At 41.3% G+C, this 52,617-nt stretch overlaps 1 protein-coding gene across 1 annotated transcript; it reads right to left on the bottom strand.

The window, feature by feature from the left end:
• Nucleotides 1-10,756: 10,756 nt before the first annotated feature.
• On the bottom strand, nt 10,757-46,014 carry LOC127186236 (CCR4-NOT transcription complex subunit 6-like). Its single transcript, XM_051142680.1, is given in 14 exon segments — nt 10,757-11,684; nt 11,687-11,831; nt 13,884-14,086; nt 14,279-14,509; nt 15,338-15,492; nt 16,175-16,329; nt 17,081-17,238; nt 18,391-18,459; nt 18,569-18,640; nt 18,643-18,657; nt 20,312-20,397; nt 22,295-22,481; nt 34,634-34,747; nt 45,827-46,014. Coding segments are annotated over 13 exon segments (1,653 nt in total). The 5' UTR covers nt 34,746-34,747; nt 45,827-46,014; the 3' UTR covers nt 10,757-11,619.
• Nucleotides 46,015-52,617: the final 6,603 nt, after the last annotated feature.

The raw sequence follows: 52,617 nt of genomic DNA, 5'->3' as shown, positions 1-52,617 counted from the left end.
GCTCTGCTTTCCTCCCTAACCTCCAGGACAGTGAGAGAAATGCTTAGAGGAGACTTTAACAGCTCCTGCGACTCCTGGGGCAATGAAACCAGTATACTCCTCATCTGATTAAGAGACTGACCCCCGAATCAGCCTTGAGAAGGTGGGAAAGGGGTGGGCTGTACTGGATGCTGCCGCATGCCACCCTTTCCCCTCTCCATAGCTCTTGAGAAGGGTGGCAACCAACAACACCTAGCTGAGTTGCTTTCTGGGAACAAACCACTCTCAAAGGACCACAAAGCCACACAGAGCAAGAGGCAGTCTGCATTCTGGTTGATGTAGGTTCTATCTCTATGTCACCAGCTCTCTGGTTTAGGTCTTAAAAGTCCTGGACTCTTGGCTTCAAAAGGGAACAAATCTGAAGGGTTTTTCACATTCCCATAGGGCCAACTTAGGACCATGACCCCACTACCACTTAGCTTCCCCTTTGCCCAATGTTAATTCCTAAACTCCTCCACCACACCACCACAGGATTGCTGTTAATTCAGGGGTGTGGGCAGCGTTCTAGAGGATGGCTCCCAATCACATAGGTGTCATCTCCAATCTGGTGCCTCAATTTCACCTTCCCCCTTTTCCTTTAAAAAACGGTTTGTGTTTGTTTATGTGGGTGTATATGCACATGCATGCCAGTGCATCTGATCTCTTAGGGCTGGAGGTGCAGGTGACTGCGAGCTGCCTGACGTGGGTGCTAGGAACTGAACTCAGGTCCCGTGTAACAGCAGCAAGCACTATTAACCACCTCTCTCTCCGGCTCCCGGTTTCTGTCCTTCAAACGCTAATGCTACACCATCTCGCCACTTTCTCCAATAGAATTCCTGCACACAGCCTGTGTCTCAGAGAACTCATCACGATGAGTCAGGTCCTGCTTAAGAAAGGTGTCTCTGTTTAAAAAAAAAAATCTAATCAATGGCGGGCAGTAACAGAAACCTACTAAAACAGTATGGGAGGAAGAATTAAGAACTGCAAAGCTTTATTTCCTTACATAAATCTTATTTTGCTAATTTGCTACTGTAATCAAGAGTATTATGGAAGCCAATTAAATGCTTTCTTTTTAAAAAGACAATCTCTAAGACTTAACATTAAGAGGTAAACCTAATTTTGCTCCCAAAGATAGCCACAAATTATCCATATTATGGAAGAGATAGCAGTTTAAACCTACACAATTGGTGTACTGTATTAAGGCCATGTGTGGCACATTCTAAGTTACATGACTAACCATAAGCTGGAAATATAGCTCAGTGGTAGAGGACTGGCCTACCATGCACAAGGCATTAGATCCCAGTCCCATTTCTAGGGATAAAGGGATATTTATTTGTTTAAATCAATTTAGTGTCATTAAAACCCATGTTTCCTGCCAAGTTAAAGAGAGGTACTGACTGAAGACCATTAATTTTAAGGAAAAACCATACAAAATTAAAACCAAAGTAGAACTATCTCAACATTTAACGTATTCCTTTCTATTGCTGTAATAAAACACTGCAGCCATGACAACCGATAGAAGGGTTTACTTAGCTTATAGTTCCGGGGGCCTAAGTGATGGAGCAGCGTGGCAGTAAGCAGCAGCTGGAGCAACCGCTGTGAGCTCACAAGGACACAGAGAGAGAGAGACAGAGAGGGGAGAGTGAGAGAGAGAGAGAGAGAGAGAGAGAGAAAGAGAGAGAAAAAGAGAGAGAAGAGAGAGACAGAGACACACAGAGAGAGAGAGAGAGACAGACAGACAGAGAGACAGAGACAGAGAGAGACAGAGAGATGGTGGGGCAGGGAGAGGGAGAGAGAATAGTACAGGTTTTTGAAACTTCAAAGCTGGTTCCCAGAGATAGACTTCCTCCAACAAGGCTACGCTTTCTAATAAGCCTTCCCTAACAGCGCAAGTGTTCAAATGTCTAAGACTATAGGAACATTTTCCTTTCAAACCACCACAGGTGTATTTTATCTTTGGGGCAACTCTGACTTCTGTCCCCTGAAATGACACAGAACCTGACAGTTGCTAAAAGCATTCCTTCCTGATTTATATATTTTTGGCCTCTAGATGCAACTTCCTACTTTAAGAACCAAAGATCTTTGAATAGTTAAGTACATGCCTCATGTAGGAAACAGCTTTTGTTTTGATTGTTTATTTTTTGGTTTTTCCAGACACGGTTTCTCTGTGTACCCTTGGCAGTCCTAGACTCAACTTTGTAGACCAAGTTGGCCTCGAACTCACAGCGATCCGCCTGCCTCTGCCTCCTGAGTACTGGGATTAAAGGAGTGTGATACCATGCCCGGCTGGAAACAGCTTTTCATACCCAATAAAGTTACCAATGACTACCAGGTCAACCTCAAAGATACATGGACCATAGATGATGTTAGTTTTGAATGCTAATAGTAGTAGCTAAAACAACCAACTAGCCAGTGTGTATAAATGCCATGTTCTTCATCTTGGGCAAGAAGTGGCTTATTAGATAACCTCTCACCAAAGGATGCAGGGAAACTTACTATTTTGAAAATAAATAAAAGAAGGTATCTTGCCTTTCTGAATCCAACAGAGGCAACTGCTTGATGAGGGAGATGTCTTCAGAAAATGTTGAGCCAAGGAATAGCTTTTTGTTTTTAACAAAACCTAGATGTAGCTAGAGACAGGGCCTCACTAGGAAGCCTTGGCTGGCCTGGAACTCACTGTTCAGACCAGTCTGGCCTCAAACTCAAAGACCTACTTGCTTCTGCCTCCTGAATACTGGGATGAAAGGTGTGTTCTACCATGCCTTGCTAGTTGTAGGATTGTTATCACAAAAAGACAATGTATTTAAAAGCTGAAACTCTAGAACTTTTGTGTTTGGGGTATATCACTGTTTTTTGGATTTATATTTTATGCCTCTAAGTGTTTGCACCACACATGTGGCTGGAGCCTTGAAAGGCCAAGTGTTGGGTCTCCTGCTAGAACTGGAGTTATAGCCAGCTCTGAGCTACCTACCACGCTGGTGTTAAAACTAGAACTCAGGTCCTTTATAAGAACAGCCAGTACTCTTAAACATTGCTCCAGTTTTCATTGTGTGTTTATGTGTGCACCCACAGGAGTGCAGGTATTCTCCAATGCCAGAAGGGTTGGATGCCCCAGAGCGGGAGGTACAGGTGGCTCACTTGACGTGGGCACTGGGAACTGAGTTTGGGTTCCCTGCAGTACAGCTCATAACCTGTCTACTTCATCTATTCTGTTATCAGGGTGATAATGTTGGAGTCCTAAGTGAGGTGAGGAGTTCACACACACATCCTTTTAAGAAATACTTAAAAGAATTGAAAATTCCAAAATACAAGAATTTAAGAATGAACATTGGTCCTTAAGTATCTGTTAGAATTTACCAGTAATGCCACCTAGGCCTGAGCTCTTTTCAGTTTTTGTTTTGCACTTTTCATTACTAACCCAGTGTCATTACTCGCTATATTTTAAGTTTCTCTGCCCTCCGCCCCTTGAGACGGTGTACGGCATTCTACAAAATTCCAGTTTTTCTGGTAGTAATGTCCTTTTAGTATCTAAACTTAGTAACTTGACTTTTTTCACTTCTGACCTGTAGATCATGACTCTCACTCGTCTTTCCAAAGACCCAGCATAGACAAATTGTAATTTTGTCTTCTGTTCCTCATTCTGTTATTGTTTTACTCTTCAGTCCTTCCTAGTCCTTGCTTTTGCCTGTCCTGGTATTAGATCACGTTCTTCCTTGGTGTCTTTCTTTACATTGTAACTTCCCTCTATGTGCTGTTCTGTGTTCCCTGCTTCAATGGTATCTTTTCCCTCCCTTGAGCGAATGCTGCTTTCCCATCTCTTTGACTCATCAGCTATTTACCTACTACCTCATATGCCACCCTGTTCTGGCTTTGACATGGAGTCCCGCCATGCTGTTGTTCAGTAACAGGTGGTGCGCTGCGTTGGCAGCCCAGCGCTTGAGCGTCTGACTATGACCATCCTTCACCTACTTCCCCAGTGCCGACTCCAGTCCACTGGCCTGCTGTCAACCTACTTGTATTTTTATTCCTAAAGCAGATCCTGTAGACAGTGTATATTTAACACGGGTGCTGTGAACCTCAACTCAAGAGGTCCTCAAGTTTATGCAGCAAACTTTCTCATTGAGTCTTCTCCCCAGCCAAGTCTTACTATTTTGAGTTAGGAATTTAAAAAAAAAAAAAATTTTTTTTTTTAAACCTTAAGATCTTTTTAAAGATAAAATGTAAATTGGTCAGCATGTGCACTGTGGGAACAAACGTCCTTGGAGAGCATTGGTCTCCCTGGAATGGGAGTTAAAAACGGCCATGTGGATGCTGGGAACTAAACCCAGGTCCTCTGCAAGAGCCACTAACTGCTGAGCCATCTCTCCAGCCCTTCAATCAACTGACAATTGGAACTAGGAAAGTCTTGTGCTTTATAATTAATTGTTGGGCTAACTGCAAAACTTACATTTTCATAAGACACTCAACCTTTTCATAATGAATGTTGCCACATTCCTCCCCCAAAAAAATCCCTACCAAATCATTTTCCAACCCAACGTATCATTTTCTCTTAGTGCAATAATGTGAATCCTTTTTATAAAAAGCTGGCCAATCGCAGGGTATGGTGGTGCAAACCTTTAATCACAGCACTCTGGAGGCAGAGACAGGCAGATCTCTGTGAGTTCGAGGCCAGCTTAGTCTACAAAGAGTCCAGGACAGCCAAGGTTTTTTGTTTTGCTTTGTTTTAACTTTCTGTTGGACTTTGTATGGTTGCCATCTCCGTCTTTTGTGTTTTTCTGGAACAGGGTTTCTCTGTGTAGCCCAGGCTGTCCTACAACTCTTGAGATCCCCGCCTCTGCCTCCCAGGGAGTGCTGGGGTTAAAAGCGCCTGGCACCATCTATTTTTTGATCACTGAAATAAATACTATAATATGCATTTTGGTGTAAATACCAACACTGTTCACATTACTGCCTTTAATTGTTCCCTTTCATACAACAAAGTTTTTTTTTCCTTTTACTCTGCTATACAACTCATTCAGAGATTTTTGCGACACACCCAGTTTTCATTATTCTGTTGTAATAGCTCTGAACACCCAAGTTCTATATTAGAACTAATTCTAATTTGTCCACGCTTGTAAATTAAAAGGAGACTTAATACAAATATACATAGGAAGTACTATGCTATTACTTCCTTTGTACTGTACTAGATTATTTCCCATGCCATCCACACTCAAGTCAACTGTATAATGCTTTGGCTAGTAGCAATACATGACTAGAATTCAATTCTTTGACAGAGTAATGAGACATTCACGTGTAATACAGATAAACAACATGGTAGGTCCCTACCTTGCACAACTCAAGGAGTCCTGTAAGGATGAGCCAAGGGCCAGACCAACGGCACAGCACTTCAGAGTATTTGCTCTTTTTTCAGACTTGAGTCTGTTTGGTTCCAGCACCCATGTCAAAAAGCTCTCACATACACAGGTAAAAAAAAATTTTACTTAAAAAACAAAACCCAAAAAAACCTCAAGCTTCAAAAAGCAACAAAACTTATCTCTTGGTGCCCTGTTGTAGATTCAGGTTTGAAGTGCTTAAAAGCCACAGGTAGTAAAGGCACAGAGCTAAGCCCTCCCAGAAGAAACTGCATTTAAAATTCTTGGATTGCTTTGATCTCCAAAGGGTTATTCTTTTGTTTTGCTTAAAGGTTTAATTCTCATAGTTTCACATTCTCTCCCCCTCCCCCTTGTGTGTGTGTGCGTGCGCGCGCGCGCACGTGTCATCATCTTTCAAGTGAACCATACTGAAGCGAGCTATTGGCCACTCATTCTCTTCATCTTTCCTCCAGTGCTGCTTACAGCAATGTTTCCGGAATAAAAATCTGTCAACACTACTCCCCACTCAAATCCTCATGTGGCTCTTTATACAACTCATAAAACAAATTCAAATTCCCCATGTGGTTCAGGTTCCAAAGGCACTATCATGTCCCAGCCGCTGTACTAGTGCACTCCATGAGCCTGGACCACATCATATACCAGATTTAACCATCATAGCAACAGGCAGTCCATAAAGGCTTTTCAATATAACTTAAAGAAAAAAAAAGATTATGTATACACTGTTCTGCCTGCATGTACACCTGCACGCCAGAAGAGGACACCAGTACTCATCATAAATAGTTGTGAGCCACCATGTGGTTGCTGGGACTTGAACTCAGGACCTTTGGAAGAACAGCCGGTGCTCTTAACCTCTGAGGCATCTCTCCAGCCCTAATATTACTTCTTTTGTTCATCTGGGAAACAAGTTCGCAGCCCTTTAAAATATAGCCACAAGGCCACCTCTCAACATGCAAGCAGTTGCTCCTGGGTGTATGTGTGGCAATTACTGCATTAGGTAGAGGTTGTACCTGTAAATCTAATCCCAAACTAAGCCTAATACCTGCAACTCAAAATAAGTATTCACCAATGAAAAAATGGCTTAACCTCTATTCATCAAGATGCATCAATGACAGAGTCTTCCCCACTCCTGGCTTCTGAGTCTGAGCCCAGAGGACTAGACTCACTTTGCTAGCAGACTGGAGAACAGTGGCAGAACGAGCAGTAAGGACTCTGCCTAGTTCACAGCTGACAGAAAAGTGTCTCGACAGCTCCCAAGTAAGTAAATTTAATAGCTATGGGGTAGACTTAAGTTTGCAGCTCAGAGAAAACACGGACACTGATGTCTCCTTGATTACATGGTTGGAAGTGTTAATGTGCTGAATAGTCTGGAGAGGGTTTTGTCATTACCGTTACCAGCGGGTATCCCATTCCACAGGTACAAACCCAGGTCACACTCACTACAGAACTTAGAACCTGACTTGGAACAAGTGTACTTATAAACATCCCCAAATCTGCCAAAAGTTCTAAACAGCCGTCTTTACAAACTTATATGTTAGATTAAAATTGTCTCCATAAAAGCCAGGAGTGGTGGAGAACTCCTTTAACGCTAGTGCGCAGTAGGAGAGGCACGGGCAGGAGCACGGGGCCTCTGGTCTCTACAGTGTCTCTAACAGCTTGTCTTAAAACAAATTTAAATCCAAAAAGGATTGGTATACATTAACACTGCGACCCACCTACAAGCTGAAAATGTTATACTAAATATTTTCAGCTTATATTTTAGATAAGTGTTCCCTCAAAAAAAAAAAAAAAAAAAAAAAAAAACTAGTGAGAATTTACAAAGTATACTTAACTTTTACACTTACTTGCTTTTAGCAAATACTAGCTTCACATTTATGTGATGTATGCTTACTCTAAACCCCAGCATTGTTTTCTCTACAGCCTTCTGATTTAAACTGCTTTTCCAGCATGTATACAAAGCTTATGGAAGCAGTCCTTAGGCCCTCTCTTTCTTTAAGATGGGTAACTAGAACCATGACCCTCCTACCTCAGCCTCCTGAGTACACAAATAGAATGGTATAGTTTCTGGATAGGAAACCAAAGTTTTGTGTTTTAATTATAAACCCACTTATGGAAACTTGGGAAATCAAAATCTTTTTAATGCAATGAAATTTAGAGGTGTAACAATAAGACCTTTAATATTATCATAACCTCAACACAATGTTTGCTACTGTATTTAAAAGCATTTATTTAAAATATATGTCAATGCCCTTCCATAACATGAACCCATTTTTTATCAGGAGGTATATGGTAACAACAACGAAAACCCTAAATGCAGAAAGACCATCTGTAACCTAAAAATAAAATTGAACTTTGGCAATAACACAGCCAATGAGGAAAGGTATTCACAAGGTATCACTGTTCCATCCCCCCCCACTTACTCCTCCCCTGTAAGGGTGACCTGTAACCTGTCCCAGAGGACTCTGAACTGTACGTGTATGGTCTTCTGATTAACACCTTCTTGGAAGCCTCAGTGCTATGGCTGTACAAATTACACTTGTAAAATATTTGAAACAGATATTGAATTTATTGGTTGGCTATGAGTAGGAAAATACATCAGTAAGGAAAAAGAGACCCTGTATATAAATATAATACTAGCTAGTTACAATTTGACCCAGAAGATTCCACTGAAAGAACAGTAAAAGCCCTTGTTACCACCAGTCTGTATGGTGTAGATTCACTTTCTCATCACCCTTATCAAAGAGCTGCCTAGGCAGATGTGACATTCTTGAGCTTAGTGCAGATAGTGTGCTGGGTTTTGTACCATGAATGGTAAACAAGAGTTAGTCCAGTGCATTACACAACACAATGTACTGTGAATAAAGACCACTCTATTTTAGACACTACATCAACATACCAGTTTTTAAAATTTATGAAACCAAAAGGAACAAAGTGAACATCTTAAAATACTGCTTACAAATGGAGGACACCTGCTTCTGTTCTCTGAATTATCTGCGATACCTGTACTGGACACTGTGATTGATCGGAAGACAAACTCCTGTAACTGTCTTGCTGGGTTGGCTTTATCCTATGACATGACCACAAACGTAATAGTCATGATGCAAATGCGTTCTGTAGTTTAAATAGTGAAAAGGTGGGCCTTTAAACCATGAATTTTATTATAGGAACATGGAATCTTAGAGGTTTACGGATTTGGAAGTGCATCCTACCCAATCTAAGTATGTCTTTAGGTTTAAAAGTGCTAATACAAAGTAAGTTTTCCTGGTTGTCACCAAATCAAATAAACGTACAAACTAAAACAAAATTCTTGGAGATGTTTCTGCCTGTGTTCTGGGATTATTAAAGTTGCAATCAACAATTTACTTCTAGAACTTCAGTTTATACTATGTCATAAATTAATTTCAATGAACATTATTTAAATTCTCAAAGCATAAATAATTACCACCAATACTGTAAACTGTACTTCCTAAGATTTACAAAGATTTGCGTGCCTCCCGTCTTCTCATCTTTAGAACAGGAAATGTATTCTAAACATTCTGTAGAACACTCCTAGATGTACTCATCAGCAAGAACACTGAAATTACATTATAGCAAAACATTACATGTATTTATTACAGAATTTTTAAAAAATAATCTACATTATGAAAAACAGACTAGTTTTATGCATTTTTAAGAAGTAAAGGTTCTTGGAAATTATTCTGGACAGAAAGCATTCAAAACATAAAACCTTGCTTAACAAAAAGTATTGATCTATTTTGGTTTGAACACTTACTCTCTATAGATTCAAAATATTTTTCTTTTGAAAGTTATACTTACAAATCTACACTCTCCGTTCAACTTATCACTATCTAAACAAGGTAGAGATGTTCACGCGGACCCACAGAATGCAGTATGCCCAAAAGAGGCAAAGCAAGTACTTTCACGATATAGCAGACTGCTGTGTCGCACTATACTGTCCCCAGATGCAATATATTGTAGACAGTAACAAACACAGAGGAAACATTTTGTGTAAAGCTCAAACCTTTAGCATCTAACAAGTGCACTCTAGCTCCAGGTTCCATGACAGGAATACATCTTCCACTAACAAATGCAAACTGTGTAAGCGCTCCTCCCCGTGCCTCACAGCACACTCTGGACCTGCGCTTCTCTCTGCACGTCACAGGAAGAGTGGCCTCCTCAGTCCCAGCAGTCCAACCAGCTCCAGCTCACCTTCACTGGAAATTGTCATGATGCACACTGCCAACACAGTGTTTAAGAAAAATCAAGTCAACACATCTTATATTCACACTTTACAAAAGAGACACAGAGCGAGTAAGACAGAGGAAGAAGAACAAAAAGCTACTAGAAGTTATGTACTGGTTCTACGTCTACATGTTGATTACAAGCTGGATGTGTTTGGTGCCAGCACAACTTGAACAAAGAGAAAACCCAAAAACAAACAAACAAAAACAACAAACAAACCCACCAATTTAAAACTAAACAAACAAAATAAAAAAACCTTGGAAAAACAAGGTCCACGACAGATTCAAGATCAAGACCTTATAGAGAATTTCTTAAAAAGAAAAAAAATTCATTTATTTAAACAGTATGTAATTTTATTTCCTCTTAAAAACAGCATAAGCAATTAAATGTTTTCTCATAAAATTTTGAGTCATCCAAAATGGCTCAGTCTCTGTATAAAACTGTTAACACTCAACAGTTCATTTTAGTGCCACACGGCGTCCTTCTGCTCCACTGCCTGCAGTTGAAACAAAAGCAGCCAGACAAGTTCCCTCTGTATTCATTTGATTTTGAGAGAACCAACGACTGAGAACTGAACATATACAAGTTAACTTTGTAAAGTTAAAGGTGACTTTACTCTCTAATCTACTAATGGCACTATGGGCAAAATATAGGGTACAGTATAACTTTTATCTTGGTTGACATTAAAATTCCTTAGTCACTTTAAAAATGATCTGAACAATTGTCTTAGGGAACGTGTTTTGAAATGCATCTAATTTATACTGCTTCATAAACAGAAAATTTTTCTTCTTCAAAAAAAGGAATGATTTTCAAAAACACACAAAAATAAGGATACACATGATAGTGGTGCTCTGGGTACACTGACACCGAGAAGCAGTGCTTGGGTGTGGTGACAGAGACCCGGGACCCATGAACATGTTCCAGAATGTGCTATCCAACGCTTCGCAACGAGGAAAAGCCACAGCTCATACAAAAGTATCTCCATAAAATTCTCATAAATGTTAGTTTTTAAAAAATATAAAAGATGAACAGACTTTCTCTGCGTGCACAGGCAGTGCTCAGTGAGAACAACTCAGGCAGGCACAGTGGAGACAGAGCAGGAGAGGTCTCAGCAAAGACGGAAGATTTAAAAATACCAGAGTGTACATATATCAACTATCATATTCAGTCCATAAATGCCTACAGATCAGCTTATCTGTCCTGGTAGAAAGTGTCCATAGAAATTCAGGAATTCATACATAAGTTGCCTCTGGTCCAAGAAAATATGCCAAGGTCTAAGCAAACTTACATTTAAAGAGTAATGTTCTCAATTTAAAACTAAAGTAGTACAAAAGGGCTGACAAAACCCGACAGTGCGGATCACTGCAGAGAGAGTCTGTTGCAGCTTTGTCACCAGCTGGCCTTCAGAACACAGGTCACAGGTTAAAAACAAAACACAAAAACAAAAACAAAAAACCAAATTAGCCTTAGTTTACAATACAATTGTTTTCAAAAAAATTTTTTTTAGTACAAAATTTCATAAATCAGGTATTCTGTGGGTCATATACAATCATAAAGGCTAAATTCAAATTCTACATTTTACAAACAAGTCTGAAAAAAGAGGGAGTAAAGCCTGGAAGAATGGTCTCTGGTGTTACTACTGGCCTCAGAAAACAGTGCTGCGGATTCTGTGCGAACAGCACACTGCTCACACGTCTTCCTATTCAAGGCATGACAATACATATTGAAGAGAAGAAACAAGAAAATTATTTGTAACAAATTAAAAGACAGGTGTAACACACCAGTCCCTGTCTAGCAGTATATAAAGCACACTGGGCTCAGAAGTTGTCTGTTGCTAGCACCTGGCTTCCATACTATACCCTTTATCAAATAATCAGACTGAAAACTCAAATGACCATTGAGAAAAATCCCTACTGGCCATACCTCACTCCTCTATATTCAGATTTTTACGAGTTTACAAGTAAATCTTAAGTCCTCTGAAAGTACTTGACTACCTCCTGCCAGGAAGGTGAATGCCATTAACTTGGGGCAGGAGAGGCAGTAAGAGCTCCAATGTGCAAAAAGTGAGAAGTGGTCGGAGGGAATAAGTGGGTGCGGGCAGCCGCTGACATTATTCTCAACTAGCCAATGGTGGTCCAGAGGTCCCAGGATGGCTAAAGTGTTCAGCTGAGGTTTAGAATAGAAGATGTAGTCAATTATACCCTGAAAAAAAAATAAAATAGTAAGGCCCAAGCAAGAAAACATTAAAATATCAAGTGTTCTTAGATATATCCTCAGAAGTCATATTTGGTTTAAAAAAAAAAAACCCAAATCTGCTACTTGAAGAAACAGCAGTATGTGCAACCTCCAGCCCTACACAAGAAAAACAGAAAACAAACAACCCTGCCAAAGTCAGCCTCAGCAGGTCACCCAGTCTGGCTGGATAAGCTCTCTGCTGACAACCATAAGCACCCATGCTCTTCTTGCCACTGGCTAGCTCTTTATCAAGCATCAAAGTCCCCTGAGTCCTGCAGTCACCCATAACAACCTCCAATACTGTCCTCTTCCCTCGCTAAAGCCCACCCTACGGTGTGAGAACACACTCAGCCACATGGTTGAGTATAATCTTATTAAATGTCCCCCAGGACATTTACTGGGAGATGCCAAGAACCTTCAGGAGGTGGGACCTTCAGAGAGGCCCTTGAATAGGACTATGGGACCCTAATTCTCCTCTTCCTTTTTCTGGGTTTTTTTTTTTTTTGAAACTGAGATGAGCAATTTGCTATTGTCAAATGCTCCCACTAGGAGCATATTAGTAAAAAAAAAAAGAACACTCTGTCTCAATAGGGAGGCCCACAGCTGTAGCATAACTTGATCATGTATAAAAACCTTTAAAAATGAGAACCAAATAAACCTTAGAAAAACAAAACAGTTTTTTTTTTTTTTACAGTAACAGGATGCTAACTAATCCAAGGTTTTTTTTTCTTCCCCTTGAGCTAAGTGTGGTTCTGCACACCAAGAATCTGAGGCAAGTGTGGGCTATGTAGTGTGAGGCTGCCTCAAAAAAAAGCTATCTTTCCCACTCTGTCAGAGCTGCACAAGTGCAGGGCTCTGCCTGATATACACATCTTCAGTAGTGTAGGGCACATCTAGAGCACACAATGAGTCTGCTGGTTTGGGGCTCTCCTCCATTAATTTCATCCTCCTTCTCTGTGTGTTGTTGGTTAAGGACACTTAAGCATATGCAAAAATAAAACAAAAAACAAAACAAAAAAAACTCGACAATTTCTCTACTCTCGTCACTGCCCTTGTCTTCCTAAGAATTTAAACCATCATCAGTACAAAAAGTACTGAGAAAAGGGAGCCATGCTACAAGCTATTACCTGTGAAACCAGCAACTGTGAAGCACAGCACCTAACATACTTTAGGAACCAGGACTAGGGACAAGCTTAGGACAATGCTTGCGCTCTCACTCGTTCATTTGTTCTCTCTCTCTTTCTCTCTCTCTCTCTCTCTGTGTGTGTGTGTATGTGTGTGTTTCCCTATGGTTCCCCTCCTTCCCCCACTTCCTTCTCTCTCAGGCTTCTACAATAAATCTGTCCATATTCATAAAAAAACCAAAACCAACACTTGCCTAGTAAACACAAGACCTTGTACTCAATTCCTAGCACAAACCACAAAAAACAAATCTATAGGGCTAGCAAAATGGAATTTATAGGAATAGCAAGATGGCTCAGTGGGTAGAGACCCTTGTCACTAGACTGAAACCGAAGTTCAATCCCCAGGGCCCACGTGACAGGAAGGAACAGACTCCTCTAAGCTGTACTCTGACATTAACACAGCACCATGCACATACACAAACAAAAAGTAAATAGTGTTTAAGCGTGGCTCAGGTAAACCACAGTCTGGCATTCAAAGGAGTTTCAGTTAGAGCATGGCAGAGGACGCTGTACTTCGCCTGACAGCAAACTGCACTACAATGTCTGGCTGCTAGTGACCAGGGTGAGGACTAACCAAGAACTGCTTCACTGCCACATTTCACCTGGCTTTTCACTCTGGAAAGCACTCTGCTAGATTATCTAGAAAGACTGACACCAACCACCTGCTTCTCTACAGAAGAACAAGGCACACTGCTGCTGCTGAGTTACGGCTGCTCACTCTAGTCAGAGCAGACACTGGCACTTAAGCCTTAAGAACTTACAAGACTTGCTAATAAAAACTAGGTTTTGAATTTTTTTTTTGAAATTAAGTTTTTGAGATCTCCCCAAGACATACCTTGAAGTCAAATGTGTAATTCGTGTAAGGCATCAGGCCATTCTCATAGGCACTCTTTAACTTGAAACCGTGCGTGATCCTCCCATGGGTCATCCCATTCTTCCCGTTACAGCTGAAGTTTGTAAGACTTTCACTGTACCTTAATTCCTTAAAGTCTTTATGATTTGTTTCTACTCCACCGGTGCTCAAGTACTCTACAACACCTAAACAAACAGAAATACACTTGTATTTGTAAAGTATGCCATACAGCAAACAAAACACAATTTTAAAAGAGAATGTTAACCTTGACAAGCACATGCATTTGTGCAAGGATGTGCACAAATACTAACTTTTTAAAAAAAACACTTCTAGCAATTCAAAGAGTATCTATTCCTATAAAATATTACTTTTCTCACCAGAATCTGGCAAAGAATTTAGATCTGCACATAACACAAGCGGAATAGTTCCACATTCTCCCAAGACACTGGATTTGAGGCTCCGAGAGGCTTTGTCAATAATGTTCTTCACTTCTGAGAGGAACATCATAGTTTGTACCAACTTCACATCTGAGTATTCAGGGTCCCAATGCATATGAGCGTTAGCCACAAGAATAAGCTGTTTTTCTGTCCCCAGATGTGGTTTTCCAGCTATATTAGATAAAAATAAAACAGACAAAATCTATCATCATCGTTGACAGCATCTTACAAGTGAAATTTCAGAAAGAGCCTAACATATCTCATTTCCTACCCAATCACTGGGTCTGATAGACAGCAAAACTCAGAATCTGATCTCTAACCCTGCCTGACACTTCCAGGACTGAAGCCTACCTGAACAGAAACTGCCCATGCCAGTTACTTTTAGAGTCCTAAAACAAGTGTCTTATATTAAATCTAAATTCTCTTAGATACACACTCTTTAGCAGTCATCAATTCTTTGGCTTTTTTTTCTAGTACTGGAGACTGTGCACAGACCTTGTGCATACTCTGCAAGGGCTAGCACCGGGACATGACACAATCCTCCGTCATTACATTGCATACCCCAAATTCCACAAGTGATGGACGCCTCAGTTCTCAGCTTCCAAGTCACTATATGCATACTTTTAATTTTTAAAATTTACCTTCTCCAAACTCAAGACCCTTACAAAAAGTTGGCTTTGCCAAACACTATTGCTGACAAGAAATCATGGGAGCTTATGGTTTTTCTCCCTGAGAGTTATTTCAATTACTATTACATCAATGTCTTATGACATCTCTTAGTCTTTATGCCTTCTCAAGGTGTAACTTCTTTGGGCAATGGCTTCTCACCTTTAGCTTTGTAAGAGAGAAAACAACTACCCACTCAACTTCTTCAGGTGTTGGACCAGACTACTAAGTAAGTACACAATGAGACTCCAATTTTGAAGATATCTAACCTGAACTATGAAATCTGAAGAGATGGGCATATGGATTTTATAGGAAGTAAAACAAATCACTCACATGACATTTCAATCAATTCCTTTCGAAGTTCTAGCAGTACTGCAACTCCAATATTATCTTTCGTCATGACTCTGTTCAACATAGCTTCAGACCCTTCTGAATTAGCCATTGCTAGCTGATTAAATTCAACAGTGTGTTTCTGAACCAAAGTAAATCTGAAACAAAGCACAAACATGGAATCGGGAATACAAAATTAACAGACACAAAATCAGTTCAGTCATACAATGGAAAATCCCCCACAGCACCAAACCCCAAATTCATTTAAGGTTATATCCAGTCTAACTTGGCTTCTATTTGTGGAACTGAAGATCGAATACCAGGGTCTTGTGCACATTAGGCAAACTCTCTACCACCGATATACATCCACCCCCAGACCGTAAACACTGATGTACATCCCCACACCATAAATACTGATGTTTATCCCCAGACCATAAACACTGTTTTTAGCTTGTTACTGGAAGAAACAAGACCTAGAAATATCTGTAGAACATAATACAGTCTAGTTGGCAATCTTTACCATCAGGGCTGGAATAGTTCATTTCATAATTTTTAAACAGTTTTCTTCCAAAGCACAGGATTCCTAGAGGAAATGTTACTTGCAGAATATTTCAATTAGCAGTTTAAAGCTCTAGTAAACCACGCAAAGACAGTATGCCCCTACAAACAAGTCTTCAAACAAACAAGACCCTTTAAATTTTAAGTAGTCATGTTTTCTTCAATAATAATATAGCACTTCATTCTCTTACGTACTAATTAACTGCTATATTATTGGTCCCCCCTGCAAATACTGAGGACACTATCCTTTAAAAAAAATCAAAGCAGAGCAAGCAAGCTTACTTTTCTGTCCTGAAGAACACTGCACAGCCATCCACATGTTTCCTCTCTTGTTCAGACATTGTCCTAGCTCGAGACTTGGGGCTGAAGAACCCATTATAGCCACGTTCTTTCAGTTCTGCCAGGAAAAAACTGTAGTACTGTTCTGTTTCAACCTCCTGAAAAACCGTAACCAGCAAAGATACTTGAGATAAAATCTGCCCTCTGGATTAACACATGTGCAAAGCCTAGAGTGGTATTTCTTCAACAGACCATTTCTAGATTAAAGAATGGAATTTCTTCACAATGTTATTTATCTACAACCATTCAGAAGACTTTACTATACCAGTTGCCAATGCCAATTCTTTATAGGAGTAAAATGAAAGGCACGTACACCTCCACATGTATATTTACGACTCAGACGTGATGGAACAAGAACCATACAAAAAGGAATTACAGTTGAAACAGATTGTAATTCCAGACCCATGAAAAGAAAGAAAACTGACCAACTATGTGTTATTGGGAGATTTGGGTAAAAAGCCTCGGCTACTATACAGACAGTCCAACCTTTTTCCACTTCACCATAATTAACACTGCTGGTAAAGCAAGAATATATCCAGACAATACCAGAATTTCAGTAACTTTGCCAATTCAAATGCGGCTAGTACACAGGTGCACAGGAGGCATTTAAGACTTTTGCCAATGTTTAAAACCTAGCTGAACCCATTTGCTTTATTTGACAGCACAGGGTTACAAAGGAATACAGTTAATTTTCTCAGAATTCACCCAAACCAGAAAAGGGCAGGGCTTTAAGAGCTGCTTAAGCCAGCATTTCGAATATGCCAGCGTAATATATTCTAGTATAATTGCTTCTGGTTTTGTCCTGGTTTGGAGGGTCATGTATCTTAAAGAGTCTTCAGCATGACTTACCTGCAGACTTATAATATCAGCATTGCAGCTCAAGATTTCTTGAATAATGGCCTTTTTCCTGTAGTCCCAATTTAGTGCCCATGATGGACAATAGCCGTACAACTGCCGGGTCGCATATTTATCACAAAGAACATTATAGCACATGACAGAAAACAAGGCTGTAGGAAAGATAACTGATTCACACACGTGGCAGAAAAACCAACAACCATAATTGTTTCAGTAATAGCCCTTATTATGGGTCTGACTTTAACCACTCAACCCAGAGTCATTGAAAACCTATTACTCTATGCCAGCAGTGAAGATAGAAAAACAATTCATTAGGATACAGTGTACTTGAATCTATAGAATCAAAACAGCAGGACAAACCAAGACTTATTTCTTCTATGCCATCAACTGTTAATGTAGGATATGGAAATTGAACAAGCAGTTTCCTTTACTGTCTAATTTTCTTTTTCCTATACAGCAACTACAGACTAACTTGGAGACAGAACACTAAAATAGAGTGAGCACCGCAGGGTATTTCATCAACCAAATCCCATTAAACATACCCTGAGAACTAATCTATTCTCATAAAATGTAGGTTAAAAATGGATTAAAGGCCATTTCAATTTTTTTTCTCTCAAGTAAGAAACCTATCTTGCAATCTTGCTAATATTAAGTACCTTTAGAACACACTGGCATATGGAAACCTCCAATGTGGAAAGATTTGGGTGTCTTTATTCAGCAAATCTGAATGATACAATAGGTCAGGTGCTCAAGAGCACCAGTATTGATATTCTGTGTGGCTAAAGTCTTCACTGTGGGTGCTGACTCGGCCAGGCACTGTGGGACATTTAGCTGTGTCCCTGACTTCAATTCCTAGGTTGCTATAGTATTTCTCCTAGTTTTGACAATAAGAGTTGTCAAAACTGATACATGTCTCACAAAAATATAACTGTTCTTGATTGAGAAACAAAGCATTATAGAATAAAATCTTTATCATTAGTTCCCCAACCGTGTCAACCCATAAGAACACTGCTTTAGGGGCTGGAGAGATGGCTCAGTGGGTCAGAGCACTGTCTTCCAGAGGTCCTGAGTTCAATTCCCAGCAACCACATGGTGATTCACAACCATCTAGAATGGGATTTGATGCCCTCTTCTGGCATGGAGGTGTACATGCAGATAGAGCACTCATACATAAAAGTAAATAAATAAATCTTAAAAAAAAAAATATTGCCTTAAGTGTTGCTCATAATCTTAAGCATGTCAACAATACTTTCAGACTTATCAAGACCCGGTAAAAATTAATATAAAAAAACATGGCTACCAACCTGTCGGCCGTGTTCTGTCTGGTTCTTGTAACATGATCCAAGATCTTGGAGGTGGTTGTTCTGTTGAAACTGGGTATATTATATATATATAGAATAATAATAATAATTAAGTGATATTCTTACATGTTTTCCTAATAAAAAGTCTAAACAAATAGCCACTTACTTCTTTTTGCAGTACCTGACAAATTATCGAGCAAGTAGTTCAGTAGCCTTCTTGTTCCATCTGGCTCCAGACAGAGGTTCAATATTCCTGGGTAAGTGGATTTCCTGGGGAAAATTTAAGTGGGCAAATTAAGATAATAAAGTGTTTCAAACTTAGAAAAAAAAATGAATAAACACCTAACACTGGGCTGGAGAGATGGCTCAGAGGTTAAAAAACTGTCTGTTCTTCTAGAGGTCCTTAGTTCAATTCCCAGCAATCACATAATGGCTCACAGCCATCTATAGTGAGATCTGGTGCCCTCTTCTGGTGGGCAGGCACACATGCAGGCTCCACATTATATACATAGTAAATCTTAAAAAAAAAAACAAAAACAAAAACCTAACACCATAATAAATTATATTACAACAATGTTACATTACAGTTGCTAATGACTTAACCAAATAAAAATATCACTTTTGAAAATTTTATGGAACATTATTTTATGAAATTAAGCTTTACACTGTTTTTTAAGATTTATTTATTTTTGTTTTATGTGTGTTTTGCCTGCATGTGTATCTGTGCATCATGTGCACACCTGGTGCTTTTGGAGGCCAGAAGAGGGGGGCCAGATTCCCTGAAACTAGAGTTACAGGCGGGTGTGAGCTGCCATGTGGATACTGAGAATTGAACCTGGGTCCTCTGAAAGAGTAACCAGTGCTCTTAACTGCTAAACCATATCTCCAGCCTCAAAATCTGCACTGCTTTACAGAAGTACTTTAAAAGACTATTAACAGGTTAGTGTTAATACAGAAGTGCTCTGTATCAATTCTGAACTGGAAGGATATACAAGAGAGGCTTCTCTGCCGTGCAATGGACTTAACCATTTGCAAAGCTGATGGCTAATAAAAATGATTACACATATACTGCAAGTGTGTATCTTTACTTTTTTCTTTTTGGACAGTTTTTATGATATACCAAAATGAACTTTTAGGAACACTACCTGGTCCTGTTACCTGGTCTTTCAAAAACATGGATGCAGCTCTTAGAGGCTTTACCCAGCAGCCTTTGCTTTAGGAGACAGCTGTTTATTCACATCTGCCCAGGCTGGTGAATAACCACATGTTACAATATGCCCATGTCTTGAAACACACTTTAAAAATGTGACTTGACTTCTTCTGGCTTAAGATATTTCACAATGGGGGCCGGGCGTGGTGGCGCACGCCTTTAATCCCAGCACTCGGGAGGCAGAGGCAGGCAGATCACTGTGAGTTCGAGGCCAGCCTGGTCTACAAAGTGAGTCCAGGATGGCCAAGGCTACACAGAGAAACCCTGTCATCAAAAAAAAAAAAAAAAAAAAAAAGATATTTCACAATGGTTTGTGCCTCTTTCTCCATTTGTAACACTAATTAAGTATCCACAAATCAACTTCTTTTTTAAAAAGAAACCTTCAAAAGCCTAATTTTTAGTACCAGGACCAAATCAAAAATTTCTATTTACTGGGGAAATTGTCTTCCTTAGTTTATGGGACGTTGCACGCTGATTTGAACATAAGGGAAAAGCTGTTTATGATACACAAGGAAGCAGTGTGTAAGACAGAAGCAAAAAAAGCAGACAGGCCAGGAGCAGAAAAGAACACAAAGCTCAGACGATGCAGCTGAACAGTCACAGGAACAGAAAGCTGCCGCAGAGCTAAAGCCACCAAGCCTGGGGGGCCAGCACTGCCAGCCAACCAGCCCCTTCTAGCTTCTTTGAAACTGTAAGAAAAAAATGAAATCCTACCTTTCAGGCTTAAAGTCTGCAACTGAAACAGTTTTCCCAGCTCAAAGGGTAGAACTCGTAACTGGTTGTAATTTAAATGGAGCTCCCTATTGATATAAAAAAAACAAAAAAAACCTCCAGGAAGTCAGAACACATGTTAATCTTAACAGTTAAAATGTTACAATTAAAAGTTACAATGTTGTTTCTAGAAAAGTATGAACCTGACTGTCAAAGTTTTACACATTATATCCAGTATCTAACCTGGGCTCTTCTCAGAAAAACAAACAATTAAACTTCCACAGAGACCAACCCTTTGGTAAATACAGGGGGAAAAAATTACTAGAAAGAAAGAAACAAACAAACAAACAAGAGCAAAGTATGATACAAGCTTCAATTTTAAAAAGTTGTTAAATTCATGAATGTATAAAATTATTCTTAACTGAAATACTTACCTCTTTATAGGCTAGAAACATGGTTAGCAAGTAGCATAACAGGGCTAGTTTGACACTTGTGTGTTCCACTACAGATGCTTAAGAAAGCAGAAATGATCCAACAGCCCACAACACATATCAAAGACACACCCTGTGGTCCACAAAGACACACATCGTATGGTCCAATTGCCATTTTTACTGTTTTTCTTATTTTACTGCTCTAAAAACTGAGTGCATCTTATGGTAAGGTGTGGCTTATAGTCAGAAAAATGTGAAAATCAAATGTTAGATGAGAAAGATTATTTCTACCATCCTTGTTTCTTGATACAAATCTTGGTTACTTCTCAGAAAACTGAACAGGAAAAATAAGATCTGAGTAGCTGGTTCCTATTTACTCCAAACACATTATATAGCAAAAAAAAAAAAAAAAGGTTCTATATACTAGTTTGTTTGAGGATTAAAAATAGTCATAGTAAATACTCAGTAACTAAAAGCCAAGAAAAGAATTAAAAGACTGCCCTGAGGTGGGTAAAAAAAGCAGAAATGCCTGGGAACTACCACACTCTGAGCAGGCACGCTAGGCTTTGTGTTATGTACAGCTCATCTGCCTTCAAAGGTTTAAAAAAAAAACAAAACAGTAAAAAAACCCATTTGCTGAACCTTAAAGCTGGACAGGGTTAGTTGCTTTTTCACTCATTACTAACATCCCTAACCTCTGGCTAAGAAGCCTGTCCAAGATCACATAATTTATAAATAGCAAAGCTAGATTCCCAAAGGAAGTACGTCACTATAAATTCTACTCATGAGACTCAGGCTTCCAAGCACAGTAAATAATTCTAGCCTTGTTCATGCCAAGGCTTTCCTGCCTACTGTGGGCAACTGGTTCTGAGGACCAATATGATTAAAGACATTTGTGTGGCACCAATTGCTGGCCACAGGCAAGTACTTCAAATAAACAATGCTTTAAAAATTTTTGGCTCAAAAATAAAATACATAACACAGCAATGAAAAACTAAGCAATGGGCCTACTTAATATTTATTATTAGACATTCAATTTTTAAAAAGATTATTTATTTATTTATTTAAGTATACAATAGCTCTGCCTGCATATACACCTGCACACCAGAAGAGGGCATCAGATCACATTATAGATGGTTGTGAGTCACCATGTGGTTGCTGGGAATTGAACTCAGGACCTCTGGAAGAGCAGTCAGTGCTCTTAACCTCGGCGCCATCTCTTCAGCCCTAGACATTCAATTCTTACCAAAAATCTTTTAATAAAGCTGGGCAGTGGTAGCACTTTAATCCCAGCACTTGGGAGGCAAAGGCAGGTGTGTCTCTATGGAGATCAAGGCCAGCCTGGTCTGCAGAGTGACTCCAGGACAGCCAAGTCTACACAGAGAAACCCTGCCTTGAAAAACAAAAACAAAACAAAACAAAAGTGTTTTTTGTTCTTTGTTTTCATAAAAGACATAGCTATGCCTCCTTTTTCTCAAATATAAAATACCTTTATTTCCTAACAAGATGCATGCCCCTTTTTTTTTCAGAGGAACCTAATGTCCAGTCTACCTACCTGAGTGATACCATGTTTCCGAGTTCTGCCGGTAAACTCTGGATTTGATTATGGGACAGGTCCAGATAGACCAGATTGTGAAGCTTGGCAATGTCTGAAGGGACACAGGACAGGGAATTGTCACTCAGATGCAAAGCTGTCAAGTGAGTCAGCGACCACAAAGATGAGCTTAGGCTTCTTACTTTTCCTGCAAGACAAAAAAAAAAAAAAAAAAAAAGAGGGAAGAATTATATAGTGATCTCCCAAATTTGGTCCATGTAGTAAAATAAAATTCACATGTTTTAATTAGGTACATAAATTACTATTTTAAAAAGTTTGAGAAGTCTTAAGAATCTATTCTAGAAAAATTCACCACACACACTAAATGATTAACTTTAATTAGCAGAATGAAACTAAAATGTAAACTTTTATATCAAAGTTTATATCAAATACTTGAGGCTATTTTCATTTTAAGCGCACACTGGAAAGAATTTAGCCTTTAAATGACCTCAGGTACGATGAACAAAAATATGAATAATCTACAGCAATGATAAATTTAAAATTTGTATACTATAAAAGATCTGGGTTTATGTAAGACAAAATTGAATACTAATGTCTGGAAAATTGTTCGCTCTATATACCAGAAAATAGGTATTTTGCCTTTAAAAAAAAAAAAAAAAAAAACAAGCTAAGGTATTCTCAGATTAGTTAAGATTAGGGATAAATTACTCAAGTGATAACTGCATCATATAAGATAACAAAATCTAGCTGAACCAGGGGTGCACACCTGTAATTCCAGCACTCAGGAGGCAGAGGCAAGTGGAGCTCTCTGAGTTCAAGGCCAGCCTGGTCTACAAAGCAAGTCCAATATAGCCAAAGCTACACAGAGAAACCCTGTCTCGAAAAACCAAAACCAAAACAAACAAGCAAAAAATAAAACAAAAAACCATGTCATGTGTTTGCCTTCTAAGAAGTAAGGCCTGGTGTGGTGGTACAAATCTCTAATTCTAGCACTAGGGAGTCAGAGGCAGCTGGTCTCTGGGAGTTCTGGGGCAGCCTAGTCTACACAGTGAGATCTTGCTCAAAAAACAAACCAAATGGGGGGGGGGGGATCTGTACTGTTAATGTACAAAAAGAAAATATTGCCCAGAAACATTTCAGATACTAAACAAACATTAGACACAGTGCTCAGTGACTAAAAATACAGCATTCTTTCAATGGAGTATTAAATCTATACTTAGACATTTCTTGATTAAGAAGTCAATAGTTCTCCGATCCATAAGAACTTTCTCCATAATCTCCTCAGTGGTTCAGGCCTACTCTGAGAGAGAATGAAACAAATAGATGTAGTGGAAATACAGCAGCCTTTGAGAACCAATTATAGTCTAAGGGATGGCTGAAAAAGCAACCCTGAGACCTTTACTTCTAATCAAGTTAGGGTGATATGGCTTAAATGTTATCCTACTGGAAGCAAATGTACCAGACACCAGCCTGGGGAGTCAAGCTACCCAAGGAAGAATGGGCAACAGACATGGTGATTTCTACAGTTGCCTCAGTTTATTTCCTGGGCAGTACTTGGGGGGTGCGGGGGAGGAAGCAGGGCAGGCAATCCCAGTTAAGAATGGACTCCTGAGCTCTGGAGACAAGAGCACTGACACTGTGGGGGCTAGAATTCAAGAAACAGTACAGAGGGAAACAAATAGAACCATCTGTGGATACAAAGGTTTCCCTTAACCACTAAATGTGAAAACTGCCCTAGCCAGAGAAGGAACACCCAAATGGCCACAGCCTCACTGTTCCCAACTGCTGATGGAAAACAAAATTCTTTCAACTCAGAAGGCATGGGTTCAAATCCAACTCTGAACCAATGACTGTTCTGGTCTAACCTAGAAAAGCTTAAGATCAAGCCTCAAAAGAATCCAACTCTTTCCCAGTAATTTAACTGCACCCCTGTAACAACGTCCAACGTTAGCTGGAGGAATCCTCTAACATGCATCACCAAACAAAACAAAGCCTCAATTTCTGGCACCAATGAAAAACTCACCAAACATGTCAACAAACAGGAACAAGGGAAAAATTAACCAAAACTAAGAAAAGTAACAATGAGATTTGTAAACAGACACTGAAGGTTATGGTGAGATAGAAATGAAGCCCAAGCACCAAAATTGAAGTTTTAAAATCTGAATTTACATCACGATTCAGAAAATGGGGGGAAGGGGAAACCACAAGTCAGACAGAGATGGACAAGATGAGAGTCACAGTAGATTAGACACTGAAGAAAATTAGTGTATTTGAAGGTAGGGCAAGAAAATCCTAAACAAAAAAAGGAAACACATTAAAAAAAACATGGCAGGTCAGTAATGTCTGGTATAACTTTTAACAGTGGAATGCATATGTAACTGGAGTCTCCAAATAGAAATGCAGGAGGCAGGAAAAAATGTAAACGTAACAGAAAGACACAAGTGGACAGTCATATATCAAAGAAGGAAGATGGGTGCTGCCATGGTAGCTCAGGGGCTAGGAATACTGGCTGCTCTTCCAAAGGATCAGAGTTAAGTTCCCACCACCCAAAAAGCAGCTCAGAACCATCAAAAGCTCCAGTCCCAGAATTCTGATGCCCTTTTCTAGACTCCTTGGGCATAGGCAGCATGTGGTACCCAGACACACACAGATGCAATATCATACACAAAAAAATTAGAAAGTAAAAAAAAAATCCTGGACCTTTACTTCATACCATAAACAAAATTCAAAAGTACAAGCCAAAAAAAAATAAATTGCACTTCATTAAAATTAAAATCTTTTAAGCTGGGCAGAGAGTGGCGGCCCATGCCTTTAATCCTAGTACTCAGGAGGCAGAGGCTGAGATAGGCAGATCTTTGTGAGTTCAAGGCCAGCCAGGCCCAGAGAGAGCTCCAGGACAGCCAGTGCTACACAGAGAAACCTGGGGAGGAGGGGCGGATCTTTTGTGATTTAAAGAACAGCATTAGAAAGTAAAAGACAAATCCATAGAAAAGAAAACTATTTGTACATCAAAAAATTACTAGGCCATTTATACTTTTAAAACTCAGAAAAGCTGGAGGCCTGGCTCAATGGGTAAAAGCACTTAGCAGGCAAGTATGAGGGCCTGAGTTCTAGTTCCCAGAAATTACATTAAAACCCAGACAGTGTGAGTGTGTATAATCCCTAAGCTCTCAGGGAGACAGGGGGCAGAGACAACAGAACCCCTAGAAGCTCTTAGAAACCTGTAGACCTGGCAGACATGGCAAAGAAACAAAGAACCCTTGTCTTAAACCAGGTGAATGGTTGAGTACCAACACAAGGCTGTCCTTCTAAATAAGCACAGCAACACTTGTGTACCTGCATTCACATACAAATTAATATACATGTGTGCTACAATTTAAAAAATAAAATAAGGAGAAGAACTGAGTACATTGGAGTAGGCTTTATTATCTACAGCACTTGGGAGGTGGAGACAAAAGGACGGCAAGTCTGATACAACTTAGGCTTTACAATAAATTCCAAGCTACCCAGGGCTTGGTAGTGAGATCCCATCTCAAAACACTCAAAGAAAATACAAGTAGAAAACTATTTCTCCAAAGATACACATAAGGCCAACAACCACATGAAAAGATACTTAGTATCATTATCCATGAGGGAAATGGAAACGTGGCCCACCCAAACCACAACAGGGAACTACTTCAAGCACACCTGGATCGATACACTGCGACAGGAAGAGAATCACCAGCCTTACATTCAGCTAGCTCAGGCAGTTCATCAGCGTAGCACTTCCTTATAAATTCAATACAGAGCTGGGGTGGTGGTGCACGTCTTTAATTCCAGCACTTGGGAGGCAGAGGCAGGGGGATCGCTGTGAGTTTGAGGCTAACCTGGTCTACAAGTGAGCCCAGGACAGCCAAGGCTAACAGAGAAACCCTGCCTTAAAAAAAAAAAAAAAAAATTTTCTTAAAAGTTCAATACAGAATATATGACAAGCACTTAATTCTTAGGTGTATACACAACAGAAATCAAAATACAGGTCCACAGAAGAATATCTTAAGTCTCAAAACTGGCCAACACTCAGGAGGCAAATCCTTTAATCCCAGCACTCAGGAGGCAGAGGCAGGTGGATCTCTGTGAGTCTGAGGCCAGCCTGGTCTACACAGTCTGGGTTACACAGAGAAACCCTATCTCGAAAACCTAAAAAGAACACTAAAAAAACTCAACTGGAAATGATCTAGATGTCTATGGCTTGATGAATGGATAAATTAAAGGTGGCATGTTCTTTACCATAGAATAATATATGCAATGCAAACATGTGCTGAACAAGGATCAACCTTGAAATGCTCGTTATGTGAAAGAGCTGGTGATCACATATCACATGAATGCTCACACATGAAATGTCCAGAACAGTACAAACCCACCAAGAGGGAAGAGTAATAGTGGCTGAAGGGATGTTGAGGGAAATGGAAAAATGAATGCTAGTAAGTACAGAGTTCCTCTCAGGAAATAATGCAAATGTTCTCAAACTGAGGTAACATGCAGAAATACATAACTACACAAGGTTGATGAATTATATGACGCATGAATTGTATTTCAAGCTGTGGTAAGAAAGAGAAAAGGAGACCAAAAAAATGCTCGTTATGCAAAGAAAACTATAAGCCAGTGTGACGGTTAATCTAGACTATCAATTTGATAGAATCACTATGGAAACACGTCTGTCAACTTGTCTCTGAAGGATTACCTTAGACTCGGTTAGTTGAGACGGGAAGGGGTGGTACCACTCTATTCAAGGTCTCAGACTAGATAAAAAGGAACAAAGGGGCTAAGCACTGGCACTCAGAGCCTGTGCAAGAACTGTACCCATCTGCCTCCTGCTCCTGGCACTATATGCTCCCATCTATCATGATACACTGTAGTTCTTGAAACTGAGAGCCAAAACAAACCCTTCCTTCCTTCCTTCCTTTCCTTCCTTCCTTCCTTCCTTCCTTCCTTCCGGGTGACTCAGTCAGGTATTTAACACAGCAATGAGAGGTAACTGTCCCACAAACCCAGAAAAGACCAGCGATTCCAAACATAGAACCTAGCAGGAAGTTGGGAAGAAGAAAAGGTAGGCAGGAGAGTAAACAGGAATAAAAATGTATTCACGGAGCCCATCACTATGGACAATAAAACGCCATTGATAATGTGAAACCTAATTATCAAGATTTCTCTAACCAGACAAAAATAATTACTTTTAACAACAAAAAGAAAATTCCATAAAAAAGCAGAAAAAGAAAACCATATAAAGGCACACAATAATCAAATGGCTTAAATAATAAGAGGAAAAATATAAAATGGGGGAAATTATATTTCATATAGATCAAAGATAAAATGTCAGTAAATATCTAGTTATAAACAATGTAATAGGGGAAAGACCTACAACTCAGGACAAATTTTTCACATGAAGGTAATTTACTTTTTTGGAAGAGGGAAGCTGAAAGAATTCACTAACAGTAGTTCTAAACTCTTTAGGTAGTGTAAGGACAGTAGTACCAGATGGAAATTTACCAGATATATACACTATGCATCTCTATTTCTGAGATTTTCAGATTAGAAATTACTGGCATACAACATTATCAGGGAAATTCCTAATCTGATAATCTGAAATGCCCTAAACTCTGAAATTTTAAAACATGGACACTAAATTTTAGGTCTCAAGTACTTCAGATTAGGAATGCTCAAATCTCAAGAATAAGTAAGTGAAGATAGGTGAAGTCTACAGCAACCATAAAGCTGAGGCTGGGTTGGCTCAGTAATTGAATTCCAATTTAGAGATGGCTTTGGTGATGGACAAGGTCAGCCACCTCATGAAGCTGGATATCGTGTTGTGTTAAACAAACTTTAAAGAAAAACATGGGGGAAAATCTCTTCAAAATACAATGGTAAGTGAAAAAACAGTAAGCGGGGAGGGAGAACATCATTTTATATCAAAAGAGGCATGGAATAACATAAATGTCTATGTGTTTGCACAAAGCAATGTCAGAGGACACAGAGAAACATGAGAAGAAGTGGAATGAAAACAGACTTTGGCTGTGTACCTTTAAAAAATATTTTTTGGGCGACTGGAGAGATGGCTCAGAGTTAAGAGCACTGTCTGCTCTTCCAAAGGTCCTGAGTTCAATTCTCAGCAACCACATGGTAACTCACAACCATCTATAATGAGATCTGGAGCCCTCTTCTGTCATGCAAGCATATATGCAGGCAGAACACTGTATATATACAAATAAGTAAATCTTAAAAAAGAAAAAAGTGTGTGTATGTGTGTGCGTGCGTGCATGTGTGTGATATCCCCTTCCTAAACTGCTCTCAATCTCAGTTCTATTTGGCTTGTATCACCATCTCAGTATTCAGCTAGTCTAAGATGCTTTCCTTAATCCTGCCAGGCTAGTAAAACCTTCTTAAAGATAACACTCCAAGCATTTGTGTTCTATAATTATTACAGGTTCATCACTACGTTGTCAGGACTCCTCCTACATTTTGTAAAATTCTGAAAATCTTATATTGAATCATTTACCCATCCATTCATAAAATTCAAAGAATGATTCAATGAATGGCACATAAATAATTTCTAGTAAGCATCTATTGTCACTACTCAGACTTTCTTCCTCTCACAGGATGGTGAGCCTGGCCCACTCATGACATCTGGAAAAACAGGCACTAAACAGAGCAGAAGCTCATAAGCTGATGATTCTCAAGTTATTCTTAATAATTATCAAAAGAGCTTCACGTTATATTCTCTTTTTTAAAATTGTAAAAGCTTTTGATTCAGAATGTTAGTCATGGTTTCTTATTCTCCACAGAAAAGCAAATCTGATACAGTTTTCTCAATAAACTCAAATGCTACAGAATATCACATATAAAACTAATGTGTGGCCTACAAGGCAAGGTACCTGCTTCAAAAATCTTTCATAGGTGCTAATAAGTTCAGACCCGAGCCTGAATCTCCCAGAAGCTTCCTGTGTATAGTTCTGGTTGTACACTTCCTCCTGCCCTACAGTGGTAGCTCAAAGGCCTGGAACAAATACAACTGTAGAGCCCAGGTAATCATGGTACTGCTCCCATCTAAAATTTGGCATCTTCAGACAGAACTTCTTTTTTTACATATCCAATATCAGATACCTATAAAGAGAATGCTGGTGGTAAGCAGTAAGTCCTGTTGAGTGAGGGAAGTCAGTGTTCTCCAATGAAGTAACACATGGTCCACACCCCAGGACAAGCCTCACATTCAGGAGTAAGTGATCAATACAAACTGAACTCCATGTGGGTTTTGTTGAGAGAGAGAGAGAGAGAGAGAGAGAGAGGAGAATGAAGTTGGACAGCAAAGGAGGAGTTGGGGATGGGGTGAGTATGATTGTATGATTTAAATGTATTATATGAAAAAAAAACTAATAATAATAATTTTAAAGCAGCTGATTGTTCAACATCGTTGTTGGCCAACTGTTGCACTGGAGAACAAAGGAAGAGAAGATGTGGCAGATGACCTGGAGAGTAGGGAACGCTGGGAGCGAGACGGGGTGAAGGGGTACTTTCCGGAGTATCTGTCCCACAATCACAAGCAACAGCTAAGAGTAAGCTGAAAGCAGATGCTGAGGCCAAAGAAATCCAAGTGTCTTAAATATATTCAAGATAAAAGAGGAGCTCTGAAACCCTGAGGAAGAATCCTGTTAACCCACCAAGATTCTGGTTGGGAGCTAGAAATGATGAAGGCAGGCAACAGCAGGCGAGCAGCTCACAACCAGTGAAATCTGGCTCCAGTCAGATCAATCCCTGACTAGATAAAGCCACCCTCCTTCCATAATTAGCTAAAAAAAAATACACAGTAAATTAAGGAAAAGAAGGCCATGGAATTACCATTTCCAAAAATCAATAAAAAATTGAAGGCCTGAAAACCGTAAGAAAGCAAGAAATAGAACAAAACCTCCAAGAGATTCAGGAAGGAATAAAAAAAAGAAGGAACATACAAAACATTAAAAAGGGCGATTTTCAGATGATGGACACTAGGCAGCACATGGTGTCAGTGAGAAGTGGAAATAAAGTCAGCTCCTATCACTGTCCCAACCTTCTCACTAGTGTCCTGACTGTCCTCTTGTTACTGACAAAGCCATTTAAGGGAAGAACAGGTTTGTTCTGGCTCACTGTTCTAGTGCAGTGGTTCTCAACCTTCCTAATGCTGCGACCCTTCCTAAAGTTGTGGTAACCAACCATAAAATTATTTTCATTGCTATTTCACAACTGTAACTTTTCTACTATTATAAGTCGTAATGTAAATATTTTTGGAGATAGAGGTTTACCACAGGTTGAGAACCACTCTTCTAGGAACATTCCAGCACAGAACGAAAGACAGTAACAGGGAGAAAGGGTATGGTGGCAAAACCAAGAAGCCAGCACAGCACCAACATTCAGGTAAACAAAATGAACACAAAATGGAATCAGAGTAAATATAAAGCTCCTCAAGGCCCTTCCCCAATGACTCATGTCCTCCAGCAAGACCCACTTCCTAAAGCCCATACAACTCTTCCACCACCAGCTAGAGACAAAGTATTCAAACACGGAACCTAGAGAGGGACACTTCACATTTAAGTCACAACAGAGCTGTTATTTATACACACAGAGATCTCTTAAAAGCTCAACAACAGAGCAAAAGAACCTATTAAAACAGAAGATCTGAACAGATACTTTATCAAAACCAGTGACAAGCCTATGGGAAGATACTCAACACCATACGCCATTAAGAAACTGCGAAGTGACCGACCGATGGGCATGATGGCACGCGCCTCTAATCCTAGCTAGAGAGGCAGTGGCAGGTGGATCTCTGTGAGCTCCAAGCCAACTTGCTCTACAAAAGCAAGTCCAGGATAGCCAAGGCTACACAAAGAAACCCTTGGGGGCGGGGGAGAAAAACTGAAAAAGAAATAGCAAAATGCCAAAAAGCAAGGTGGTGGCACATGCCTTTCATCCTAGCACTAAGGACACAGGAGGCAGGCAGATCTAAGTTCAAGGGCAGCCTGGTCTACAGAGAGTTCCCAGGATAGCCAAGGCTACACAAGAGAAATCCTATCTCAGCAAACAACACAAAACAACAACAAAACCCCTTCAAATGTAATAGGAGATGGCGACAATACACTATCACAATGGAAAACTCAAAAGCACTGCAGACACTAAATCCTAAGGAGGCTGCAAAACAAGAATTCTTGTTCACTCTGGTGAAGACAGTGCACAGCACTTTAGGAAATACTCGAGCAGTTTCTGATAAAAAGCAAAAATAATCTTAGCATATAAGCAACAATCATGCTTTCTTGGACCTTAGTAAAGCCTATAGGCAGATGTTGGAGAAGCAATATGCAAAAATGCCAAAACCTGGAAGACCCCAAGATGTTCTTCAGGATGTAAGCAAGAGATGATGGTACTTCCAGACAGTGTAGGGCTACACAGAAGGAGTCTCTAAAGCACATGATTCAGTAAAAGTAGCAAATCTGAAAAGGATACATATTGTATGATTCCAATTATTCCACCTTCCTGAAAAAGCAAAAGTATGAATACAATAGAGACATCAGTTACCAGGCATGGAAAAATGACCATCTGAAACAGAATTCTGGGGGTAGGAAAACTATTCTGTATGATACTATAATGGCGGGCGGACCCATGCCTCTATTATCAGTGGTTCTTCAATCGTCAGTGACCCTTTAATACAAGTCCTCATGTTGTGGTGACCCCAATCATAAAATTATTTCACTGCTAATTCATAACTGTAATTTTGTTATTGTTATGAATCGTAGTGTAAATATCTGATATGCGAATCCAAAGGGGCTATAACCCACAGGTTGAGAACTGCTTCTCTATATAATTATGCAGAACATCAGAGGGAACCCTAAAATAAATTACAGGCTTTGAATGATATGTCAACTTACTTTCTAACTGTAATAAATGTTATCACTGGTGTAAGATGTTAACAATGAGAGAAATCAGTCACAGGGGTATAGGAACTTCAGATTGTTTATTTAATTCTGCCGGCAAAGCCAAACTGCTTGCAGTAAAAGACCAGGCCTCAAAAATAAGGTGGAAGAGCTAGAGAGATGGTTAAGAGCACTGGGCACTCTTCCAAAGGTCCTGAGTTCAATTCCCAGCAACCACATGGTGGCTCACAACCATCTATAATGAGATCTGGAGCCCTCTTCTGACGTGCAGTGTACACGCAGGTAGAATACTATATAATAAATAAATCTTTTTAAAAATATGCCGGGACAGTGGTGGTGCACGCATTTAATCCCAGCACTCAGGAGGCAGAGGCAGACAGATCACTGTGAGTTCAAGGTCATGCTGGTCAATGGAGCGAGCTCCAGGACAGCTAGAGCTGTTACACAGAGAAACTCTGTCTCAATAACAACAACAATAATGTGGCTCAGTGGTTAAGAGCACTCACTGATCTTCTGAAGATCCTAAGTTCAATTCCCAGCACCCACATGGCAACTCACAACTGTCTGATGACCTCTTCTGGTGTGCAAAAGTACATGCAGACAAAAGTACCCATATACATAAATAAATAAATAAATCTTTAAAAAATAAGGCACAGATCAATTTAGGTAGACATCCAGTGTCAACCTCTGGTGCAGACATACAAAAAGACAAATACGCACAGTTTTTCTTTACAATCTATACACCAGTGTGGTGGTTTGAATAAGAATGAATCCCCCCCCCCAATATACACCCATATTTGAATGTTCAGGGAATAGCATTAGGAAATGGCCTTGGTGGAATAAGTATGTCACTAGAGCTTTGAGATTTTCAAGGCCCAAGCCAGGCCAAGTGTCTCTCTCTCTTCCTGCTGTCTGCTGATCTGGATGCAAACTCTTCAGCTCCTTCTCCAGCACCATGTCTGCCTGCTGTCTGCCTTTGTGCTCCCATGCTTCCTGCGTGATTATAATGGATTAACCCTCTGGACTCTAAGCCAGCCTCAATTGAATGTTGCCATGGTCATTATGTCTCTTCACAGTAATAAAAGCACTAAGGCAATCAGGCAATAAAATAAATGAAAGAATGTCTCTTTATAAATGTATCTCAGCTAATGAAAAAAATTATAGAAAAAATCTATACTACACCCTTCAAAGAATTAATGGCGTTGGCCAATAAAACAGCGATAGGAAAAAGCTTTCTGGTCTTACACTGCTCCTAAAGAAAAGGCACTGTATCATCTGCAAGAAATCACCTAGGAGACACACCTTAAATCCTGTCCAAAAGCTTAAACCTCAGCTCTGATCTAGACTCTGGACTCAGCTGTCCATTTGCAGAAAATACCAAAGACGCATTCTGAGTATGCACAATCTAAAAGATTCAGACTGGGAAAACAAAGTGTTGGATTGTCAACACATAAACTGCAAGGAAAAGAAAATTTGGAGGGGAACCTGTAATAAAAATAGATACTAAATAGCGAAAGTGGAGGAGCTACTCTACAATGCTTAAATAAACACAATTAAAAACTACAAGGAAGGACTGGCAATATAGCCTGATATGAGTACTGGGAACCAAACTGGGGTCTTCTGGAAAAGCAGCAATGTACTCTTAACCACAAAGCCATCTCTCCAGCTTCCTATAGAACTTTTAAATATACTGTCTTTAAGAAGCCTATGCTAGCCAGGCGTGGTGGCACACACCTTTAATCCCAGTACTTGGGAGGCGGAGGCAGGGGCAAGTGATCTCTGTGAGTTCGAGGCCAGCCTGGTCTACAATGAGAATTCCAGGACAGCCAAGGCTACACAGAGAAACTTGTCTCAAAAAAAAAAAAAAAAAGAAAGAAAGAAAGAAAAGAAAAAAAAGAAACTTATGCTAGCTGGGCATGGTGGTGCACATCTTTAATCCCAGCACTCGGGAGGCAGAGGCAGGCAGATCTCTGAGTTCCAGGACAGCCCTGGATAGAACATAGATAAACTTGTCTCAAAAAGCCAAAACAAAAAAAAAGGAATGAAAGAAATGTAGGCTAAATCATCTCTTCAAAACTGTCTCATCATTAAAAGACTTTAACGAGACTGTTTTTACACAACCAATTGATCTTGCCAGGAGAAGGCCTAAACTCCAGCCCTGTCCCTATCCATGGTGCACCAGGAAGAGGAAGAGCACGGCATGCACAAGGACAAGTAACAGGGCAGCAATGGGAGTTCAATCCTGACTCAAGCCATTTCTTTTCACTGGCACTTCCTGCTTCAAAGAGAAATTAGCATTTGTAAAATACAACTGTTGCTTTTATTTATATATATTAGTATTAGAAAACTTAATTTTCCAACATATCTTTAGTCTCTATAACATAAAATTCATGCTAAGATGTCTTACCACTTATTTCAAGCTCTGCCCAATGTGATTTCTTTCCATTTGCTGCTTCCTCAGAGGACATAATTGTGTACATCCTCCGAGGGTCAGGGGGCTCGTATTTTTCTTTGGGCATGCCTGTTAAATAAATCAAGAAAAGAAACCAATCAGCACATACTTGTAGAGGAATTTTAATCCAGCAACATGGCTGCTCTGGCAAGGGCTCACATCCAAAGACCTTCTAGGTCTGTGTGATCTGGCTAGAATGCAGACATGCATCTTTAATCCCTCTGGGGGGATACAGACCGGCTTTTAGTATACACCTTTAATCCCAAGCAATGACATCTAATTGAGGGACAAAGTGAAGAATCAAAGAAAGATTTGACAGAATGACTCAGATAGGATATACCCAACCTTTAGGCAAGAGAGAGGCAAAGAGAGAGACACAGTACAGTTCGGTACAATACAGTTCAGTGCAGTTGAGGCAGTTTCTCCAAGTAATTCGGTAAGCAGATAGAAGTCAGTTTGAATCAGTCAGCTTGGAAGAGTTTGTGCTGGAACAGCTGAGTTAAACCATCCATCCAGAGTTTAGAAAGAACCAGAAAAGGTGAGTTTACTCAGCAGTAAGTCTCAGGGGATGAAACATTCTAGGCCTAGGGATAGTTACAACAGAGATAGAAATGCTCTAGGCTCAGCTCAAACCATGTATTTGAAAAGCTTAGGTATGACTCTCATATCATCCCATCACCTGAGGAAATAAAAACACATTTATGGGGCTGTAGAGATGGCTCAGAGGTTAAGAGCACCGTCTGCTCTTCCAGAGGTCCTGAGTTCAATTCCCAGCAACCACATGGTGGCTCACAGCCATCTATCTATAATGTGATCTGATGTGCTCTTCTGCAGAAAAAGCACTCATATACCATAAATAAACAAATAAATTTTTAAAAACACATTTACACATACTGAAGAATCAAATAAATAAAAGTATCATTTTGTTAAAAAGCAGACACCCATATTAGGATCACTAAATATGATTTGCTAAGAAAAAGCACTAAGAGTTCCATGTAGAAATGGCTACTTTTAGTTCCAGGATACAGTTGATTAAATCCTGGAGCTAATAAAGGTGATAGCTGAAGAAAATATAGCTATTAGCTTAAAAAGGGTTCCACTGGCCAAACAAGAAAATCTGATCAGCACATGAGTAACTACAACTCAGTCAGTATACACTGCATGAATCCAATCTCGGTTAATCTTTTAAATTCATCCATGTGTATGTGCAGGTACACATGTTCATGCATGTGGAGGACAGAAGGAAACTCACAGAAGACATCTCTCCTACCATGTGGGCTTCAGGGAGTCACACCTTCATGCAGTATGTCCACCCTGGCTGCCCACTAGTCACTTAGTAATTGTTTAGATGTGCTGTCACAGTATCATAGTGCCTGTGTTTAAGTAATTTATTTTCTTTCCTCACATCCCCAGATACAAGAATAATGATGTTCACAATTTAGAGAACAAAGAATGTAAAGTGTTTCCTTTGACTTAAAATATAAAAGTTCTCAACTTAAAGGAAAAACTCCTGCTAGCTTTGCAGTTCAACTATTATTAATCTCTCTAGTATGCTTAATTTAGAAATGAAACACAATCAATGTGTTTATGTGAGTGAGTGGGCATACAATACATACAGGACTGGTACTACTAAAGTTTCATGCGCCCACTGAGACCCTTAGAATGTACTCCACCACCGCGCGGGAGCCTGCTGTGCTCTAGATAAGCCACTTCAACTGCTCTGTGGCGTATCCACTGAATTGCTAGTATCAGTACTCGTGTGCCTTGGAGACACTGAGTAAACAAGCATTTCTTGAACACTAGCGACTGCAGCACCATTACAGTTCATCCAACAGTCCATCTAATATGGCAGACCAAATGATTAATGGGCAGATAGTATGTACAGTACAGACAGACTGGATGAAGGCATCCACATTTCCTGGGTATGGGATAGCACAAGTATTCATCATGAAATGGCTTTTGATCTAAAACTTGTGAGTTTATACTTATTTCTGTAATTTTTTGGTTGTAGTTTGTTTGATTTTCAAGATAGGGTTTCTGTTATGCAGTCTTGACTTCCTGGAACTAACTAGCTCATACAGGCTGGTCTTGAACTCAGAGATTTGCCTGCCTCTGCATTATGAGTGATGGAAGGGATTAACGGTGTGCACCGCCACCCGGCTTATTTCTTAAAAGTTTTCCACTTACTATTTTTGGAAAAGACTACAGACAACTGAAACCAGAAAATAAGCTACCAACAACACAAAGTTCTTTGTAGGACAGGCAGCTGTAAGTACGGTACAAGAAATATACAACATGAATCTAGGGTATCTTTCAGTGTTAAAAAGCAAAACCTAATGGGGGTTTCAATGTCAACACAATAGAAAAACTATGTTTTCTTAAGGGAGACTTCTTTATACAATCATTCATTCATAAAATATTTGTTGAATCTTTTAGTATGTTAAGCACTTTGTCAGGCATTAGGAATTTAAAATAAATCAGAAAGCTTTAACCTATAGAGGAAAACAAAACTGTTATAGCAATGTAATCATATTCTAGCCCTTTCTTTTTACTTCTTTATTTCTTCAAGATGATATGCACACTTTTTGGATTAACAGACCTTTATACCACTCTCAAATTATTCTTCCTAAAGCTGAGTTCTATCTGATTACACTTCTGATGCTAAAACGACAGAGTTTAACCAACTTCTGATCCAATGTCAGCATTAAACTAAGGATCTACCTGACCCTCTCTGCGCCTTTTTCTCATCTGTTGGAATGGGGATGTAGCTCTGTGGTAGAACACCTACTTAGCACATACAAAGCAGTAGGTTCCATCTTTTGCACTGAATAAAAGAAAAAAAAAACAAAAAACAACAGAAAAATCTAAATCTCTATATCTTAGAAAACAAATTCAAACTCCATAGTTTATCATTCAGAATCCCTACTTTCTTTTCTTTCTTTCCTTTTTACTGGGGGAAGGGTGGTTGGTGGTAGTGGTTGTTCAAGACAGGGTTTCTGGGTGTAGCCTTGGCTGTCCTGGACTCACTCTGTAAACAAGGCTGGCCTCAAACTCAAGACATTTGCCTACCTCTGCCTCCCACACGCTATGATTAAAGAAGTGCACCAGAATGAACAGACTTAGACTTACTGATTTTCCAAAAACCATTCTGAAATTAATAGCTTCATAAGAGACTAGAGTAATCCTATACCAAATGTACTACATATAGCTCATTATTTTCTTTTACCTTATAGTAGGAACTCAATAAAAGTCTGCAAACTTCAAAACAGATGAACAAAAATTGAGTCCTAAGCCATTTTCAATGGAAGAAGTAGGAAAATAGTGATTTTTATGGGATAGAAGGTTGACAGTGCTGGGTGGAAGCTAGGGGCTTGTGCATGCTACACAAGCACTATACCACTGAACTACATACCCAGCCAAAAATGGTGATAGTGTAAAATAGAAGTAAAGGAAATTCCAACTGTACATTTTTTTAAACCTTCCTATTTTTCATTATTGCATATTTAGAGTAGTGCACCAAGCCACTACTCTAAAGCCATAATGCCTCCTACAACCCAAGTTAATTTATTTTGGAAAATAATACAAATGACAGACAACTCATTCATAGATACAATAGGAAATTTTTAGGTAAAAATGAAAACTAACTTGCTATATTGTTTCTTCCAAGACACACTGAAATTTTAACACAAGAATTTGGCAAATACTATTTTTTTTGTTTGTTTTTTAAAAGATTTTCTTTTTAATTTGTTAAGTATATAGTGTTTTGCCTGCATGCACACCAGGAGAGGGCACTAGATCTCATTGTGGATGGTTGTGAGCCACCATGTGGTTGCTAGGAATTGAACTCAGGACCTTTGGAAGAGCAGATAGTGCTCTTAACCTCTGAGCCATCTCTCTCCAGCCTGCAAATACTGTTTTTTAAAATGGGAATAATCTGGAATTTTGTATTAAAATTATCGCAGGCCTACCATAGGCCTTAAAATAATTACCTTGTCCCCAGGCCACGGCTGCCAGAAACCTAGCCCAACTGTCTACAGAGGCTTCCACTGGCAGTTGATGGAAAGAGATGCAAAGACCCACACCCAAACATTAGGTGGAGCTCGGGGAACCCCAAGAAGAGAAGGAAGAATTATAGGAGCCAGAGGGGCTGAGGACAGCACCCACAGAATCAAATAGGAAGGCTTAGTTGTGATTATTTAGTTTGGGTTTTGTAGGCCTCCTTACGGTGGGAGTGGGGGCGACTCCGACTCCACCTGCTCTTGGGACCATGTTCCTCCTCCTGGTTGCCTTGTATCAAGTTCTGTGCCTAGTCTTACTGCACCTTGTTATACCGTGTTTAGTTGACATCCCTGGGAGGCCTGCTCTTTTCTGAAGGGAATCGGAGGAGCAGTGTATGTGTATGTGGGGGGGGGGCACGAGGGGGGCTTGGAGGAGTGGAGGGAGGGAAAGCTGTATTGGAATGTACCAAATGAGTGGAATACATAAAAAGAAAAAATGTTTACGTTGTTTTAACACATACTAGCTGTATACTATAAATTAAGGTGGCGTGAATCTAGTATAAAGAGAATCGGTTGGCTCTCTACAGCCTCTATTCAGTTATGCATTTCCACTCTCCCTCTAAACCTAAATCGCCCTGACTCTCAGTCATTGCTGTCCTATGCAGTGCTGAAAGCCTGTGTTCCCAGCACTTCAGAGGCAGAGGCAGGAGGATCAGGAACTGGAGACCTGCCTTGGGGGAAAAAGGTACGACATTTTTTCTCTCTTTTTTCTAGGCAGGTTTCCACCACATACTTCACAGAAAAGAAACCTCAGGCAGCTGTCCTCGGTGACACTCTTAGTGCACTGGTAGAAATCAAACTACACCCTGCCACCTCTCTGCACAGCTCCCTGCCTAGCCTCAATCTTCGGGATAGCTCTTGAGAACGCCACTGTAGCCGATGCACACACACTATGCATGACAGTGCCTCAGAGCCAACTACTGAAGTTGTGTAAAAGGAACAGGGAAAGTAGTGAGGGAAGAGAATACCAAAAGGACCTTACTAAAAAGCAATTAGCCTATTGGGCTCCAAACTTGTTTTTCCTCCTAGGATGTTTGCCCAATTTTTCCAAGCCAAAATGAGTATTTCAGACTCCAATCCTAACACAAATTTCTCATCACCTCTGCTTTAACCCCATCAGCTCTTATCTAGGTAATGTGCACAGTCTCAGATGTATTTCTTTGTTCTACTCCTCCTCCTCATCCATTCTAGAATCATCTTTGGTGACTGCCCCCAAACTAGATTTTACTTGACTCTCACTTGTCTCACCTGAGACAAAGTGTCAAAATTTAGTTGTTCCAAGGTATCTGACAGGGATCCATTCCAGCCGGCTACAGGAACCCAAATGAATACAGTAAGTTCAGGATGTGCCTTACATGAAAGATCACAACATATCTTATGGTTTAAACCATCTCCACATGATTTCTAATACCTAATACAAGGTAAGTGTTATACGGTTGCTACAATACCTCATTTGAGGAGTAAAGCAAGAAAACAATCTGTACATGTTCAATACACGTATAAGCGTTTTTGTAATTTTCAGTCCACGGTTTGTTGAGTCTGCAGATATGGAAAACTAGCTCTACATGAAAGAACAGAAGAAATCCAGGATCATTGTTATAACGAATAATATGTATTTACAACCTGCCTGTTCCCTCTGAACCATCGCTCACTTACCTCAGTCAAACCTCTATGCATTAACACATGATACTGCTTCTGCCTGAAATGCCCCAGGCACCACATGGTCCCTTCCCTTTGCTCAAATGCCAAGCTGGATATCTAATTCCAAAAGGACAATTATCCCTCGCACACAATTTACCATCTCCTGCTCTGACCTATCCTAAACCTTGAAAATTTGGTTTACTGCTATATTCACTAACTTACCTTAGTTTAAACCTACCTATTGCAGTAAACACTCTGTGTATTTATTTATACTTTAAATATTCTTATAAGTCCATCATACTCAATGTTTACATGAATTCAAAAGGGAAAGTTATGATAGTTCTCTCTCGCTCTCTCTCTCTCTCTCTCTCTCTCTCTCACACACACACACACACACACACACATTCACACATACACAGAAGCTACAGTTCATCTTATCAGGTATATGAAAAAAAACATAGGCTTCAAGTCATGAAGGTGAAATCCAGAGAAGCCAGACAAAAATAACCTTCCTACTGTCCATGGGAACAAGAATACTGGTTCTAGGACACCTTGGGTAAGAATCAAAAGTCACACCAAAGAAAAATCCAGTCATAAAAGCAAAATTGGAGTTGTGCCGCTAACTGCCACACACTGAGATACCATATAAGAGTATTTCTTGCACACTCACTACTTTTCAGGCCTATTAGACACTTGGTACACATTAAAATGGTACCCTCAAGCCAAGTGTGGTAGTGCAGGCCTCTAATACCATAAACAGAGGTAGCCTGGATTACATAGTGAATTCCAGGCCAGCCAAGGCTACATAGAGACTTTGTTTCAAATATATGAATAAATAAATAGGTAAAAAAAAATTTTAAATCTTAAAAGATATTGTAGCCCTTGATACTATTATTCTCCACATACAAAAAGGGAAAACCCAGAGAATAAGAAACAGCTGCTATGCAGTATGTGTGCTGTCTTAATTACAGCACTTTCAGAATTGTTACAGAGTACACTGGCTTTTCTGCCCTCTATGCTGATGTCCTTATTCTCTTATTAAGACCTAAATGACCTCTCTAATCCAAGAATCCTGACCTTCTTTATTCAGTCTCCCCATTTTTACTACTTGCTTTCTAAGTATGTCACATGCAGCATCTCTCAGTGGGTCCCCACTGGATACAGGAAAATGTTTTACCATTTTAGGAAAAGCAGCCAAAGTTGTTCTTAACTTCTCTCATCTTTGCATCCTATATTGCAGAGTCCAAGTCATGAATGACTCAAGTATGGAAGCACTGCTGTTTTCTCAGAACACCCTTTTCAGACGGACAGCGCTTACTCATCTTCCAACTTCAACTCAAAGATCGCTGATGTAACCACTTCAAAGGTTCCCAGGCAAAATCAGATTCTTCCCAAGGACATATAAAACGCTTTATATATTTCTAATTGCCATATAACCTGCTATGTCTATTATTCTTCTTTCTCTCTGCACCACTGCAAACCTACTCTGAATTGAATATTTTCAAATACTGTGTTCAAGTATAATTAGTTCTTCCATATAACACTTGTCTGGAAAAATGTGAAATGTTCCAACATAACTGACTTAATACTGAGTACATGAAAATGTCTCACTTGTTTATGTGCTATTTTATTAGTGGAAAAATAAACTGGACAAAGATAGAAAACTGCCCAAGGTGAACCGAGTTGTACAACAACTGAGAAGACAGGCACAGGCACACTGAGGAGTAAGTCAGCTCCTCCGGTGCTGTGGGCCACGCCCACTCAACTCTGGAGCTTTGGCATCATCGCTTTCCAGGCTCTCAGGGAACTCTTCCAGCAACTCAGAGAAACTTACAAGCAGCAACGCTGCAGATATCCAGCTCAAATAAACCAGGTAGTTTCTGAAGTACCACAGTTACTGTAATACTTATCTACTTCTTAACAATTTAATATGAAAAAATATGCTACTATTCTTATGAAGCCCTGTTCTTTTTAATGTTTTGTGTGTTCTACTTCCTCCCAAGTCCTGTGGTTTCCATACAAAACCTGCAGCAGCAGTTTTATTAAATGTTCCATGGCTTCACAGTCTTAACATCCTACTTCCAGGAATTTAGAACAAAAACTTTTGTCTTCCCCAAATTTTCACAAAATACTTACTATATCCTAACAAACATCAGAACGTTGCTAAGCAACCTGATGCTTTGATCTCTAGTGAGCACTGGTTGACTGCTCCACTTAAGTTCTAGCCTGACCCTCTACTAGAAGCAAAGTTCACAAGCCTGCAATCTCATGTACACCATCTTAGGCTTTCTCTGCTTTGGCCCTCTAACAAAACACTGGCATTCTGATTTCACATGGTCCTGTACTAAAGAGCAACCAGGCAGTCTTCAAGCTCATTACAAAAGGAGTCACGGGGCTGGAGAGGTGGCTCAGCCATTCAAGGCTCACAACAAAAGGAGTCACAGACATCCTATCCAAGTCACTAACTCAGTATTACTGCAAATATGACTTGACTTACACTTGCACAGTCTCTTCCCCACCCCTGATGCCTAGTTACCTTTACATCACTGTGTAGCCCCTCCTTTGCTAAAGGGGAACAAAGTTCAGCAAAACCGTAGTCCTTCAAAACCTAGGCTGGACACACCTTTGTAAAGCTGTTCTCCATCCATTCCCATTGCTCCAGTGACATCGCACCACTGCCGTACCCCCAAACCTGACACCTCACTGCACTCACTGTTCCCTTTGTTCAGAATGATCCCTTTCTCCAACCTGGCAAACGTCTACTCAGTGTTACTTTTTTTTAAGCTGCCACCACACCCTTCTCCCTAAGTTTCATCATGCTTCTGTTGCTTGAAGCACTCCATGTACCCCACTGCCTCGATGCAGGACGAGAAGGCGGAAAATGAGCACGGTCATCTCTGAATCCTCACTTCTAGCTCAGGGCCAGCAACTGCTATTCCTCAATGTGGAGCTTATCAGAAAAATATAAATGGACAACAAAACAGTAAAGGCCGAAGAGAAACATTAAGGCAGCCTGAATCCGCCTCCATCTTAGATTCAAATAATTATTATTTTCTTTTTTAATTATTCAATCACTAAACTCTACTGCATTCCATTGTACTCAAACGTCATATGTTATGTATATAACTAGATTAATACTTGGGTAGTGTTTAATTGCATCTCATTGTAATATGGCTACCTCCATAGCCTGAGTAGCAGGTACAATTAAGAAAAAGTGTAGCTAAAAGGTTTCACAAATTAAAATCAGAACTTTCTCCCCCACAACAAAAATGTGTGTGTGTGTGTGTGTGTGTGTACCTAAATAAATCTTAAGTAAATATTTTAGCTGATTATATGTGGACATTTTCAAAGTGACAAAACATGTATCTGAGCTCAAGCTTTTGAACCAGAGGACCCTAATCAGGGGACCTTGCATGTAGGAAGATTGCAAACGTGCTGAAAATATGGATCCTTCACTACACAGGACGGAGGAATATCCTGCCATTTATTCCATACGTCTTACCTATATTATCTTTCTAGGCTGCACTATATTAAAAACTTAAGCACTGTGCTGCACACCTTTAATCTCAGCACTCCAGAGACACGAGGATATCAGAGTTGAAGGCTGGCCTAAACTACAAAGAAAGTTCCAGGCTAGCAGGGATTATATTTTGAGAGCCTATACAGTGGGACGTCTAAACATTAACCAAAATACTAGTTTAAACTGCATGGCCCACACCTTAAATCTGAGCACTCAGGGAGACAGAGGCAGCTGGATCTATCTCTTTGAGTCTGAAGCCAGCCTGGTCTACAGAGTGAGTTCCAGGGCAGCCAAGGTTACACAGAGAAACCCTATCTCCAAAAAACCAAAAACAAAACAAAACAAAAAGTAGTAGGCAAATTCCTATAATGCCTTTATTTGTAGTCAGGACCAGGTTCTGATCAACTTCTAAGTCTGTTCAAAGTAACAGCCTGAAATTTCCCAGCAACTACAACACATCTGACATTATACAAGGATTGTCTTTCAAGGAAAAAATTTCCAGTCACACAAGAACATGTCCTTCTGTCTATGTTAGCAAGCATGTCGTGCCTCTACTGAGAAATGGTCACACTGACCCACTTTAAATAGTATCTACCAGTTAAATTTCTCCAAAAACCAAATACTTAACGATTATATCACACTTAACAACTGTCTTTCACAAACACAAAGCCTAATCTCTACCCTCATAACTGTAATATCCTGGGTCACTTTAGTCATTCTAGGTTTCAGTTCCTCACAGGCAGCCTAAGGGAATTAGCGTAGACCATTAGTACCATGTAATTTTAATTCTAAATGTTTTCTATAAAGCATCAACTTCAAAAGACTGGCAGCAACTACAAAAAGCAAAATATGCCTTCGCAATCTTTTGACCAGCCTACAGAACTGTTGTGGAATGGTGGAGAACGCTAGGTAAGTGTGGGAAACACCGAATTGTTTGTCACCAATTCATACTCTCTCTTCTCCAAAGTTAAAATCCCAAACACAGGCACAGAAGAATTTAAACCTAGAAATAATCAGGCAATGTACCTGTAAAACAGGTTTACCTGTACTCAAATTTAAGCAGATAATTTAAACACAGTAACTAGACGATCGTTCACAATGTTATCATTTACAGAACAGTTAAAAGGAAAGATTACAGTCGCTTATGAGCAGACTCTAAAGAACGTGTCAAGATAGAAAGTCAAAGCCGGAAGCGCGGGGTTTACCAAAGAAAATAACCACTGACTTTGAAAAGGCTAGGTCCGCTTTGGTTAAACTAGGGAAAATTTCTTCGAAGAATTAGTACTCGAGTCCTGGGTCCAATAATCTCTACAATTGATAATCACTTCTATGACCATGTAATCCGATCCGATCCGCTAACAATAAATATCTGCCTTAAAGTGACTTTAAAATACTTTGGGGGGGGGGAAGGTGAGCGCTCAGTGCGTCCACGACGCGCCAAGTTCTACGCCGCACAGTGCGCCACCCCTACACTGCCACTTCTCCAAAGTTGCCTCCGGTTCTTAGCTCCTAGTCCCGGGACATCAGGTCCTCTCTAGGAGCGCGTGACCAGAGCCGGGGGGTGGGGGGGGGGGGGGCGCGGGGGGATCCGAGAAGCCAGGGCTCACGCCGCCGCCCCTCGGTACGCCGCCGCACTGCCGTCAATCAACGCTTCCCCCCACCCCATCCCCCCCCAACCCTGGCCGAGCCCCGGGACTCCTCCGCGCGGGGGCGCGGCCCGGGGACGACCGGATCGCTAGCGCTGTGTGTGTGTGTCAAGTAGCGAGACGGACAGACGTCACTCCGAAAACTACTTAAGTTGTGTGCGAGCGAGCGAGCGCGCGCTCGGGGGTCCCCAGGGCACGACCCCGGGGTGCCGGGGGGGGGGGAGGGGGGGAGCGCAGGCAGCAGAGCCTCGGCGGGGACGTCGCTCCGGCCCGTCGCGCTCACCTCTCGAGCTGCGCCGCCTTCCTCCGCCGCTGCCGCCGCCTCCTCCCGGTGAGTGCAGCGGGGTCTGCCCTGTGGAACCACCATACCAGTCCCGCCAGCTGCTGCAGCGCCGCCGCCGCCGCCGCCGCCGCTCTTTGTTTCCCCCTCCTCAGCCGCCCGCCTCGGCCGCCCGGACCCTCACGAGCCGCCGCTACGCTCTGCCGCCCTCTCGGCCCCGGCCTCGCCCTCCGCGCCGCGCCCGCCGCCGCCTTCGCCTCCGCGCCGTCGACGCCGCCGCCACCGACGCCGACGCCTCCTCTTCCGCGCCCCCCTCGTTTTCATTGAAAGCAAACAAGCATCATGGCGGCGGCCCCCGTCCCCCTCCCACCCCAGCCAGCGAGCGCCCCCGCTCACCGCCGCCTCTCCAACATCCCGGCTTCCCATTGGCTGACGCTGCGGGACGCGACCATCCCGCGCCGGGCGGGGGGGTGGCTCTTCGCAGGCCGACGCTTTAGCTCCGTCCACGTTCCCCCGGCTGGCGAAGCAGTGAGCCCGCCCGGCGCGCTCCTGCCCGCCCTCCCAGCCTCTCTTCCCGCTCTCTTTGCGCCTATCCTTCCCCGAGCTTTCTATCTCCTCCTCTCCTAACGACGTTCCTCAGCTGCTTTCTTTTTTCTCGTCCACTTTTGTCCCCACTTTTCCCTCCTCTCGATTCACTTTTCTTTTCCTTGACCTGTCACTCACTTGGGAGCACAGATAAACTCTCAGGCGTTTAACCTTATCCAGTATCTTGGCTCTGCCCAGAGACAAAACGTTCAATCTTGAATAGTCAAGTAATTGTTCCTGCCCTAACTATGCAGAAAATAATAGGCAGTTTTTGATAATGAGGTTCTACTTTAAGTAACGAGCCATAGCCGCATTGAAAGGCTTACACAGTCTATTCAGGACAAAACTGGTTGCAGGTAAACTGGGAAAGAAATGGGCTGATTAATGATGCTTACATCAGGAAAAAGTAGCTGGCTAGTATTCTGAGCACAGAGATTAATCAGGCTCCACCTTGCTTGAGTCAGTGTCATAATGTGTGAGCAAGGGTAACCCCTGACAAACTTAAAAAGCCCGGGTGATAGAGGCTGAAGGGGGATAGCTGCCCCTACCCTCGTGGCAAATCAGCCCAGAAGAAATGAACGTGAAATGGCTTCCAGGAACTAACAAGGAAGAAATAAATGCATGGCCCTCACCGAAATCTATCTTGAGTTCCAGGATGTGAGAAACAAAAACCAGGGTGGCTGTGGCCTGAGGCAGAGAAGGGCTAGCAGAGAAAAGCACTGAGGGACAAAAGCCCTTCCAAGAACCAGACCGTCTGTTCAAGGCAAATAGTGTGTGTTGGCGTAGCCCCAGCATTGCCTGGAGATCATCACTGTCTGCCATTTACCTGGATAGCAGTGTCACTCCAGGCTTCTAGTGCCATGGGACACTGGCAAAGTTAAGGCAGTGCAAATGCCCGTCAAACATGAGGAATTAGTAAGGACAGGTGCAGACTAGCTACCTGGAGATATTCCTCCAAGCCCTGCCCTACTCAAATTGTTCAGTGAATAATTTATTTACAGGGTACCAGGCTGAGGGGGCCAGGGATGTAGACATTCCTGTTGGGCCATTCCCGTTCCAGCGCGCCGTGCCCTGGCAACCTGTGCTGCAGCCTAGAAAAGAGACGTTCCTCTTTGTAATTCATTTGCCCAAGGGGAGCTGCCTTTTTTGAGAGTGACTGGATGCCTCCAGAGGAATCTACTTGTGTAACCAAAACCTTAGCTTCATTAAGCAACAGCTCTATTATAGTTCATGAATCAGATGCTTAGCTACACAGTTCTGCTGGCCCCACTTGTGCTTTTTCATGCCAGTGCCTCATGAAGGTGGATACATGTTGGATATCTGGCACCTTTGTGTCCCTTGGTGAAGTCCTCCTCCGTCTGTGTTGGGAGTGCTCCCTTATGCCTTTGTGAATGAGCTCCTCCCTCCAGCTGAAGGTCATTCTGGATCACTAACAGGGCAACTCCCGGGCTCTGAGAGGAAGGAAGAAGAAGCACTCCGGTCTTCTAAAGTATGCAGTCTGCTCGGTATTCCCTCCACCAAGCAATCACAAGCCCAGTGTGGACTTCAGAGAGGACACAAGCAAGGGGACAGCTGTGTGCACACAGACGGGGGTGGAGGTGGGGCATCCTAAGAGATGCAGGCCACTGTTCAAACTGATTACAGGGACAAAAACACAATGAAGACCGCCCGACGAGGGTGATCCTGACAAACTGAACTGCTAAGGAACCAGAGTGCTTAGTATAGAAAATCTATGGTAAGCGCAAGGAAAACCCAGTAGTGCAGACTATTTGGTGAGCCCGAAATATGGACCCCAGGTAGCTATTTCAACTCTGAAAGTCCGGCATGTCCTGTGATGAGTGAAGACTTGGTGCCCAAGGACCAGCTCTGACAACCTGAGTCCCTTATTCCTCTGTAGTACTTCCCTTTCTCTGCGCTCAGGGCCACAGTGTTCTCCAGTTAGAATCTGATATTATAAAGTTACAGGCCTCCATCGATCTTCCTCATATTGTTTATTGTCTCTAGGTCTAGTGTATCAGACTCCGTTTGGTTCAAAAGTCAGTTCAAACAGCTTTAAGGAGAAAGAAAGGGGGTTAGTTGACCCAAATAGCTTTAAAGGCCAGGAGAAATAAACCCTTCAGGTGTGGTTTAGTCTGGGACTAATGGCATTCTAAGGTCGACTCACTTCCACGGTGACCATATCATCAGAAGCCATATTGAATCAAAGTACATGTCAGCTTCTACAGGGTTGAAGACCAGGAAGAAATCACACTCCACCCCACCCCACCCCCACCCCCATGTCATTTAGGCTGGATTCAACCTCACCTAGGATATATGGAAGAAATGAAGGCAATAGGCAGAGGAGGGAAAATGGAGGCAAGATACATGTTGGGAAAGAAACAGGATGGCAGGAAAACATAGGATCCTAAGGTTTATTTTTCTGTTGGGTCTCCTACCCAGAGCCCCCTGCCAGCTTCTTCATGACAAGTCTGATTTGCCCTGATTTCATCATTAGTGGGTGGAATTAGGAGAAGATGCCTGGAAACCTTATAAACTAGAAAACAGGGCCTCTGTTCGGAGCTCAACATGCTCCCTGAAGCCTCACACCTTAGAGGATCAGCCAGAATGGGACGAGGCAGCAGGTTGATTTCTGCTTTGACACATATGTCACGGTTTCAAAAAATTAAGCTAATTTTCCATTGTTAAACAAAAATTATTATGGACTTGGAGGATACCTCACATGTGCAGCACTTGCCTATTATGCACAAGGCTCTGCCTTGGGTCTGCACTAGAAATAAATAAATAAATAAATAAATAATAAAAATTGTTAAGTCAGCCGGGCGTGGTGGCGCACACCTTTAATCCCAGCACTCTGGAGGCAGAGGCAGGCGGATCGCTGTGAGTTCGAGGCCAGCCTGGTCTACAAAGTGAGTCCAGGATGGCCGAGGCTACACAGAGAAACCCTGTCTCGAAAAAAAAAAAAAATGTTAAGTCATGAATTGGGGGAGGGATACTTAAAAGCAGAAAAGCATGAAGAAGAAAGTGTGTCTCACCCTGGTTCACACCCCAACCGCACCCCTAGACACTGAGCATTCGGATTTATTGGTAAACCTCAAGCATAATTGCCAGATAAAAGTACTTACTCCCAAGACAAGAAGAACTGAGGTGTCCTCCTAACTCCTAAAACCCATGCGCTGAGAATGTCATGAAACAGTTTTAAAGTTACATCGCTCACATTCCAAATACTATGCCCAGGGTACTTTTGTGTCACTACCAGATACCACTTTGGGCTACTGAACCTGCAAATTTGTGTTAGTGGATGCATCCAAAGTGGGCAGAGTGAGGAGATGGCTCAGTGGGTAAAAGCATTTCCTTGTGCAAGCATAAAGACACCCATCTCTCTGACTCCGTCGTAACCGCGGCACGCACACACCCTCCAGACAGTCTTGGACACCTTGATTAGCACTGGCTCTCCTTCTCCCTGGACTTCCTGGTGGTTTCAGGTGTGGAATGACAGGTAGAGGGCAGTCGGGTATGGTTTTCAGAAACTTGGCCCCAGCAACCAGCCAGTGATTTGGTGTCAGCTCTGAAGTGTAAGGCAGAGGTTGGAGTTGGGTTTGGGTAATTCTGGAAAAGCCTGGAAATTCCTTCCACCTCAAACATAAGATGCCAACGCCTACTAGTGATTAATCACCGATACTCCCCTGGGTGAAGAGCGCTTTCAGTTGCATTGCTCCTGATTGTAAGAGATGCGGTGTTCGAGTGGCAGCAGGAGCCTGAGCTGGGGAGTCTGAAATGTGCTTATTAAAGAGAAGGGTCTAAACATTGAGGGAAGGAGGATTTTGTTGCTGGCAGATAATAAAAGGCCTATTAAGATCCCCAAAACTGCCGGGCGTGCTGGCGCACGCCTTTAATCCCAGCACTCGGGAGGCAGAGGCAGGCGGATGGCTGTGAGTTCGAGGCCAGCCTGGTCTACAAAGGGAGTCCAGGACAGCCAAGGCTACACAGAGAAACCCTCAAAAAACAAACAAACAAACAAAAGCCGGGCGTGGTGGTGCACGCCTATAATCCCAGCACTCGGGAGGCAGAGGCAGGTGGATCACTGTGAGTTCGAGGCCAGCCTGGCCTACAAAGTGGGTCCAGGACAGCCAAGGCTACACAGAGAAACTCTGTCTCAAAAAAAAAAAAAAAAAAAAAAGCCGGGCGTGGTGGCGCACACCTATAATCCCAGTACTCAGGAAGCAGAGGCAGGTGGATCACTGTGAGTTCAAGGCCAGCCTGGCCTACAAAGTGGATCCAGGACAGCCAAGGCTACACAGAGAAACCCTGTCTCGAAAAAAAAAAAAAAAAAGGAAAGAAAAGAAAAGAAATTTAGCCTGATTTACATCATGGGTTCCAGGACAGACAGGACTTCATAGGGAGACCCTATCTCCTCCACAAAAATAAATAAATATCCCCCAAACTGAGCCAGTTGTGGTGGCATACACTTTTTAATCCCAGCACTTGGGAGGCCGAGGCAGGAGGATCTCTGTGAGTTCGAGGCCAGCCTGGTCTACAAAGTGAATCCAGGACAACCAGGGCTGTTAAACAAACAAAAACAAACAAAAAACCCCTGTCTTGAAAACGAACAAACAAAAGGATCCCCCAAACTGATCCTGCATCCTGTGATGATTAATTTTGCTTGTCAACTTTATTGGGTCTGGAATCAAATGACAGGTCTCCTCTGTAAGGCATACTTTTTTTTTTTTTTTTTTTTAACTTCTATTTGTTTGCTTTGAGACAGGGTCTCATATGTAGCCCTGAATGGCTTAGAATTCACTATGCTGACCAAATTATACCAGAGGCAAGGCAAAGGGTACTTGGTGATTGGAGAGTACAGAAAACTACTTAGCTCATGGTGGGTAGAAAGTGGAGAGAGGAACAGGAAGGCACAGGGATTACAACCATCCTCCTCAGGGGCATGCCTCCAATGACCTAACTTCCTCCCGCTAGGCCCCACCTCCTATAAGCTTCGCCACCTCCCAGCAGCACCACAGGCTGGTCACCAAGCCTTTTAATGCATGGGCCTTTGGTGTAACACCTGAGATATCTTTGGACTCTGGCTTCAAGAAGGCCATTATCAGATGTGGCCCTTCAATATTGATCAGAACCACAAGCTGAAATAAACATTTCCCTTTATAGCTTATTCAGCCTGTGGTTTCATGACATTAGCCAAAGGAAAAGGGACCAAAACAGTGTGACGTCAGTGTTGTCAATTTGATCAAATTTAGAATCACTCCAGAGATGGGCTCTAGGCAGGCCAACAGATTGTCTTGATTGGGTTAATAGAAGTGGGAAGACCTAACCACTGTGGGTAGCACCATTCCCTGACTTGGATCCTGGACTTTGTAAAGGGAAAAGGGGGCCGGGTAGCAGCACCCATCCATCCACTGCTCTCTGCTTCCTGACTGCAGACACACTGGGACGAGCTGTCTTAAGCTCCTGCTGCTGTGACTTTTCCTGCAGTGATGGACGGCGACCTGGAACTGTGAGCTAAGTATCATCTCAGCAACAAGGGAACCCCAGAACAGGGAACAAGTTCCAGGAAGGAGGGCCGCACCCCTGACTATATAACCAGTGGACATTCAAAGCAGGCATTTTCACTTCCTACCTGGTGGTTGGAAAGACTTGTTTTGTTTTTCTCTTCAGTTAGTACTGTTCTCTTTACTAAAGATTCGTATTGTGTGAAAATTAGCCACTTTAGGATGTATATTTCTGTAGCATTCAGGGCACTTGCAATACTGTACACCCACCTCCTCTCTCCAGTTGTAAAGCATTTTCATCCCACAGCAGTGTGTTTTGGAGAGGTCTTGAAATGCCACTTTACCCTCATTTACTGCTGTGAAACAACAGATACCAGACTCACCAGAAGATCTTGCTACTGAATACACTGTTTCAGTGTATAACTGGGGATGGAGAAACGGCTGAATGGTTAAGAGCACTTACTGCTCTTCCAGAGGTCTGGTTCATATATAAATCACTACTAGCAAACTGAGAGGGCTTTTGTTCTGTTTTGCTTTGTTTTGTTTTGTTTTTTTAATCTTTGTGTGTGTACACGCAGTGGTGTGTGATGTATGTGTTTGTGTGTGTTAATGTGGGCATGAGATTGTCATAGCATGTTCCTGCGGCCAGAGGACACCTGGTATTGGTTCTCTGCTTCCAGCTTGTATGAGAACAGCAATCTCTGTTGT

Source organism: Acomys russatus, unplaced genomic scaffold (assembly GCF_903995435.1).
Source record: "Acomys russatus unplaced genomic scaffold, mAcoRus1.1, whole genome shotgun sequence".
In the NCBI taxonomy this organism is placed as follows: Eukaryota; Metazoa; Chordata; class Mammalia; order Rodentia; family Muridae; genus Acomys; species Acomys russatus.
Note: the sequence above shows the minus strand (reverse complement) of the source record. Positions and strands in the feature narration are given on the sequence as shown.